Source organism: Homalodisca vitripennis, chromosome 3, assembly GCF_021130785.1.
Source record: "Homalodisca vitripennis isolate AUS2020 chromosome 3, UT_GWSS_2.1, whole genome shotgun sequence".
NCBI classification, from domain to species: Eukaryota; Metazoa; Arthropoda; class Insecta; order Hemiptera; family Cicadellidae; genus Homalodisca; species Homalodisca vitripennis.
Genome location: NC_060209.1, coordinates 78422597 through 78483544, shown reverse-complemented (window position 1 = coordinate 78483544; position 60948 = coordinate 78422597). Strand labels below are relative to the sequence as shown.

Sequence of the window (60948 nt, the reverse complement as noted above, 5' to 3'; positions counted from 1 at the left end):
GAAGTTAAAATAACGATATGGTGTTATTTTTACAATTGACTAAAGTTTTATCAATTAAATGTGCGTTCAAGTTGCAAGTCTTAATAAAGCTTAGAGTTAAAAATATATTTTTGTTCGATATTTTACTGCACCATTAAAGGCACCAAAATCACCAATTCTAACTAAAAAGACTCAAAATAATGTTATAGGTAATATATTACAATAATATTAAATAAACATTGTTCAGTGCAAGAAGTAACGCGGAGCTAAACTACGCCGGATTAGAGGGAGAGTAAAGATATTAGCTTCCGAATCCTTCCAGCCTTACTTCTCGCCGTGGTTTACTCTATCTATCTAGTAGAATATTACGTGACTGTGTACATATGAACAAACCTTCTGAAAATCTAAGAAAATGACCAGTTCCTAACTTTATTACCTCTCGTCCGATGAATTTATAATATTTTAGACTGAACTATATCCATCTTTTTATCTCTGATTGATTTTCATACATGTATAGTGCAACAAATAATTGATATGACGTTAAAAATAAAATACATGTAATTTTGGAACCGAAAACCAGTCCAGTGAGCCATTGCATGATCTTACACCCGGACTCACCACTGGACTAAACGCGCCTACAGGTTTTTAAGAAACCTGCTGTTCCAGTCTTTTGGTTTTTCAGATTCTTGTCCTTGGTTGTAAAAATTCGCATGTTTCTAGAGTTCCCTGACCTCTAAACCATTAATCTTCAAATTCCTAAGACCGCTGTTTCTCTGTTCTCTTAATCCTTAGATTAAAATCGTCGGATTACAAAAAAACTTTTTCACCTGTAATTTTTGTGTGTGTGTTGTTTTTACAAATAATTTAAATACTATTAAGTCGTAAATGGTATGATTGTTAAAACCCAAATCACTTTGGCCAAACTAGAGATGAGGTTTGAAAGATAAACGTCTTAACCTACAAAAAATATTTTGGTGCAAATAAATAAATTATAAATGCGTTAAAAAATAATTTTAAAAATGAGGTTATATTTATAATTAATTATTTACAATACATATAATAAAGTAACCAGAATATAAGTTATATTTATACTGCAATTAATTCAATATTATTTTCAAATTATATGTAATTTCAATAAAGATCTAATCATGAAAAGAACTTGCTCTGCCGTGACTCAAACTTAATGACATAGCGGCAAGCATTATGAGTCTTTACTGAGCCAATTTTCTACTGCTATAGTGAACTTTTAAAGTGTGGATTCTGTTTTGGAGCTGGAGGATGCAGTTCACTACCCTGTACCACACTTTAAATCCACTTGGTACTTCAACTTACAACATTTAGTTAAAGGTTGGTGCACCAGTATGCACTTCTGAAAATATGATACTTTATTATTGTGCATAAATGTAAACAAAACGCAAGGCCAGTAGTTGAAAGTGGCAGGAGTGAATGTATGGAACGACTGATTGCATGTTGCTCGATCATGTGACAGCTGGGTAGTATTACAGTCTTGAGAGGCGAACAAAACATCTTTGTTGATCAGGAGGTTTTATAAACATCTATTTCTGTCCAGCAGTTCATTATTACAACTCTCGTGTAACTGTTGGTATAAGTAAAAATTATTTTACGCCCTCAAATCACATAAGTGATTATCACACACCTGATTTCCGCGATATTAATAAAGTGCGAAGCATGGTAATAATTAACTTCAATTATTACATTAAATTAAACTTATACTGGACATTAAATGCATTATTCAATTTAATATTCCGTACGTTGAACATTACAAACATTCCATAAGGACTTAATGTAGGTTGATTCATTATAATTTATATTGATTCAGACTAAAAATACAGTAAATTTGATCGTTCCAAAATGTTTGTGTAAGAAAATGTGTTCCTTGATGAATGTAACTTACGACATAGAGTAGATATGTAAAGAACTAACAGCGAAATTTAATTTGTTTTACAGTTTTTAGATGGTACTTTTTGAATGAACTTAACTTCGTTGGAAGTTGGCGGACTACACTAAGTTTTGAAGTATTCGAAAACTCTACACATCTGAATGATTGATTTATTAAGTGAGTAAATGAAACTGAAGAGATTTGTCTTGCTGCTTTGGGCGTTAGCTAAGCACCACTCTGATTGTGCAAAAAGTCTGCATGTTAGAATTTAAACCATTTCAGCAAAAAACTAAATATTATAACAATGAAAATCCCAAAGGTAAACTTGTTATTTGCGTATTTATTGGCCTTGGATAGTCAGTATATAAATAAGATAAGACAAGACACCTGTGTGGCTGTGCTGGTTGCCGCTATCTATCATAATTTATATGTCCCTCCGATCGCTATCACGTTTCCCTCGTGTCTCATATTTATTAAATATATATTTCTGATTTCTTCATCACTTTGTTGGTCCTCAGACTGTTTCTCCATAATTTATAGACCTCAACAGAAACGCATAGATTATTCCATTGTTCCAAAGCAACCATTCATCAGTAAGATAGAAAATGTGCATACAATAATTATTTAATATTAAAATAAAACGACCTAAACACATAACATTTGCCAAAAAGTTATATGAAAACCCAAAACTACGTTATGCATAAAATTAATGGTAAAAACTCAACGGCTTAAAAAAATAGTAATTTAAACTATTACATCAGCAAAAAGTGAGATTCGAATATTGTACTGATTAGATTTGAAATATGAGTTATGATTTTGTAATAACATTTGAGTATGGTCAAGTATACTAAATATATACAAAAATATCTCAAATTTGTTAAGCTTTATACTGGAAGTTTTAAAGTATCATGTGTCATAAAATATATTGAAATCTTATGTACGTCACTTTCTGTAATTAAAATGCATTATAATGAAGTAAAGTTAGTGTAGCTTATACACTTAACAATATTTATTCAAATTCAATTTAATTAATTAAACCTGTGTTTACGTTGTATCAATATTTTGCCTTAGATATCTATTATTACTAACACAATTTTTATTTTGTGGCAATTAATGAAATCGTAATATAAAAAAATTGTAAAATTGGAACTTCAGTTTTATAAACCAAACATATAATAAATAATAAAACACGAATTACCTAGATTAAAAGATTTGATATACATCTTTTAAAGATGGAATTTCAATTTTTATATGTTACTTTATGCTTAGAACAAGAATTTAATATACTCTATTAGGAAAAACTTTGTAAAGTTTGTATGTAATATATTTAGTAAACTTCTAAAACTATAGAAGGATATTTCATCATTGTCACTGTGAGATTGACAATTCAAGTTATTCACTTCTAACTTACGATGTAAATCCTCAGAAAGAATTATCTCTTTTTAGTATTACAAGTGAAGTGTCTGTGGGTTTTCATGTCAGTTTTGTATGAAGCAAGAAACCCCTCATTTAATTATCCTTTGCATAAAAAATTACAGATAATCCTCTTCATTAAATTTAAACTTAAGGTTTTTTTTTCTGAAGAACTCATTACGGGGTGATTGAGAATGGTTGTTAATGCATTTTTATTTTCTGGAGATTAGGCATGAAATGTAACTGAATAACTAAATAAAGAATTCGGAAATCCTGCCTTAGATGGGTGGTCTCCTTGTAGAGTCTCTACTTAGTTTTGTTGTTGGGGAGATCTCGGTTAAGATATACCCGTACATGATGCAGTTGATGGAGTGTCCAAGGGAGTGGTTCACAGGTCTGCACAACGCGACGTAATGTTAAGTCAACTGAGATGGCGAGACAATCTGTACTTATAAGGTTTCCATCATCAGCTCGACCAATTGCTTCGTCTAAAGTACCGCAGGTGAATTTGGTTGGGTAATATCGTTAGTGTTGACATTGTCACTCTCGCAAAGTTCACCTGTGAATGAGTTACCAATGCTATCTGCTGAGTTAATGAATGTTCTTTCGCCAAGTCATGTAGGTTCAGTAATGTTTGGATTGTGCAAAGTCTTAACCCTGATTGTTTTATCATTAATTTAACTTTGAGTAATTAATACACAAGAAAGAATACATTTTTAAGAACTTGATTTTAATATTTTTTAATAAATAGAGATGGCGGGACATTACAATATTTCCGACCTTTTTATAATGTATCATGAATGAGATTTAAAAAGGAACATTGGGTTAATATTTCTAAAAAATATGATGATATTGTATATTAATGAATAAAATGGTATAGCATTGTAAAATACATGAGGGTGATGAAATCCAAATATGATATTTAGAAGCTTTATTCCATGATTACAGATTACATATTAGTATAACCTTAGTGTCATTGTAGAATCTTCGAGCATTGGAAAAACAGATTATTGTAGTATCACTAATATAAAGGAATACAACATTTTCCAATCTAATTTTTTATTTTGTGAAAGGCCTTTCTGAATCAAAGATTCCATCATCAGGCACTTCACAAATTATCAACTGTTTACATTTTTGTAATAATAATTTTTTTCTTTTTTTTTCTTTTTTAAGCCCCAGCTACAGCTATGTAGGCTTCGATGTTCACTGGTTTATCTTGTTTCGTGTCTATACTCCCCGGGATTTGAACCCATGATCTCTCGGTTAGAGAGCCGAGACTATAACCATTAGTCTACGGAGGAGCACGAATAATAATTAATTTTATAATAACATATGTTAAACGATTTGGATGTACGGTTAGCCAGTATAAAATATTTAATAAGAATTTAATTTTAATTTTTGTATAAATTGAGATGAGAGTAAAACTGAATTTTGAATTAGTCCGTCTTCATTATTGATAAGTTTTTCTTGATTTGTGTTAATGTAAAATGTTTCCCAAGCATTTAAGTGTATTGTGTTAGTAACCTCTAATGGATGATGGAATCTTTGATTCAGAAAGGCCTTACACAAAATAAAAAATTATATTGGAAAATGTTGTATTCCTTTATATTAGTGATACTACAATAACTTAGTGTCATTGTCACACTGTTTTGCAGCAGTTTAACTGCATGACCAATTCCCTCAATTACTAAGAGTTGTTCATTGTGCTTGGTAATTAGATTGATCGTAATTGTAGTAATAACACTATTATTTATTTGTTTTTGTTTTTAAATGCGTTTAAGATGTCTTAGTTTTGTTAGAGTGACTTCTTAAGGTTTAGTACCGGTACTTGTAACTATTTTGTTCAATTAATTTTTTTACTGTTTTCTTGTTTATGTTGCTTCTAGTACTTCCAATATCGTAAGTGATGTTGCATTAAAATATACTTTATAATTTTAATAATAATGGCAAATAATTAACTTATTTTTGTGTAGTGTGGCGTGTTATTTAGAAATGATGTTATTGTCCTAAGTATTCAAGTTACAATAGTTTATATTTTTGTTAATATGTTATAAACATATATAAACATGTATATATAAAGGTTTTCAATTACAATCTTGCTCTTTTAATTACCTATTCATTTTCAAGTTTGAAAAGGTAATCAATTTTGATTCAACAATTTATAGAATGCTTACACCTTTTTGCCTGTGGATCTTGTTTAATTGATCGCTATGTCATTCAATTGTTCAATGGGAAATTTTTTCTACATTAGTTGTATTTACAATTAAAATTGCAAACTCATATCTTCAACAAATAAATAAATAAAAAACAGAAAGTATTAATATGGTAAGCGATTCAAAATTGCTTAAACATTTTGAACACCATGTATACGCTTAGTACATATGTGTAGTGTTCCAAGGTTATTGTATAAAGTAGTAACTGTAATCTCCCCCCTGAATTGATATGTTATTCTTTGATCTTTCAGATTTTGTATTTTCCAAAATATCCTAAATTGTCTTGGTTCTGCAAGCACTTAAATTTTTTTCTGGAAGTTCTGATATCTGGAAATTTAAGGATTTCGAGGGCTTGAAAAATTCTTGGTAATTTTAATTTTGTCAAAATACGAAACTCTGCTCGACAAACTGGAAACTTGAATTCTTGAAGAAAATTGTTACCTTAGTTTAAAGAAAAGTGGACATTTTCATCTTTTTAATAAGTTCATTTTAGTAGGTGTCGTGCAGAGCCAGTAGTGAGGAACCTCAATGCTTTCTGTAACCAAGAAATTAAAATATTTAGGGATGAGGTTGAAGTATACAAAAATTTTGTTAAGAAACGTATTAGCCAATGTATTGACAGATTTGAACGATATTAGGAATGTATAAAGTTTTCAAAAAAATGTACAGACTTCACTGAATAACTAAAAAGGCCTTCAATTTTAAGAACCTACAAACATTACAAACAATAACTTGACCGTCGATAAAAGTTAATGATGTCTAATGTGATGTCTTATTTATATTAAATAATAAATATTATAAAAAAGTTATTGTAAATGTAAATATAATAATTCATATTGTATTTTTAAATAATAATTTAAAGTACTGCAGTGTTTTTTTTTTTTTTTTACTTTATCTCTCTTATTTCTATTCTATCTGATATATTTTATATGGATGCATCTAGAACCCCAGTCGCGATTTCATTATCAGATAAAGTTAATATCCAAGTTCATGGTTCCGCCTTCAATGAAACTTACATAACTTCACTACTCCAGATCCCGCGCCAAGAGAACATTGAGAACGACAAGAGGTTGGCGGCCTCTAAATAGTACTTCTGATACTGAGCCAGCCCTAATGACCGGTTATTTCGGTATTTGGTCATTCTCATAGCGTGCAAACCAATCGGTTCAGGCAGCCCACCTACCATCGCAGTGTCAATGACACACAGATCGCTTCTGTTACTGACCATATCGGGATTACAGCGCGGCGTGGGGGGCATAGCGGGAACTATATCTCAGACACGCCACTCTGGAACAAGGGGGGACTAATGGTGTACCAGCATCTTCCAGTAAAAACGGGCCATGGATAGTACTTCCTTAATATATCCAGGCTTGCAACACCGAGGAACACCACACTCTATGACAGCGATTTTCCGCAGCAATTAAACCTGAAGATCAAAACATTTTCTCATTATCTCGACATTTTGGTTAATGATGTGTCGTTCCAGAACAGCTCCGATTTTTGCTGTAGCTAGCGGAAGTGCAACTAGGTGGTAGAAGGTACAAACCAGCCAGAAGTGAGATCTCCTGAGTTATTATTGTTAATGTAGACACTTGCAAGCCAGTGCACTTTAAAAGCCGAACACAAACCATAGTCACATTATGGCACTGATATGTCAGTGTGCTTGTATAGTAAATTGTTCGTGAAATGGGGTCGTATAGGCTAATAGAAAAGATTCATTTCCAAAATGGACTGATGAAGCATGCGGACTAGTAATTATAAAACAACTCTTGAGTATGAAATGTGCGGAACCTTGATGTAGTCGGTTTAGCGCTGTACCGGGCGATGACATCTAGATGGCGGCGGTGGTGAGCGAAGTCGAGCCCGCGCCGACACGCCCGGTCGCTCCGACCGTGCTGTTTAACCGTTAATTCTCTCAATGGTTGGCACACACCCAACTTTAAAGCCCACACTTCCTCAGTGAGACAATACAACAGACATAGGTCGCTGCCCACGCGATGAAAGTCACTCGATACCGATCACCTACTCTTACTTTCCTTCTTGTTGTTACATTCGCGATACCGTGTGGAGATCCTCTGCAGAAGCAAAAGTTATAAGTCGGGGTTCTACTGGTGGTATTTTCGGCAGTAGGTCCCATTAGGAATAAGGGGTCCCGTAATGAAATAGCTTATCCAAAAGGAGATGAACAAGCAAAGCAGACGTATGATGATTTATTTAAATACATTGATTTATGGAATAGGTTTCTTGAATGATGCATATGGTTACAAGATTACAAGATTACAAGATTACAGGTTACAATATTAATATGCTTGCGTTGATCTCAGTGATTGCCTAAATCATTTCTAGATCTTTACAGTAAATCCACCAAGTTATTTACTTGTATTGTTAGAACTAATCCAGGTTCAAGTACAATTACTGTAATCAGGTTTATTTTTTGTAAAAGTCTTGTGTCTAAACGTGTTTTTGGCACAAACCAGATTTATCATAAAAACGTATAATCCTATATATCATCTAGCCTATGTAGTAGATCAGTACTAATAATAATAATTTCCATAGAATATTATTAGAGAGAATAATTGCTTGGACCGCTAAAAGACTGTCGGGAAACAAACGATTGAAAGTGTGAACAGTTTGCTCTAAATCAAGAAAAAGTATAATTGGGCTTTTACAAGGATTTCGTGTTGAGACAAACACACTCGTATTACTGTATTTTGAGTAATTCTACTACTAAGAGTGGAGTGCGCATCACCACGAGTCATAACAGACTTCGCTGAGGTTGCATGCAAAATGCCATATCTATAGCTCATTTAATTCTCGAGATAGACAGACAGGCAATCATACAAAAATGAAGTTGGCATAAAAAGTAACACACCATGGAGCTCATTCTTGTAGAAATTAAGATTTATACAAAACTTAAAGCATACATATGAAACCTTTCTCGAAATATCTTGCTACATGATACAATCAATTTTTTTTATTAAATTGGATTTAATATAAGTGTTTAAATAAAAATTTACACACAAGGTCACTATAAAATGATATTATATGTGTTGGCATAGTTAGGCTACATGTGTTTACATGTCTCATGTTTGAATATCTTATGGGTGTATTTTATCGTTACCATCGTAGTTACTCTTAAGACCAATGTAAAAAATATTCGCTAACGTTCTCAAATCTCATCAAGTGACACATACCATCACTCAACTCAGTGTTCCTCATTAAGAAATGAAGACTCATGCACAACTTCAATCCTACAAGTCAGTTCGTTTTCGAGATATGGAAAGACAGAAAAAACAAAGTTTTTCCACCTTCGCCAAAGCACAGCCAACAACCAATGAAGTCTTCTTTGGAAGAACCATTGACATTGGCGATAAAATAGGTGCCAATAAACACAACGAAATAGCTCTGATAAATCAATCCAGCAGTTTACGAGTTCTTTACGACTGTTTCCATAAGAGAGCATTTATGGCTTTACGACGTCCTGGACCTTTAGTAAGTCAAGCGATACCACATGCTGATAGAGTAATGTGGTGCCAAATTATAAAACGTAAATTCAAGGATTTAACTGATATAATTTGATCTCATGTTTTAAAATCCCGCCATTAAAGTCCTCCGGACTTCAATTTTTGATATTATCTCGAAAATATCGATTATAGGAATACACGTACGTCTACCTAATATCGTTTCACGCACACAAAATTAATTTTTTCCTGAGTAGACAATATGAAGATAATTTCTTTGAATTCAGAAAAAGTAGAAATATTGTTTTACTGAAAGTGAAATTATATTTATTGGAAATAGGAAAATTTAGGTAGTTTTCAATCAGACTGATATATAGACGGTTGAACTCTCTAACGCTGTAATTTATGTACGTACTATAAAAAGTATGTACATACTTCAAATGTTTATAATCCCACATGAAGTGACAAAGTTCTGCTTTATCAGTATTTAGGGAAGTTATCTTAAAGGGTTATATATTTAACGATAAAACAGTTTTCCAAAGCAGAAATTAACTATACCACCTTAAAAGATTGTGTTCTATGCAAATATAGAGTTTAGCTTCATTTCTCCTTCTGCTTAGAGCAGCCATCATAGCTATACATACCGTAGCTGTGGTGGGAAGGGTTGATTCAATGTGAATTTTGAGTTTAGCTCCAGCTCGCCTTCCTGTTAGTGCAGGGTCTGTAATCTCCTGAAATCTGGAGTCATGTTCATTTGAAGAGATCAAAAGTGGCAACGTAGAAGATCAAAATGAACTCCTTACTCGTTTTGGCATCAGAGACTCCGGAAAGGTCTCTATCTCTCTCTCTCTCTCTTTTTCAAAACAAAATTGCGTATGAAGTCGTGGATAACTGCTAGTTATATAATAAACATTTCTAGACGCCCCACTGTGGTCAGCACTAAGCCCAGTAAACATAATTCTCATCTTATGTTGCTCTATATCAAGTTAATCATAGTGTCCCAATCTGACTGTAGGATGGTGCTGCGACTTGTGTGCCAGTAGGACCTTATGTTTTCTTAGGACGTGTTTTCATCGTCGGCAAAAAAATTGCTTTGTCGCTGTTCTCGTGCGGAAACATACTCCTGACTTGTGCGAAAAGAAATTACTATTTCCTACTTTGTCCTATGTCTCTTACACTATACTTCACCTTTAAGTCTTAGACCAGTGTCATCATATCTTTCTATTAGCTGCAGATATTTATTTTAACTTTTATTGGTGCCACTCTTTTTACGTGTAGAAAAACTTTCTCCCTGTAGTCTTTTTTTTCTTGTGATTGTTGAGGATTACACTGAAGTCCTTTAATTCTCGGATTCCTAGTACATTTATTTATCAATGAATAGCCCTTATAAATAATCAATTTTATTGATCTGCATTAAATAAATACAGTGTGTAATTTTTGGAATCGCATAGAAATCTCTCAATTCTGATAGGGCATCTCCTCTTAAGTTCTCTGGAAAATTAATCTCTCTAGGGCAACGAAGCAAGGTATTTAATGGGAAATAGAACACCGCTGCTAAGAAACTCTTATGTATACTATAATACAGGGTGTATTTTTTTTTTTAATAGGCTACTATGGTAATTTTGGAAATTAAAAATCCGACCACAAACTTTAAATAGTGAACCTTTTCTTGTTTTTAAAAGAAAATAGATATGGCTACATTAGAATTTCTCATAATTGTTCGAAAATTATAAAATGTAAAGGATTTTGAAATCATAATAATTTTGTATTTAAAAAATCCACGAATAAATTCTGCAACATTAATTGGGTCTTAAATCTAAGTTACTTTGATCACTATGGAATTTCCGAGACACATAAAAACAGAAGATAGATACGTGGTGTGGTGGCCGTGTATCCTGGTCCGCCGACTGTGCTGGCGCTGGCGCTAGGGGGGGAGAGCAGCCACAGCAGCATGTCCACAGGGGCCCAGTCCTGTCCTGGCTCTTGTCGACTCCCGCGGACACCTCAGGTGAGTCTACATCTATACACGCGAACACGTGCCGGCCGGCCTTCACTATTCTTTACCCTACAACTGTATCTAGCAGTGACTTTAAGATATGATGACTTTAGTGGTCCTAGTATGAGTCTGCGATGCCATGACCTTTTGCGCTTGCATACTTTCTTGACATCGTCAATTGCCGGCGTAAAAGTTATAATTGATTTATTAGTGCATATGTAATGGTATCTTTGCTCATTGCGAGTCAATATAAATTTGTTATTAATCCATAGTTATAAAAAATATACAAGTCTGTAGACTATACAATTTCTTTGCACATTTTATTTTAAATGTAAACTCACAACTAGTCAGTCACATCAGCCTCTAATATCAAATAGGTAAATTTAAAATTTGGATTATAAAATTTTATAATTCTTATAATTAAGATAAATTTAGCATCATGATTTTAGCGTGAGTCTTGTATATTATTATTTTGTTGTAAGTATACGATTTTTAGAAAACCAATGTAACCTCGCTTACTATAAGGAAAGGTCTACAGTCTCTGTTTTTTCACATTCAAAATAGCAAAACAAAATTATAAATAAAAATGTACTAATTAAAGGAAAAATAATATTAAATTTGAGTTATTATAATATATTGAATACTGAGACTGTTAATATATAAGGCTAATGACAAGATAATGACGCTAATGACATGGTTTAATCACGATACCAAGGTGTCCTGTACATGGACCATTAGGATAATGTAGGTTAAAAAAACTTAAATGCTAGATAATCTGTGTGTGTTTTTTCGTTACGATTCAAATAAAAATGCTAATACACAAAATACTCTAGGGCTGTGTAAAGTAACTAACAATTTAAATAAATGTAATTCCAACCATTCTATTTAAACATATCTAGCTTTTGGAGAGCATATCCCCCAAAATTTGAGGAGAATTTATGTTATTGGTTTGAAAGTAACTGGTTTAAATTATATTTAATTTATTTTTACGTTTGTTTACTCAAGATTACTATTTTTATCCTCTTGAATATGTACTAGGCCTATTATGTAACTGTAAAAATGGAGTACAAAATGAATACAATTTTTTACATTTTGATTCTTTGTTTACCGATCAAAAATTAAATTTTGCGTTCTAGTTTATAAGAATTCTTTTTCAAATAGGGCCTATATAAAAGCAATTAGTATATTATTAATCAATAATATCGATTATTGCCAGATATCTTCTTTTAGAAGTCTTACTCAAGAAACGATCAAACAATATCTTTATAATGAACATTATAGTTTTAATTGTCTTCACTTACGTGTTGGGATCGGAGAAACAATAGAATGGCTATGGATATTCACATTTACTGACTCTATGGGAGACTTGAACGGCAGGTCATGGGTCTAATAGGAGGTCAATGAATTTCATATAACATTCTATGTTACACAAAATAACACAATTATAATAACATCACTATCGCAGTATGATAGATAAGTATTACGAGCTCGTTATTGATAAATATTTAAAGAACAGTTCCTTACGTTATTATCATTTTAGTAGGCTATGTTTAATGTAGTAAAATAGTTATGAGAGATACTTAGATTCTGAGAATTATCAGTATGAGGTATTACAACCAAGTATAAAGATATAGTGAAAATGATAATGATAAAAATTACATAAATTGCGAAAAGAGTTGTAAAGTGATATCATTATATACACTATTAAAAATGCCAAAGTGAAGGTAAATACCGTGAAATAAGTTTTGAGAGACTTGTGAATGCCATTTTTATAGCCCATACTTGGTTTTAATGAAATTCAGTGTTAGGTAGATTATCTGTACATAGCACAAAATACTGCATAGTACTGAATTTAATTTCTTAAAGGCGATACTGACCTGATATTTAGTGGTTAGGCGAAATATAAAATATCTCAAACTGCTCAAATTTTACAACCAGGCTAATTTAGAACACAAGTAAAGAACTGATTTGGTATGTTTGCCAAACAGTTTAGTTCTTTGCCAACTTTTCCAGTCGTGCATTACTCTTGTTAGTATAGTCATAACTAAGTCAAACAGCACCTGTCACACCATAAACATGGCCGAACGAGCAATCTGCCAACAACACGACAGGTGAACGATCAGCTGACAATAACCTACGAGAAATCAGCTGAGAACAGCCATCAGTTATGGCGGGAAGCGGTCCTCCCACCTGACTTGGTCCGGGTCAACGACAAGGATCTTACGCCAACACCCAAACTTTACTGCCTCTCCAAGAATGATTAATTATTGGTTTTACGGCGCAAGTTCAACCATCTATCTTGAAAGACACAGGAAAATTTACGATACATCTATTTTATACATGAGCTGTTCGAAATTACACACATTTTCCTTCTAAACGGAGACAATATAGTGTCTATGTGTAAATTTACGGTGTGGTAAAAGATTTCACCCAATAAAAAGATACTGATATTTAGTACAATGGTATGTTACAGTGCGAAGTCAGGTCCATCAATGAACAGAAATAGGTATACAAGTGAAAATTGGCTCAATACCAGTTATTCTCACAATAACTTAGTTTACATTTCCGAATATACGTCCTGAGGATCCATGTTATATTTTCCTCCTAAGCAGAGACAATTTAGTGTCCATGTGTAAATTTACGGTGTGGTAAAAGATTTCACCCAATAAAAAGATACTGATATTTAGTACAATGGTATGTTACAGTGCGAAGTCAGGTCCATCAATGAACAGAAATAGGTATACAAGTGAAAATTGGCTCAATACCAGTTATTCTCACAATAACTTAGTTTACATTTCCGAATATACGTCCTGAGGTTCCATGTTATATTTTCCTCCTAAGCAGAGACAATTTAGTGTCCATGTGTAAATTTACGGTGTGGTAAAAGATTTCACCCAATAAAAAGATACTGATATTTAGTACAATGGTATGTTACAGTGCGAAGTCAGGTCCATCAATGAACAGAAATAGGTATACAAGTGAAAATTGGCTCAATACCAGTTATTCTCACAATAACTTAGTTTACATTTCCGAATATACGTCCTGAGGTTCCATGTTATATTTTCCTCCTAAGCAGAGACAATTTAGTGTCCATGTGTAAATTTACGGTGTGGTAAAAGATTTCACCCAATAAAAAGATACTGATATTTAGTACAATGGTATGTTACAGTGCGAAGTCAGGTCCATCAATGAACAGAAATAGGTATACAAGTGAAAATTGGCTCAATACCAGTTATTCTCATAATAACTTAGTTTAAATTTCCAAATATACGTCCTGAGATTTCATGTTATATTTAGTTGTTGGAAAAAGGAATGTTTATTGTTTGATGTTTAAGAAATTAAAAGAACATAATTTGAATGGAATATTCATCTGTTTCCTAACTATTCGAACTACAGTAATATATCTTGAGGGTAATATATCCTATTTTTGTTGGAATAACTGCTTTTTTATTGCTCTTCGTTTTTGAAATGTATAACGAATGATAATGTTTGCAGTAGTAAATTAATTATATATTAGAAAAGTAGAACCAGGTAATAAATATAATGCATTTGACATTTTTATTAATGCGAGTAATAAAACTGATTTTGTGCTTCAAATCTTTAATGAATATAAAGTATCTCAAATTAAACAGGCCTGTTATTTTTCGAGGTTCTCCATGAATTTGTTTAATTTTTTGCATATTATTTAAGATTTTAGTTACAGCAAAGAAAGTATTACTTACTTTCAAAATCTTTTTATGATGGTGAGGAAGTTTTGTTTTTAATTTGATTACTTACACTTTTATCAGTTTTATAGTCTGTTTAACCGAATCTATTAAAGTTAATGTGTAATATGATTCGGATGTTTACCATCCTTAGATTACAAGTATAGATGACTTCGTTTAGAGAACTGGTTTTACCCTCCTTCTGAGGTGTAAAAATCCCCTGATAAATAAGGCTAAACATGCAGAAAAACTTAAAAGTGTGACAATGGCCTTGCCACACACCAAACTAAATTTGGCAACTAAAATTATTACACGTTAAAAACGAAGCAATACCTGACTGGTACAACAATATTGCTGATTGTATCAGAATGGTGCGTATCAGTCATAACCTAGGGCACTACATAGCACATGTCACACGAACCAAGGAAGGCGAAAGACGAGGAAGAAAAACAATATCAGCACTTGTGCAATCGTTGCGCGTTATCTGAAACAAAAATAACAGGGATATCGGAAGAGGAGAGGTAAAAGGCAGACTCCTCCGGCCTTATGTATTAGTAATGGTTCTTAAAGTTATGGTGTGTGTACAAAACAACAAAGAAGTTAACTGAAAGGAATTGGTATAACACCTTCAATGAACCTCTTTTACTTGGTCATATAGATGTCTTTCATACATTCCTTGTCATTCACATGGATAAAATAGTGGATTCCTTGTTCCCGATTCATGTGACCAGAGACTTTCAGGATATTTAAGAAATTCCAGGAAGATTGCCCAACTCTCAGAAGCTGTCATTTTTATACTGTTAAAAATCAGGGCTGTCACGGACTGTTAAACGTGCTGGGTCGTAAGATGCCAGGCCACGATGCGCTGCTCAGTTTCAGTGAATAGACGCAAAGTAGCAGCACGTGAATAAACGCATACGAATACATATAACCACTGCGTGGCTGATGGTAACTTTAACACTTGGTAGAACTAACATCCAGGAAGTTCCAAGATTTCTCGCTTATCAGCAAGGGAGATCCTTAAGCCCCGTTCGCATACCACTCTGTGTGGTGGGCAAGGCAAGGAATCATCATATTGTTAAAATCATGGATTTTAGAATGAGTCGGCCTACCTACGTGAACAAGAAATCCACTATTTTATCCATGTGAGGGACACAGCATCTATGTATCCTAGTAAAAGAGGTTCATTAATGGTGTTATATCTTAATTCCTCTTTTCGATTGGATGGAACAGTATGAAGTATATTGAATAGTATGTCTATTGTCGTAAGTTAATGAATCGCACATTCATCCAAGAACATGATAGAACATTAGTTTTGATCCAAACTGTTGTTCCAAAATTGGAAAGATTGTGCATTTAAAATTTTCTTGCTTGGAAACAAAATGAGAATCATCTCTCATCCCGACAGGTTATGCTGCCCCATCCATAGAAAAAAGAGTTATAAGCCGCCTCTGGCCCCATGGGCGCACCAAAAGGACAGGCAGAAATGATGGTAACAAGAAATGTGAGATCGATGGTCAGTCAAGCTCATTGGAGATTACGACAGTGAGTTGTCAGGGACATGAAATATTTAAAAGACGTGAGTTAAATAAATATTATTAGTCTTTCATTATTACCTGACCCAGTTCCTCACCAGCGTACGCTATTTTCGGATTTGTCTGTCGAAGAAAAGCAAATTCGGGAACTCTGAGTATCATTACGGAGTTTAATATTGTCATAAGTCAGCTCTCCACCGGACACAGAAGTTTGATCGGAACCTTGGTGAAAGCTTCTGCACATGTAAGGGCGATGCTGAAAACAAAGAGGGCAAAAGAATAATAATGCGAGGTAGGCGTTGTTTAGCTCGATGGAACAAATCACAGTAGGAATCGTCCAAGGAATTAGTAAGCACCCTCTTAAAGAAAACTTATCATTTGAAAGGGATTTTATGTATAATCCCAGCTGGACATTTTTCAGAAAGGGTTAATCCGTCCGTGCTTCAATTTTATAAGCTGTGTAAGGAATATTTAATATTGCATCAGTACAAAAAAGTTTTACTTAATATGACATTAAGTTAAGCAAACTTGTATAGGTCTAAGTATTAAAATGTATTAGCTGTATTAAAACATACAGATTGTCCAGGTAACGAATACAATAGTATTTCTTGCTGCATTTTACTTGATTATTCCATTGCAAGTGTTGATATCTTGTAATAAATTTTAAGTAAGGGATATTGTTTTAGGTTTCGTCTTAAATTAAAGAAGTCCCACCCAGGATGGTGTCCTTAACGGTAAGTCCACCAAATAATTAATTAATTAGTAGTAACTATCATTGCTTCTAAAAGTTATTAATCAAAGACAAATTAATGACAGTTGACAGAACTGAAGAGACTACATACATTCTGAGGAGTCCTGAAAGACTGAGTAATGTTTTGAATTAATTATGTGTGTTATTTAATTACTCAAATAACAGCAGAATATGGTTTTCAGTTTGAAGTATTCGATACTTAATTCAATAGATGATAGTGAATGGAGGTATTGGTGAGCACTTTCCTGTGATCTGAGAAATTCTAAAAAAAGTTCTAACTTTAAGGAGTTCAAAAAAGAAAATAACTTTTCTCATTATGAACATTTGTATTAAAGTACAAATATACAGTGGTAGAATGATTGGACAAACTATACTATCAATATTTCTATCTGCACCATTCATATACCACATATGAACCTACTTTAAATGTACCTTCGATTTGAAATGGTTTGGATGTAATAATTTCACTGCAATTATTCTTTTAATTGTAAAAAACGTATATTTTTTATGATCTATATTTATAAAGTGCATTTGATTTTTTTAATTATTAAAACGTTAGAAACCCAACCGAGTTTCTACTATGAAAATGCGTAACTATCCCTCATATATGACCAGTTATATTCTGATTAATTGTATAGAAATGTTAAGCACCTAAAGGACCAAATCAAAGGTTTATTATTTAAATGTTATTCCTATTTTCCGCAAAAGAACCAAACGTATTAAATGTATTATCTAGTTTTTGTCTTCATTTTTATTTCAAAATATTCAAAACCAAAGGATCAAAGTTCGAATCTAATCATTAAACAATTAAAAGTCTTTCTGAAAATTTAAAGAAGAAGTAGAGATGAAAATATGGGCAAAATATAAAACGAACTTTGAAACAATCTCAAATGGAAAGCTTTCATCCCAGCAAAGATTTACAAATATTTAAAAACCAGTATTATTGCAATCAATTATATTTTCTTCAGAAAATATTTTCAAATATATGTGAAACAATTGCTTCTGATCATTTTACACCTTAAGTTGATGTTTTTTTTAGATTGTGTTTATTTTCTAATAGGATTATGTTTTTCAAAAAGTGCCAACGTTTAAAGTTGAACAATTTTAAAAGATTTCATTTTTATAATTGGAATAGTTCAAAATTTGCTAAGCTGAAGTCCGTTTTCATCAACCTATGAAAAAAAAGTTTCACTCTCATACAAGAGTTTTAATTAGTACATACTGCTTACTGTGTTTTTCTTGGAATAAAAAAGTAGCACGGGCTCTGTAGTTGCATTGTTAAGGTAGGTCGGTGCTGATCAGTCGTCGGACAAGTTTTTATAACGGACTTTCCGCGGGCAGTGAGTTGCAGTTGTTTTAGTGCGTTCGCAAGGATCTATCTTTGGCTCCATTATGTTCTTAGCTGGGCGAGCGATTACTCGACTTGCGATAATCGATACATATCGACATCCGATCCGACGGGATGCCTCGTTTTGCTCTTATTGGAAATGTTGAACACGCGACTAGACTAATGCGACGTAGGAGGTTTACATCCCACGGGATGTCGAATTGGTCTTTAAAACAAAATTGAAATATTATCTACATGTAGACTACCTTATACTACCATGCGTTATTTTCAAGGTCTTAAGATGTAGCTTTAAGCTACTAACAATTAAATAAAAAAGTAAAGAAGTAAATTGTTCATGTGTTCCAAAGCAACAGAGCAGTCAAAGGCCACAAAATAAGCGAGAAAATGTATAAGATTGATTGAATTTTTTTGTTTCATAATTTATATTTTTTACACACCAGTACAAAGTTTTTTCTATAATATTTATAATGAACTAAATTGTTTGTTGAAAGAATCAGCCCATAATACTAAGATTATTTGTAATCCTAACTCGTACTCAAGTGACAAAAAAAAAAAAATAATAAATAAATAAACCAACATCTTTCAAAAACTGCAGTATGTACAAGAATAACATTTTGCTCAGTTATGTATTATTTGTATAGGTAGGATAATATTTCCTGACTTTTTATGGCAATTTTTATTAAAAATTAACTTCTTGAAAAGAAAAAAAAAATGGAAATGGAAGTGGAGTACTCACCGCCATGCACTCTCAGGTCATCTACTGTGATGCAGTACAAATAATAAGATGTTTGCTTGGGTACAAGCGTGTAACGACCCAGCCAAGGTTCCATCATGTTTCTGCCAAGTCACGCTACAGTAATCTGGCTCGTATTACAGGTGGGCAACAATCTGGGAGAACCACTTCATCGATCAGTGCCAATATCGAGGGTCCTCAATCGCTTGATACCGGTTGCCAATCGAATATAACGTTCATACAAGTGTGCTAATGGAGAGCTTTTCATAAATGCCGACAGCTTATTATTGCCAAACTGTAGTGATGTTCCTGAATACTCCAGGACTAACCAATATGGGAGATGTACTCTTCCAGATTCTTCACACCTTGTCAGCACCGTAGTCGAAGAGATGCAAAAATAATCCCTCAACAAGAGAAGAGGTGTTGGTGGTCAGGTTGGATTTCATCAACAAAAACAGCGGACGAGACCACGATTATGCAGGTGGCGACCTTAACATTACCATTGAGGACGCAAAAAGTTTCCGAAGGCCGACCACAGGTTGACATTCCGGCGGGAAGAGACGTCGACGCCCACCGCAGACTCCTGGAGACGCGGTGGTAGTCGTGGAGTCTTCATCTCTCAAGTGAACTGAATATGACAGATACTAAAATTTGAGCAAAAGTGGAGAAAACTTGTAACTACGATGCGCAGCTTTGAGCGTTTTTATGAAAGGAAAATTAACTAAAAACCAGGAACCAGGAAAATTTGTGCTTGTGCCTCGAATTGAAACTTAAGAAGTACTGGGGTGATTCATTGCAGCTGAAATCCCAAATTTAATTATCATTCTTTTTAAGAAGATTCAAGAGAGTGTTCACTCAGAAATACTAACCGATGTCAACTTCCATACTTCCGGTGAACCTTTGGATGCATAGTCAAGAGAAAACCATTCTCTGTTGAACAGAAATTGAATGAATGAATGAATGAATATTTATTTATTTCCTCTCTCATATTTACAAAGATCTCAACATACATGCAAAAACAGGAAATGATCTCCACATGGGCATAGCCTGTGTGTGGAGATCGAGACGCGATCAGCAGCATGAATATGTACTCATCAACATAAAAAGTAATGTAAATCTTCGTATGCTCGTAATATAAGAAAAAACAAATATTTCATAGCTACAACAAAGCAAGTGTTTGACAATAAGATTACAACCAGATAACAACCGCAGAAATGATAATATGATAATGGATGATTCATAAATGATAACAAGAATATAAACTGAATTTATCCAAAATACGAGATATCGGTTAATTAGGAGGCTTGGAACCTCTCACACACTTATACACTCACGCCACACATAACCATCATAATCTCTCTCTCTCTCTCTCTCTCTCTCTCTCTCTCTCTCTCTCTCTCTCTCTCTCTCTCTCTCTCTCACTCACTCACTCTCTCTCTCTCTCTCTCTCTCTCCCTCCCCCCTCTCTATCCCCCCCTGCTCCCCTTTACTTTTATCTCCCCCTTCCTGTCCCTATATTTACCACGATCAAAAGACACTCTATCAACACTCAATCCTACACAGTTACAACATCATGACACCAACCCACTGTCAATGCTAGCGATGAACGAACATAGGTTCAACAATTATGCTAATGTGCATACAAAGAAGTTATAAAATATTCTAACTCAACTTTATCTATGTTTAGTAGCCATGAGGTTACTTTCTTTTTATAAGTGACGGATTTGTAAACACTTGGTAACTTAAGACAATCTGGTAATTTAGGAAAAATTATATTTGCAATGTAGTGTGAATTTGTGCAATTGATGGACTTCTCTAATTTTGGGGCAATAATCCCAGAGGACACTGCCAATCTGGTCGAGTAGCTATGGCTTACTTGATTAAAAATATTACTGTGGTTTTTGAACATGTACATTATAATATTTCTAACATATAAATGTCTAACGTTAAAAACCTTAAATTCATCAAATAACAAATCTGAAGGATAAAGACGATTTTTTTTCAAGGCAGCTTTAATAATTGCTTTTTGGACAATTTCTAATGGTAACAGCGAGCTCTTAAATGTCCCACCCCAAGCAATAATTCCGTACTGCAGAATAGACTGTACGAATGCGTAATAAACCATTTTTAGTAAATCAAATGTTAATATATTACAAAGTTTTTTAAAAATAAAAATGTGTTTCCTCAACTTACTTCTTATATATTGGATATGAGCTGTCCATTTCAACCGATTATCAAAAAATACTCCTAAATACTTGTACTCAGATACACGGTCTACACATTCACATGACATACAGCCAGCCACTCCGCCACAAGTGTGAAGCCTCAGGTGTAAATTGTCCGGATCATGACCCGTCCGAAGTGCCACTGCCATGCACTTTGTTTTTTTGACGTTGATAGTGAGTCCATTTTGGTCAAACCAGCGCTTTACAGTGTTTAGACCACGCTCAGCCACCCCATACACCTCTAGCCAGCTGGACCCCTCGAAACACAGAGCTGTGTCATCCGCGTATAAAAATATTTTACCATTTGCCATATTTATTTTACCTAAATTGTTCATATATATCAAGAATAATATAGGACCTAAAGTACTTCCTTGAATTACACCGTACTGTATGGTCTTCCTCGAACTCAGCTCCCCCTGAATTGTGACCACCTGACTTCTGTCTCGGAAGTAGTCTTTAAACCGTCCTATAAAATAAATAAATAAACAGTCCTAGGCTATAAAAAAGGTCATAACGTAGAATCTTAATATCCAAAATAACTAGCCTCAAAATTTCTTTACGGAAATGTTGAGAATGTTGTGGGTGAAACTAATCTTGTCAAATAAAAAACTGGAGATAAAAATGATACCATTACTAAAAAAATGAAGAGGAGTGAAAAAAGTTCAAAAGGGCGATAATTTAAAATATTAAGTGAATATACCTGTATAGTTACTTTTAAGAATAGATTTTGTATTTCCCATGGAATCTTGCATTTTATGAGTGGAACAGACGGTATCTGACAGTGAACATGGACCGGTTCCAAGCAGAGGACCAGAAGGCCGAGGCCAGATGTTGTGATATATTGCCGACCAGATATCTCGAACCAGATAAGTCTTGCTGACTTGTAAATGGGCTTCTAGCGATTTGCGCCTCGATGGGCAAAGTACACAAGTGGTTCAATATTTTACATATCTTTATCGGGCACTTCTTACTAATACTGCAATACGAGTTTTAAGAAATATGTAAAAAGAGTTATTTGTATGTTTCAAGATAATTAGTGTATTTAAAAGAGAAAAAATAATTATTTAAAACGCTTACGCGATGTTTCTTTTTCGCGAACTAATAACACTGAGAATGTTGCAACTTTGCAAAACACAGTTTAGGTGATCACGAAATTTAGCAAATTGTCATGGTGATAACTGGCATTATCATACTGAGATCGACTCTAATTATTTATAACAATATTAGGCTTCCGGGTCTGCTTAATATTGCAGCTGCATATGGTATCTGATACACCCTTGGATAATATAGCTCACAAGTAATATAGTAAGTTTTTTTGGGTTTAAAAATTTACTATTTAAATTTTTAATCGTTATCAGTACTATGAGATAGTATATTGGAACTTGAAAATAATGAATAAATGTTATAGTGTACCACAATGAAGTATTGAATATCACTACGAACTTTAGCAATTGTCAATAAAGCTATTTAGAAAATATTTCTTGTAATGAATATAATTTCTAACACAACAATATATTGTAGAGCTAAACTCCATAAGATATACAGAATAGTACCTACATAACTTAAATGTTGCTAAATTAAAATAGATAAATATTTAACAGCTTTAATAATGTTTACGATTTAAAATCCTTCCAATAGGTCATTGAGGGCTAAGAAGATCTCGATTTAAGATGGAAAGTAATTGATGTCCTTAATGAATGTTTTGAAAATGTTTTGTATTTAGGGAGTTGATCTTGGAAAAATTTTGAAAAGTTCATACAATTCGAGTTTTAAATTCGTGGCCCAACCCAGCTGACTTGCTGGACGGGTGTGTAGGAAGTAATCCACGCCAAATGTAGTGAGTGGCTGGAGCGATGTTGCAGCTTTTATAAACTCGCTTTTCTTTTTCTTCACGACTAATGTAGCTGATGCACGATTATTAGTGCTTTGTTGTGTGTTTGCACTTTGTTTTGTTCGCTTCTTTCTCTAATGATCCCTCGTGTTGCATTAGTCTACTCGTCTAATTGTTGCTTGCCGTTGCTGACGCCTCCAGAGATACTGGTTCTTGCCAATTGCCTGAAGGCAATTACTGTAATGATATGAATAGACTGAATAACCCCTACTTTGGATGGTTTAATATATGAGGTAAATATGCGCTTTTAGATGAACTATTCTCGCTTAGCTAATTACTTAATACTGCATCACGATTCTGCTCATTAATAAATTTCGGCGATACAAAAATCTCCAAACAAAAAGGTAAATTACCTTTACACATGGTTTCTTTGATCCTTTGTAGAACTATTTAGGAGATTATTCTAGAAAACAAAACTTTTATACTAGAATAAGTATACAAGTGGCTGTTTTTAAACTTTAAGTTTCCAAAGGTTTGATTGAAAAGAGTAAAAAACTCAAAAGGATTTATAAGTATTCCAGAGGGTTTTAATATGAAGATTTTTATATTAGTCTTATGAAGGTCTAAAACACCCTTTCTGTGGCGAGTTTTGAGGCAGCATTCAACTTGAGGAAGTAAAATTTAGAGTGAAAGGCAAAAAGCTGTTGTTCATTAGAAATTCATAAAAAATAAAACAATTAAAAAAAATCATTATATTTGTTTTTCTTTACTTTTTTACAACTCAATTACACTGATAATATTGGGCTTGAAATTAAAAAGCGTTTCTTTGCGAAGTGCTTTCATTCCAAGTGACAGAACGATTTTGCGTATTAGCTTTGCAGCTGAAAAATGAGGCAGTTGTTATTCTATTTAAAAAGTAAGGAAAACATTATTTTTACCTTGAGAATTTTGTCGCTTCAAATTAATGAAGCGGATTTTATTACTACGATGTCCAACATGATTTGAAATAGATCTACAGGATCTTGTACAAATGATTTATTAAGCAAGAGCCAGATGAAGAGAGATACAGAGTTTTTTGCAGATCTGTTGAAGATGTTCTTCATTTAAGACTCCTCATGTGCAACAAAAAATTACAAAACAACTATTGCGTAATACAGTTATTAAGTCTTAAAATATTGGAAGAGTCCTTTGCCACCAATAGAAGGTTCTTTTCCTACATAAGTAATTCATTGATAAGAGATTGCGGCTCCTTTACATTGAACTTCAGAGCGATTGAGAGGTTCTGGTCTACGTGAAAAGTCCTCGCCGGTTGCCGGGCACTGAGCTGGTCAGTGTACAGGTCCTTCCATACATCACGACAGATGCTGGCACGGCGGCTGTAGCGGTGGTCTTTGAGACACCCGACCGGTCCTTGCCAGATTATATCGCGAAACCTCAGGAATCCCCGACATTAAGCCGCTAACCTATTTTGAAATTTATGTCTCTACCATCCTGTAGCCGTGTAATCCTACATGTTTATTTTTTAAATCTAATTGGCACAGTAAAACAGCAGGCAGGCACTAGCGGATTTAATAATAGGCCGATTAAACCGTACAGGCGTAAAGGGACCGCCAAATTAACATAATAACGTATCATTAACATAAAAACGCACACTAACGATATTTCTATTTTTTTTTTTTATGTTAAAATATTTTCTTTTAAAATGTTTCAAATGCAATAAAAATGAAAGTTTTTATATGATTTACTATTTATTTGTTTTGTCACCTTTTAGTAGAAACATTTCCATATAACTTTCAAAAATTGTATTAGAAGAAAGGGTAGCAAATATTACAGGGCTTAGGGGGTAGACAACTGTTTTGAAAGGCAGGCTACTTTCATGACCATCTAAATTATCTTGTTTATTTTTTTTTTATTTATTTATTTAAATTACTCACGCACGTAAATACGTACTCATTTCTTGTAATAAAAATTACTTTTTGCTAATTTGCTTTTTTATTAAAAAAAAATTTAGCTTCTTTAGAAGTTTTAGAATTTTACGTTTTAAAAATTGCTTTCCAATAGTTGGATCGCCTGGTTTAGTAGCCCGCTAATTCCAGAGTATATGCTGCATTTTATTTTTATAAATAACTAGCGGACCCGGCGCGCTTCGCTGCGCATTTCAATAAGTTTCCCGCGGCTTCGCACGCAATTTCCCGTTGAAAACAGTACACTATATTCACTTATTCATTTTCTATCACATTCTAAACATTGCTGAGATAATTGATAGTCGTTCCTTCGTGAGCTTCTTGGGCGCATTATGAAGGTATGTACCACATTCCTGATACTTCTGTCAAAAAAAAACAACTAAGGTTGATTTTATAACATTCTTTATATTTGTAGCCAACGTAAGATAGTAATTATGATATCTGCATTGCTCTTCTGATCAAGCATGAGCATGGTTTATGTTAAATAAATATTGCAGTTAAAGGTGAATTTTTTACGTCAAATTTGAATTGTATTATCTGGATAGTAAAGTCTATGTTTAACAGTGATTGCAGAAACAGTTTAAACAAAATTTGTCGTTTCTCTTAAGCTTACTCTATGCTTTAAAACTATAAGTGTAGTAATTAAATTATATATAAATATATTTTTTTGTCGCATTATATATGTTTACAAAGAACAGCTGATTAAAAATTTGAAAAGACTCTTTCACTTAATAACATATGTTTGCTGCAATGCATTTCTTACGGGTATTTCTGTAACCAGTGGGGCGGAATCCTGAATCGGGAAAGGGATAAAAAGTATCCTATAACCTTCTACAGATCAAGACGAACAAATTAAAAAAAAATTAGGCGAATCCGTCCAGCCGTTTGTGAGTGATGCTTGTTACACACGAACAGTTTCATTTTTATATATATAGATTTATGTATGAGCTAAACTTACCAACAACTTTAAATTTGTATGACAAAAACAGGTTTTTAATTAATACGGTATCGGTAGCACTATAATGTTTTATCGAGTGCAATTTAGCCATGGTTGCTATAATAATTTAGTATCTTCATATATTACTTTTCAATATTATCTCAGAAATACTTTTCAATTATGACGCTTTATTTTTGATTCGATAAGGGCGTGTTCTATTTTATGTTACGCTGTTCTATGTCCTCTGCTGTGAATATAAACTATATGTACAGTAAAAAATTGTAGTAACTGAATTAGTGTACAGTTTAATATAAGGACAGTATTATTTATATCTTTGAAAGTGCACTACTTATATAAGGCTCTGGTCGTTAGTACAGTCTACACTCGCTGGCTGGGGAACTCCTGGTGCACTTCACAACCTGACAAATTTTCTGCCGGTATCTGGTTGTATTTTTATTACTATTAAATCAACAATTACTAAAGTTATTTTCGATAGCAAATTTCAATGTGTGAAGTTATCATTTTCATCCTAACTTTTTTCTTTTTGGTGAAATTGCGAAATGTTTGACCTATCGTTGTGCCGTAAATATTATTTGCAATGGAATAGAATTTAACAGGATGGATATCGTTTAACACTCTCTATTGGCATTTGTAATTTAAAATATGATTGAATTTGTCACAGGTAAAAAGACTTTTGGGAGGCATATGGAAAATCCTTAATGGATCAAATTGAAATCCATAATTAATGAAAGAAACTATATAATAATAAATTTGCAAGCAATAAAATTACCAGTTGTCTCAATTCATTCATTTATAATAAATATTACTGTTTGAAAATATTACTTAGCATTACAGTGCATAAATATACCTTACTTTATTTATCTCTTAAAATAGAATATTCAACAAATATATATGATAAAGCTTAATTTATGGCACATATTCAATCTAACAAAGAATGTTTAACAGTTTATGGATAACAAAACACTATTCTATATTAAAAGAGTAAACAAAAGTAGAATATACTTGCCACTCAAGCTTGTTCGGAAGATTCTTACATCATAATATAAGTAATGTTGAACAACAACAAAAAATCAAGTTAAAACACATGCCAATATTAGTATAAAGTATACACAAGAAAAGAAACTATTGTAATAGTTTGATTAAGCTCCATCAGATGAATAGCTCATGATATTGATAACAAGTTTAAGCAGTATAGGATTTACAGCTAGAGGCAATGTTAGAAGGAATATCATCTTACCGAGTTCATTAAAACTCATTCTCTTATTATTTTAAACAAAAGTAGTCCGTGAAACATGCAATTTAAAGCCCAGTTGTAAATAATAGATGATTATAAGACAAAAACAGTGACATATGTACAGTTATATATGAAAATAATGTACAGTTAATTAAGCTTATCCTAATTTGTCCTAACCTAACCCAACATTCCCTAACCCAATCTACCCTTATCGAAACTAATCTCACCGTATAAAAACAAAGCCTAGTGTATCTAGCATTACGTAACCTAACGCCACATAACCTAACGTAACTTACCATTACCTAACCTAACTTTCCATAACCTAACCTGCCTCCCACGAGGAGGGATCACCCTACTAGGGCAAGAGTGCATGTACTAAAGGTATACATCTTTAAATATTATTAAATATCTTTTAATTACCTTGACCTTACGAATTTCAGAAGTGCATATGTTTGTCATGAACACCAAACACCATACCTCCGTTAAGAACCGTCCATACGCACTGACCTTCGCTTTAGATAATCGAACACAGAAAACCGTTAGGTGTATTGTTAGTTTGTCTGGTCAAAGGACCTAATTAATTCTTTGGCCGAAAGGAAGTCCGCTAAAAGCCAGTGAAGGCTGACGAGGACAGTACTACGGCATCCTTGAACCTGAGTGACCGGGTAAGCCGGTCCGAGCGTGGGTGATTCAAGCTATTAGCACACCCCACTACAAGGTGAAGGCGTGTGTGTACACCACCGCAGTGACTGGCAGCTTTACACGCAAGTCGTGTCGCCTCTAACATGCAGTTCTCAGCCCTAACATCTACATAAATGGCCAGTATATTGAATGGGTAATGGCTAAAACACTTTCAGCGTACTAGAGATGATTATATGCAATTATTTAACAAGACACATATTAATAAGGGAGAGTATGATTGAGGTGACTAATATTAAGAGCTAACTGTACTTGACAGCCATATTGATTTAAGCCCGTAAGTAAACCCTCAAAACTTTTACGCTCTTCTTTTTAATTGCATGATTATAAAGATGTCTCTATTTTATTATATTACTAATCCAAACACCTTTTTAGTCTATTATAATTGCATTGGTAATCCTGAAAAAATTGTAAATGTTTATATTTCATCGTTTGAATATTAACAATTTCATACTTCACAAAAAACTAAGCATCGTTCATGTCGATATTAACAAGATATTTCCCATAATTTTACTACAAAATAAGGGCGTTTGTGAGGTTTAATATTGTTGTTATGGGTTCAATCATATCATTATATTACCCTAACCTAATGGTAGTTCCACTAATATATGGCACGTGAATATAAGGGGTTAAAGCGAATTATATTATTAGATATAGACCTTTATTTTTCTATTACTTGTTAATGAAGATAAATTTTTAGCATAAAATTAGAAATTCTTAATCTGTTTTTTATTTTCAGCGCAATAGAAATACATTTTTTTATTAATAACTACGAATTAAAATTTGAATGATTAGGACTAATTCATATAATTTTAAAACAGTAGGCTTCTTATGAGTAAGACGTATTAAAATAATTTTTAATATTAAGATTATACAACAGAGTTCTAAAAATTAAACAGTACATAATTAAAATGTATTTAATGCGTATGAAACGGCTATACAAGTTATTGCAGTGCGATGAGTGTATTGGTTCTATCGCGTAGGTAGGTTACTAATTATCAGTGACGAAACACTTTTATGAGCACACAACACATTTAGTACACAAATAAAAATAACTCATATTACGCTATCACTAAAGCAACAACTATACAGTTTTTATGAGACATGATCTTGCTCGTCTCTTAACGTTCAATCGTCATTTTATGGGACACACTGTATATGAGTAGATCTGAAATAAAAGAATTAAGTAATTGTTTGAAGTGTATGGTACAAAATTATTTGTATTACGAATATTTATAATCTTAAGACAATGGTTATCAGTGTTTGAAGATTCCAGCCATCCATACTTCTTTGCCAAACACGGTTATATGATTACGTACTGGAGATGATAATATAAGAATTTACCAATAGCCTCCTAAATATAATATTAATTACACTAGTGCGTATACAAAAAAAAATAAATCAGGAGCAACATGTAATGTCAGATATAATAGCATAATAATGTAGCAAGGAGTGAAGACAACACTCAAAGTGCAAATCACCCACTTTAAACATCGTCCCACATGCACAGTTCTTCAACTAAACAGGTTTCTGGTTAATCACAGGGTCGTGTGTCTCAGAGGAGATGGTTCAAAACCTCTTTGTTTCTTTGCAACATGTTTGTCTTTTACATTGACGAGCTTATATTAACAATTAAAAGTGATATATGTTTACGAAATAGACTGGGAACAGGTTAAAACTTATGTTGAAAGTAACACCTATTCATATTTATTGTCACTGTTACTTCCCTTGAACGTGTACTCGAACCGATTAGTCTATAATAAAGGTATATTATGGTGTTTCTGTGTTTGCACTGTAGTACACATGATGGTCTGACTTGGATAATGCCTACGCACGTGTGTCTTTGTATAAAGTAGGTTATGTCAGTATTTGTGAGATATTGTAATGTGAGTGCTCTTCATAGTATACATATGATGAATAAAACTGCTATTGGTTGAAACATTTATGGTATTACAAAACATGTGAAGTAAATAACACTTTACTTTTATGAGTTTTACTTATAAAAGAACAATTCGTACAATATTTTTATCAGAGCCTAACTTTGTGATAAAAATTAAAAAACGCATAGTTTGAAATGGCGTTAATTTTACACTATTATCATTAAGCTTCAAGAAACATACATAGTTATTTTAATGCATAATGAATCATACAGCATAAAAACAGTATTCTGTATAAAATACAATTAAAAATATGATAAAAATTAATTTTTATCTTTTGTTTTCTATAATTTATAACATTAAATTAGCTTTCTATACGTAATTTGGTTACTCCACCGTGCTTGGGTCTAAAACATTAGAGTGCAATCAATTCTGCACCTGATGAGACAATGAGTTTAACTCTTCGCATAGATAACACTATATTATGTATGTAGGTGTATCTGATGTCGAAACTATGAGTTCTTTTTTAATTTTCTTTTTTGGATCTTTTCAGAAGAAGTGGTAGATCGCTATTGATGTACAATAATGAAAATCAAGGTAATGCGCACTTTAGTAAAAACATGACGTCAGTTATTCCGTGAATTAATACATGAGTAACGAATGTAACCCTTGGGATAATTAGAAAGAAATATTAACTTATCATTGAAATAATTAATGTTATGGATAATATGTAAGCGTTATATTCATAAATATTCATGACAGTCATCAATGTTAAGTAGTTAATTTAAAATATAGCCAGCACTAGTGGTGGAGTCTTTTGATCTATCAATTATGTGGTAAGGTATTTTGAGTTTTGGGGTCATTAAAATTTAAACTTGTATGAAAACTGAAATTCGGGGATTCCTCTTAGTAAATGCTTCCAAACCAAAACATTGATGGTTCAAAATCCACGCTACAATATATGTATATGGATTTCCTTGCTCATCGGTCTATTATATATCTTCCCGAGACCCTTTCCAAGAATTGGATGACCTTAAAGTAAAATACTACATAAGACATGTACTTTTGTTCTACACATCATTCGCTTCATATTAAAAGGACTGTTTACCGACTACTTTAAAATGTTAAAACTACTGTATTCATTTAAAAACAAATTTTGATTTTATCATTAGATACGAAAATGACTTGGACTTCCCCTTAAGATGAAAAATACAGATTCGTTAACATTATAATTACCGCAGGGAATCCACTGTTTGCGCGCAACCAGAGTTCAGTTAGTTTTCTGAGTCCACCTTTATTGAGTAATGTCCATATTTAAACAAATTTATGGATTTCATCAATTAGTTATATTTTACACGGTTGGTATTCTTGGAACACAGGAAATTAGTTGTTTGCTGGACAAAAAGAAACCGAGGATTTCTCACGGTATAATGAAACGAGAACACTGTCAATTATACTTGCAAATGGTAACAAAACACTCGTCCTCCTGCATCGTTGCTGATACATAAATAACACCTTATTTGGCAGCCACATTCCTGGCGTCCTTCAGAAATCGTTATTCTTTGAATAAACACATAAACGTTATAAATAACTGGACGTGTCAAAATATCCTGATAAAGTGATTCAGCGCGGTTGCCAACACGGGTCGGCTTTAATATTTGTATTTTACTTTGGGAGGAAAGATTAATTATCCAGATCCTCTCTCTGTCAGAAAAAAGGTGAAGAATCAAGTTGCAGCTGCAATACTTTTGCTTATTTTACTATAAACTTTATCTTGCATTACTTATAACAACACTAAAACATCATAAATGCGATCCCTAGGTGCTTTTTCAAAATATGCTGGATTCGCTCGCCGACTATCCTTTGAATCTTCGGATTAAAATTCCATGTCCAACAGCTGTTCATCAATGAATTCTTCTCGGCAAAATTCCGATGAGAGCCTCAGAAAATGGAATGTTAAGTTTTGATTGGTCCGAATTGATTTTCAGATTCACACCTTTACATATTAGACTGGATTGACAACTACTCCTGGTCATTCCACAAATTCACAGCCGTTAGCTGTTACATAACTAACTGGCAAGTGCTGTTTTGAATATTGTAGATCTACAGTGAATATTGTATAAATACAATGTTTCATAGGCATTGGCTTACTGACAATAAGGTTTTAAGAAACAGTACTTGCAATTTCGCATGTGAAACGATATCATATCGTTGCGTACCCTACTTTCTCTGATGATAATCGACCTGTTTTGTTGGAATTGACAAAATATAAATAGTTTTTCTTTTAGGAATTTTGTTTTGTTTCTTTTGTTTTGTAAGAATACAGTTTTGAGGTAAGACACGTGACAAGAGTGGTTTCCAAGATGATAAAAGAATACTAAGCATAAAGAATTTTGAACATCGAACTAGATCTATAATTTCTAAGTTTACTCAAAAAACCTTTATTTGGCAGTACATACGAAACTAAGCCTCCTCATAAATTAAAAATCGACAGGGCAAGGGATTTATTCATTTATTTGTATATTGGAAGGAAAAATATGAATTCCGTTGTAAGATAATCATAGTTATAAAGGTAATTATAATGGTAATCATAGTTTGACCCTCACCTTTTAGTTTAGGCTTAGTTCATTAGCATGTAAATCGTAATGGGGAGGAGCTCACTACGAAAACCTTTTACATTAAAGTTATCTGTTTTATTATCAAAGTTTTATCAAACTTATAAAATCCATTAACATTACACTCTGAAGTTCGGGTATCTCATTGAAAATATTTTAGTGTTTACATCGTGATTGTCTCAAGGCACATTTCACTGTAGTATGCGCTGCAGTTTTGCTTAGTAATCAATTAGGCCCTACAAGATAAGGTATTGAACTTTATTTTGAGGAAATAGATATTGTTTTGACCATTCCTTCCTATGCAGACCAGATTAGCGTTCAGAGTTAAAGTAATAAAATCCTAAGATGCTGTTCCAAATTGTATGAAATGTACCATAAAGATGACGAGAGCCAGAAAGTGTTGTTTAGATTTTGGGGAATAACATTTAGGTGTTAATAAATATCTTCTCACATTATACTACCAAATCAAAATGAATAGCTATAAAACCCCAATGAATCGTACATACACCACTATAAAACAAATAGTATTTGTAGCATTTACATAGTTTTATTATTAATTTTGAACAACACGTATGACGAATTATACTGAGCAAATGAACATAACTTGACAATGAGTATTGATAAAATATTTACAATAGTACAATTTTTCGCCTCATTGATTGATAATGTGCAAATATAAGTACATCGCCGAGTGGCAATAGCAACTTGGGTTCGAGATGATCAGTCTCGTGAGTGATTGTTATGCAAGAGGGTCTGTGACCACTGACCAGCTGCTGACCTTCGGTTAAGAGCCTTGTGGACTCGTTCACCTTCGCAACGGGATCGCTCGTGATCTAGCTCGCGGTGATCCACCCGTCTGACACATACCGGTTACTAAACTTTCTTGTCTGTTACCCTAGACTCAGTTTGTCGTGATCTAACTCGCGGTGATACACCCGTCTGACACATACCGGCTACTAAACTTTCTTGTCTGTTACTCTTGTCTGTTACCCTAGACTCAGTTTGTCGTGATATAGCTCGCGGTGATCTACCCGTATGCCACATACCGGCTACTAAACTGTCTTGTCTGTTACCCTAGTCTCTGTTTATCGTGATCTAATTCGTGGTGATCCACCCGTCTGACACATACCGGCTTCTAAACTATCTTGAGAGTAACAGACATCAGACTAGAGTAACAGCTGTTAGCCCAGTGTCAGTGTATTGCGATCTAGCTCGCCGTGATCCACCCACTTGATATTATAGAGTGCCAAACTATTATGTCTGCACTACTCTCTTCTCCTAACCTAGTCTTTTTATCGTGCGTGATAAAGGTCTAGGTAAACCACCCGTCTGATACATTTTGAATAATAAAGTGTCTTGTCTGTTACTCTTGTCTGATACCCCAGTGTCCGTTTATTGTGATCTAGCTCACCGTGATCCACCCGCCAGATATTATAGACTGCTAACTGTTCTGTCCGCTTACTCTCTTCTGCGTCTAGTCTTTTTATCGTTAATCAACACTCTGGATACTCTGGATGTTTTGGAGCATTATGTAACAACTCGTGTAGATAGATAACGATTTGTTCTCCAATGTATACTATTTTAAATTTCATATAATCCAGGCGTACACAATAGAAACGTTTTCTTTACTGGTCTGAAACAGTTCTACAAATTTTGAGCAGGCTTTAATGTCAATATGTAGTCTAATATTAATATCCTATGTGTTTTATCCGCAATGCATACTAAATTTTCAATTGAATCCGTCCAATAAAGTTTTTTGAAAAATCCAAAATATCATAATATTTATAAAAAAGGAAAATAACTGCAATAAATAAAAAGCGTTATATTATATAAATTTGGCAGTAATTGGTCGTCTTGATCGTTGATTGTTCAAACCTCTACCATTAGTCATGATTCAGTTCCGCTCCTTCCGATCTGCCAGTTTTCTTTTAATATTTGTTGAATGAAATTATCTTTTTAGAGTGAGGCCAAAAGATATCTATACTTTAATATTTTATCGGTATATTTTTTATGTATCATAAAATTTAGATGATTGTTGAATATTAAGACTAAGCTATCGATCACAATCTGTTCTAGATCATATTGTTCGAGAACTGGTGTATATTCTAAACATTGGAACAATTGCTTGACGGTAGGCAATAATTATTATATTTATGAATGGTTTGTCTTTATATTCGATTGGTGGATAAGCCAGGTGTGCTGAAGATAACACGAATTTGACTAGTATACAATATTTAAATTCAGTGAAGGAAAACCGCCAGATTCGCTAAAGATATTTACGAGTCAATTATTCGTCCATTAAAGCCCGTGTGGTCAATATTCATCCATTAAAGCCCGTGTGGTCGTATACTATATTTCTTGCGTCAAAACATTGTCTTGGAGAAATCGCCTCTTCTCACTGAACATAATTTCTGTGTAACCATTACTCACGGCGTGTTTGCCGGACTGGACAACAAATGGGATGAGTTTGTGTACCCGAGTGGTTGAGTGGTCCCGGGACCCGCGGCGACCGGCGGGTAGGCGGTGAGACCCCGGTCAACGCTCGGACCCACTATAATTGCAGGCAGATGACCGCCACCTCGCTACACTGTGTCATTACTGCGGATTATACTGTGTATCTCATCTTCTGTTGACGTGCGAGAGCACACAGATGTAATAATGGGGGGCTGTGCGGAGAGGTGCCAGCGTGACGTGGTTTGCAAATACGTTGACTACGTTATATGGACCAGTAGCATAGTCAACTGTAATTTTTCAAAGATATTACTGTGGTTATCCTAGGCTACGTTAGCTTGTCATGGTCATATCTGTTAATAATTTTGCATCAAAGTGAATGAATTACCCAGGCGATTGGGGAGTTGGTGGCCTCGTGGTCTAAAAAGACGTCGAACATGGAATCCGAGCTAGAATTAGCGCAAGTTCAAACCCTTCTTATTTCGTTAATTTTAACTTTAACTTTTTTATTTATATCACTAAGTACTGTACAACCTTATACTGTACTTCCTTATTCTATTTGATAAGATCCTCGTATATGCCAGTGGTTCATAAGCAGGGGTAGAATAAAGCAAAAAAGGGAATTGACCTCTCATTTTTTTTAACAATGATTTTTGAAAGAAAAGCGTGAAATAAATAAATAAAATCAATAAATAAATGTATTTATTCTCTCTTTCTGCCACAACACATACATAAAATATATGAAGAACTTGCATGATTAAAAATCATAAACAATATAGTTATACTTGCCAAGACTGACTATATGTACTAAATGAAACATGTTTTTAGATTTAAAAAATAACATAACGTAACTTAAAAAATAACTTAATATAACTTTTTTCAGTCTCCTTACATATAAAATTGTTATAAAAAAACTTGTAAATATACTGAATTATATAAATATCAGAAGAGAAAATTTAGGGCCTCCAAGGCATGTGGCCTGTTCGGAGGTTCCAAAATTAACTGTTCGCATCTATTTATTTAGGCATTATAACAATAATTTCTAAAATAAGGATGCAATTATAAATATTACTAAATGTAAAGAATACGTAACATTTCCAATTTATTTATTTTTCGGGCGAGGCCTTAAATAAAGAATAAACATAAATAAAGAAAAAATAAACAATAAAGAGGCCCCTATTGAAAATTTCAGTCTTTTTTCTTCTCAATTCATTCAAAAATTACACCGTAGCCATATCTAATTTTTCATACTGGCTGAAATATTTCCAAAATCTTAGTAGTATTTATGGTGTAGTATTTACATATTTACACCATATGGTATTTTAATTGTCATAACATTTTTTAAATATTTATTTGTGGAGTCGTCTGATAAGGAAACCTTCGGTTTCAAAAGACCTCGCCCGAAAAATAAATAAATTTGGAAATGCTATGTATTCTTTACATTTAGTAATAGTTATAACTTTTTTTTCCTATTGCTCCAAGAGTCTTCAAAGATGTAATTATTTGAATTGTAATCTGAAACCAACCTATGTTTAAGGCAAAATAATTTTACTTGCCTACTTTTTGGATACTTTTGAGTAAAACAAAGACATTTGGATCTTTAAATATCATAGAGAATTGATACCTGCTTAGAAACGTTTCTCTTAGTAAATTTTGAATACTTGTCTAAATATACTTGTTGATATTAAAAAAATTTGAAATAAAAAACGTCCGATGTGGCTGACATAGTTATTCATTTGTGCCTTAAGGAACTTTTATTTTTTAGTTAAATATATAGATAAAATGACATGGTTTTTGAATGTAAACGTTAAATTTAAAAAATGCCGCTGAATGCAATTATAACTCATGTACATACCGTAAGATAACACATGTTAATCTGCAGCCCTTTTTATTTAGGCTTAGTTACAAAATTTCATAACTCGTGTACTTTAAATACCTGTAATTTTATGCGAACTGATCAAGTTTTGTCTGCGTTTTCTGTATTCAAAGAAATTATCATAGAAGACCATGAATTTAACGTAAAACAGTATTTTCTAAACCCAAAATCGATTGACCAATTGCATAATCTTTTTATTCTACTTGCCTGGCGAATATATCGTATTAGATGTTTTTTAAGACGTGCCTTAGACTTTAAAGTATATTTTTTCATAGTTCCTAAGTTGCTGAAATCTCCACATTCGTACAACGCCTTTGGTTAACCATATGTCTAGAGGCCCCGATCTATAACATCTACAGCTTCATAGAATCATCCTGTTATGAAAGTATCACAAGATTTCTGAAATAACTGAAGTTATATTTTAAAAAATGGGGGTCATATTTGTTAGGAAGCCAACCAAATTGCTTCCGTAATCATAAGTTTCATAGGCAGAAGGTTAACTACCGAGCCGCATCTTTAACAGGCAATAACTCCGAAGATTCCTGGGATTTGTCTCATTGTTCCTACTGGGTAGTTGAACGGCATTTACATTAGCATTGAATGCAGGAGCGATGTTGCGTCTTATTTACCACTGCAGCGACAGAGACCAGAAGAAGAAGCGCGGCCGCCAGTGGACTGACTGTGTAGCTGGCCGTGTACAGGTCCAACGATGGCCTTAAATTGCGATGGAATGGAGTTCCCGTTTCCAGAACCAACTGAAGAAGTATGTTGCTACTCAGTCTTTCGTGTAACACAAACTCGTTATGTAAATTTAAATTCAAATTGTTTTATTTTAACATACGTTGCATTTGCAAAGCTATCGTAACGGGTGAACTGCTTAAAATTGTAATATGTAATTGCTTAAAATAGATTAGACCTAAACCAAGTTATCATCATTGTTATTACTATTGTACAATTTATCATATTTAGCTAGTTATATGATAACTTCAAACGTTTAAAATAATAAATAATCAACAATGTGTATACTGCACCACGCAAAGGAAGGACGGGTTTTTATTATATAATGGGTTAAAACAGTAAACATGATTTTTTGTAAATACTTACGTAAATATTAGTGAAATTTTTAATATAATGTTTGAAAATTTTCTCTAAAAATAAACGCAAAAACAATACAAAACATAGCAAATGAATAACAACACATAATATACATACTGAACATAATAACAACAGTAATGAATAAATGATGCAAAAATACATGGACAATAAATATTGCAAAAAATCAATCAAGGATCAACTAGGTTAACTCTGTTCAAAGGAACTCATCTACCGAGTAAAGTAAGCCATCCATGGAGCATCTTCCTGATAGTTTGTATGGATAATTATTCGTTCTTCAGCAAGGCGGAGTGGAAGTTTTTCAAAGAATTTTCTCCCTCAGCGGAAGGCGATGTAGTGATAAAATTCGATAAAACAAACGTACTTGTAAAAATGAAATACTATTATCCAGGTATAAAAAAGAAAGTTTACACATAATCAAGAAAGAAAATAACTTCAACATGAAAATAATAGGTATCACATCATTACTTGCAGACAAAGAAGCCATATTGTTCATTATTTGGACGTAGTACGGTAATCTCTCATTATTGGCGGTACCATTTTTAACACGCGGTAAGTCGCATCTGCCTTTTCGACCGACACGAAATTTCCGTTTATCATAGGCTACAATGATAAACATGATATTGACGGACAGGCTTCTACAGTCATGACTTTTTTGTTGTAAAGGTACAGTTCCTAGGAGTGTTGAATTTTGTGAACCAGTTTATGTTGGAGCGACAATGGGAGTTACTATAATAATAGCACCGGCCGGTTTGTCCGAATACAACTAACGGTTTATTGTTACTTCGCAAGTAACACATTTTGTGAATTTTTTCAACAGCTAGTAATTTAATGTAAATGTAATGATATGGTTAATATGCAATTCAATTGTTTTTTAATGTGGTTCTTTGTAATATTAGCCATTTCAGCAATATTTTTATGTAGTTTATATTATGTTTAGGTTTTAAAATGTATTGTCATTAATTAATTTACTATTAAATAATCATATTATAAATGCGATTTAAATTTAAAAAGTCATATTTTTCTAATAATACTCCACTATAAAATGTTTGTCAAAATGATTGAGTGTGACGAATCGCGTTACGCAAAGGTTGGTAACCGATAACAGATTAACATTTTGTTGACTCCAGGTTGCTCTGTATTGTGAGGCAGAAATATGTCAAGAAATATTTATTAAATCTTACGTTTATTCAATTACGTCATGATATAGTGTAGTAATTACAAAATAGAGTATAACATATTCATAGTTTAATTCGTTTCTTAAAAAAAAAACAAAAAAAAACAACCATTAGTATTACTATATAAAATACAAGACTAGGCGGAACTGCGTGTCTTTCATTTAATGCTTTTATCTTTAGTATTTTGAGAATACTCAAATATGAGTAGTCTAATCAATACCACTCTATATTTAAAGTTCATCATTTAGATGAATTATTAGGATAATTGGATTATGGAAGTTTACCTTGTGCTCAACAATAGAATACGACGTTCGAATAATAGTATCTGCTCTCTTCTTCCACTGTAAATTTCAAAAACATAAAGTTAAGCTTGCAAAAAATAACAATTCAAACGCATAGTGCAAAACATACCAATGCAAAAATTGACAAGAAAGAGCTTGTTTTAATATTGAAGTCTGAAGAAGACAGCAGATATCACCTTTCGAAACCTCGGCAAAAATCCTTAATAGTGGTGTATATTCAGTACTTTTCATTACTCACAAATGCACAATTAAAATGTTTAATACTAGTTTGCAAAACTAACAGAAAAGGTACATCGTAAACTGAAGAATAATGTGCCCATTAAATAACAGATAAAGCGAGAGGAGAAGACCTGTAATGGCTGAATAAATCGGAGGAATTTGCAGAGGAAATTGGTCATCAGACAGGATTCAACGGTTTATTCTGAAATCTTTTATGCCGCTAAAAGAATCCAGTTTGGAATACGAAATAAAAGTCCAAACGGCCTTAGCCGTGGCCCTGGCAGTGCGACTGCGCCGTACTAGGGCGGGCCAACCTTGTACTCACCACGGCCACGGCCGGCTACTGTAGACATCTCTGGCCGTAGTCATCGCCGCTTCTAATTTATGAGGTCCTCTACTCTTTTAACTATCGGTTTTCCTTGCGGTGAAGACTGAACAAGGGCATCTTAATCACTGAAGTTGATGATATATTTGCAATAAATCCTCATTATTACTGTTATATCGGTGAGTGCTCCGATATTTGATTTATCCATGCCAATATTTATGCAATGCTGCAAAGAACGTCAAAATATTAAATGCATTGATCAGGTTTGGTATTAATCATCATTACAACACCAACGTATTGATTTATTCCTTCTGCTTTTTATACATTTATTTATTTACTTGTTAGTAATTTCGTTTTTGTGTGACCGCTTTTACGTAAAAACATCATGAAACGAGGTTTTGTTTATATCGCTTCATTATATAGCTTAAGGAATATCGTTATATCAATATATTCATATAATTATTTAGTATTGGTTTATTTTCTGTTTTCAGATATTCCCAAATTACGTAATTAAAGTTAGCGTTCTTCTTCGATTTGTTGCCAGAAACAATTTGTAATTTTGGGTGCAAAACGTGGATGCAGGTGAAGAACTAACCTAATTGAGCATTTTCTGTAAGTTTCTTGATATGACTTGTAGTAAGAAAGTGAGTTTTAACAACTAGTTTTGCAAAGCTACTCACCTCGGTAGGTATGAATATGAACACGTGACATGACAAGGAAAGAGGTCCTGGACTTCCCCAACGTGCTCAGTAACGGGTCAGGACGATAGTACGACTGGAATGTTGGCGGACGTTTTGGTCTCATCCGTGACAGTCATTCATACCGTACAAGTCATCTGCCGACCCGACCTCTCGCTGGCAGACTCTCTGGGAATTTAGTACAGTCTGGCTTGTCATGCACAATTCTTCTCTCTTCATATTTGCTTTCCTCACTCGTGTGTGCATTTATCTCTGTGTATTTATTTAACTTTGTAGCATGAAGTCTTTATTCATCACAAGTCTAAGTCCTTTTGTAGTCGGTATATTATAAATAAAAATGAATGATTAATTATAATATTTTAAGGTAATTCTGTTTCACTCACATATGAGTTGTTCTATTAAAGTGAATAAATATTTGATCAAATAAATGGTTAATGAAATCTATCTAATTAAATTTCATTACATTTATTACATCACACCGGGATACTTTATCCGGAATTTGATTGACTTTAATATTATGAAATCCATTATCATATTTATGGTTTGAATATATTGAAGAAACAGTACAAGTTACCTTGTTAATAATTACTCAAGTATAATAAATAGCAGAGAGGCCTAAGTTATAAAATGTTATATTTCCATTTTTATATATTTTACTGGAAGGTACTACATGTTGTCATACGTGAGAGCTTCTAGACAAACTATAGGTAGATCTTTTATCTTTAGTTTTCCATTATCATTTAATACTTCCTGGAGGAGGATTATGAGACAAAATAAGAGGTAGAGCTGATATAGTACACGATAGGTAATTACATTGGTAGTGTAATTATTTAAAATTGAAAAGGATTTAGAAAGGTTCACTAATAACTATATGGAAACAAAAGGAAACAAATGGACCTACAGAATGACATCATTTTAATTAAGGCGAATTCTTTATTTCAGATGACAGGGTTGGGAGTCTTGTCTCTCCTGGTGGCCGGAGTGTCCTGCGTTGTCCCCGGGTTCGGCTTTCCTGCTGCCTACCCTCCTCCCACGCCACCATTAGCCATCATCGCAGAGAGCCCCTACAGCGTAGCCAAGTACTCAGCCCGAGTGCCACTCCTCATGGTCGATCGCAGCACTCTGACCATGATCCGGAATGCGGAGATAAGCGCCGTCTCTCCCACCGAGCCTTTGGTCACTTGCAGGACCGGAAACAGATTTGTTACTGTGAGTAAAATGACGTTAATTTTGACGATCCAAGAGAGTGCTGGCCTCAAAATTGCTTACCTAAATAGTTATTGGCCAATTCTCTAGGAAATTAATCCTCTTTTAGCTTTACCCCTGTCGTTACTTGGCAACACTACAGAGAGATCAGTCAGCCATTCCCTTTCTTGATCAACGTCAAGAGAAATTCATTTCTATAATGTATACTAGTAAATTTTCCCACTTTAACATATGAAAGGATGTACAATTTTCCAATAGATCCTCTCCAACTTTAACCCTAGAGATTAGCTGCTTAGCAATATTGCAGGGATACCAATATTGTCCTGCTAATTCTTTACTGGTTCTATCGTTATCACTTTAAAAGATCACTTCTACTCTATGTTCTATCTTTGGAGACTTAACAAGGTATTAACATTGTAAAGAACCCAGTCAGGATATTTCCTTCAGTCAACGGTGTTCTCTCTTTGCCATATCAAAGGATGCGCACTTCTTCATTAGACTCTCTCCATCTTTACCCCTGGTTGTTATGAAATTAAGTAAAACAGCAGACATGTATATCGTACATTTTCGTATTCACTTTGCATTACATATTTCTATGTCTTCACTGTCAACAGCCCTTTTGCTATAACGTGTGGCTCACTGTGTTTGAAAATCTTACAGACAGCATAACTGTATTCGTTGGCATAACCCAGATGACATAACCTCAAATCTCACAAATGTCGGAGGACCAACATTATTAACTACTAAATTTCGCCACGAGTGCTGGAGTGAAAATGGAATCTAGTTACCGTAGTTGTCATCTTACACCTACTGGAGAGCAACCAGTTCTTTCATGATTAAACTCTACGACATTTTGAGCTAGTGAAACCTCATTGTTGTACGATACAATATTCGATATTTAAAAAAAAATTTAAATTTGGCGAAGAAAGAAACAAAGGTTGTTGTAAACAAGTGGGTATCCCTGACTTCTTTTGCCTTTCAGATTGATAGTTCATCTACATTACCGGAATATTCAATCACAAAACACCAATTAATTCAGCTCGATCATAATCTAACCCAGATGATGATGACTGGTTCAGCGTGTATAACAATATAACCGTTATTAAAAATTCATTATAGTCCTCCTCTAGTAACCTACGGGAGATATTGAGGACGTCAGCATGTAGATTATCTGCGGATGCCTCGTCCCACTACAGTTATTATTCGTGAGATTTGCATACCCGGACCTACCTGCGGTCTCCTCTACTAGTAATAGACCTGTAGCTATAACTGTCCCGAAACTGTTATCGACCTGATGGCGCCACTTGATAGTGAAAATGATAATAAACAAGAATATACGTAGTGATATTCTTGTCATACTCTCCATCATCAACAACAAATTGTCAACAAAGAAGAAATATAAATACTTACAACTTTTTGTGGCTTCTTAAATACATTTTACTGTTACGAAAATATAACTCCTTTATTATACTGAACAAAGTCTCCTAACCATCATGGGCAATAACCCAGTAACCATGATTGCCCATAAATATACATAATGGTTTTTGGCATTAAACGTTCTAAATTTTCAAAGAATTGTAGTTGCCAATCCTTGCAGGAGGTCTTTATTTTTTGCTTCTTTTCAAACTTCTGGATATTTAATTGATGATAATTGATCAAGGTTTAACAGTAAAAACCAATTTGCAAATTCTTATTAATCGAAATTTTGTGACTTCTTGTCAGCTACAGTCTTACCCTTAGGCTAATGGGAAGTTTAAGTGTAGATAATTTAATACATCATGTAGCTTGTGGATTTTGACATCATATCCTTGAGAAGTTTAAGGAACAATTTAATAAAATGTTTAGAACAAATATTTATTTTCGTGTTGTGATTTGTAAAGTATTTTGCTCATTTCGAGTATAAAAAGTTTGTTAAGTAGAAGATTTTAGAAAACCTCTCCTTTAAAGATAGTACCTCTACTTTAGTTTTAGAGCCTACTTAATAGGGAACTACTACACACGTGTCTGTGAATTAACCTATAAAACTGCAGTATCATATTGGGAACGTATAAAAATATTTAGTTAATAGCTATCCGTTATACATTATATTTAGTATAATTTTTTTTATCAAATTTGTATCCTTTAATAATGTGGCTTTAATTTTAATGACAGTTTACTATAAAAAAACATCGAATTTTGGGTGATACACACTCATGTAGTCGGCACTAATAAAGGGGCAAGATGTGGATATAATTTACGCGTGTTCTGGGATTCTCTTCTTGACTTATTAGATTACTAAGCCTAATTTATATAACCAGCTATACGTCTGCTGCAGGAGGCCACACCAGCAGTACAGGTGGTGCTGAAGCAGCCCATGTACATCAGTCCTCATCAGCACTCCGTACAGTTTCCTGCCGAGTTGTCTGTGCTGTACGGGGGCTTGCGCATGGGGTTGCCGGTGGGGGCGGTCGTGGCCCCGGTACCCCACCAAGGCTTTAACGGCCCACACCTCGTCAGGGTCGTGTACGCCATCCCCTCTGGACCCCTACCCCTGCAGTACCCGTACTATGACCCCTTCTCTTACAGGTGAGCCATTTAAATTAAATGAGAACATAACATGTAAGGCTCAAATTTACATAGAACTTTGTGTTTGATAAACTTAGTTTACTAATTAAGATATGTTATATATCCCAAACCAGTTTTTTTTAAAATTAAAGATAGAAATTAGGTTCTCCAGATTTTAAGTTATATATTGAGGAACAGGTCAGGGCGATTAGAAAAGCTGCAATTGAAGGCTAACAATATGTAAGTAAACATCAATTGTAAATTTTATCAGGAAATATACTATAAATTAAAATTTTATTTTGGTTTTAGAGGGGGATGGTATAGCTTAAAGACTAATAATGTAGGGTTATGTTAAGAAACTGTTGGAACTACTGATTTTAAATGAAAATGCTCTTAATGTATTTTACCCCGTTTTACTAATTAAATTTGTAAAAGATCAGGTGCAAAGCATCTTGCTAAATCATTTACAACTCTGGTACATACATTCATTACGTGAAACTAGTACTTGGCACTCTGGAAATGTAAAAAGCTTTTAATTCGAACTCTGTTTAGTTGGGGGTGGGTAGTGGGTTATATGTGTATCAAATGACCTTGATTCGTTCTAAAGTAATATTATGAATTTCCCCAATTTCAATTCTTTCTAATATTACAAAATTTGTATGTATTTCCGAAATAGAAGTAATTAACCTCGAAGGCTCGTGGATTTTACAACATTCCTGCCATAAAAGTCAATCCGTACAACATATTCAAAACTAAGAGTTAGTTTCGCAATTACGTGCATGTAAGAATATAACCTTATGGTTACCTGTCACTCCTCTCTATTTTATTCAGGCGGACGACTATAAATAAAATTATAAACAGAATAAGTAAACATCAATATAAATGGTGTAATATGCACCGCATATCTAGTGAGCTACATATTTGAGGCAATCGTTTATACTAATTTATAATTTTCTAGGAAAGCATTTCTTTTGATGAAAAAAATATTAACATCTTTACTAAAAACTAACATGCATAACTAAAAATGTTTCACAACTTAGTTTAGTAGTTTAAGTTCGTTTACTTACGTTTTATAACAGTGTAGGCATACATAAGCTACGATGGTTTCGAAAATCATACTTTTTGGTATTAGGGAACCGTAAAACAATTCCTAATACAAGGTAAAAATTCGATTTTTAGACCAAAAACTATATTATTTATAGGGATATAGGGAGAGATTTCGTATCACTAATGTAATTGAGGGGGACCTATTAAATAACGATTAAAGATGACTAACACTCATGGCAAAGTGAAGTTGTGTATGGTGCCAGACCCAGACGCGCTATAACATATGCAAGCCACATACGCCAGTATTGGTATTCTGTTCACGGAACTGCATATCATAGCTTGGTTCAATTGCCTACATAGATCTGTGGTGGCATAAATTACATTAATAAATAATTCATAAACACACTTTAAGGTTCAGATGAAATGTTTATGCTCCTGATAATTAATTAAGGTTGGGGTTAATTGGAATATAATTTCTAATGTATAACGAAAGGTTAATTTTACAGTTACATTTATAAAACGTCTAGTTTTTATTACAAGCGAGTTACAAACGAATAAGTGATCACTTTGAACAAAGTACAGCCAGAGCAATAACTTCCAAATTTTAGTTGTATACAAGATGTTTCAGAAGTCTTACCATATATTTTAGGGGAACGTTCACATGGTTTTAGTAAATTCATGTTAAACTAGAGTTTTATTTCAATTTTCTGGTATTCTCTCTGTATGTATGTCTATGATATAACAAACTTTTTCTTTAACCCCCTTATAAATACAATAACCAGAATTTGTATGTGTTTCAACATTAATAATATCTATTTACAATGGAAATGTTACGAAATCTTATTTCAAGATGGCGGCCATATAAAATTTGAATTAAAATAACTAAAATCACAAGGTTATACAAATATTTTAAAAGAATAACTAACGTGCATATTTAGTAAATTTTATTAGAAATCAAATGACATATTCTTTATGTATATTTAGTGTAAATTAACCGAAATCTTACAAATTTAACAAAGGTAGTGCGCACACTTTGTAGTTACTTGAGCCAGTTCTCGGGACAACTTTAAAAATTATTTACGCTGCATTTGTGCCGTGCTTTTAGTGCGTCTTTGTGACATGAATGTTTTTGTTTGTGTGTTATGTGTTTAATGCGTATGGAACTTCAAAAAGGAAGGAATTTGGCGGACCCAATTTTATTTTTGGATTGTAGTCTGGTAAGGAGTGATAACCAAAACATGTAACTTTTAGCAAAATCTCACTTTTCTTTTTTTTTGGAATTGACAAAGGTAAGAATACCTAATTAATCGTTGGTTTAGGAAATGATTCTCCTTTTCCTCCACCCCACTTTTCTCCGAAATGACTATGACACTCGATGAATCGTCCTAACAGCTGCCCTCAATAACAACCTTACCGCACTTCTTGATGAGTAGGTATATGCAGTACTGGCCTGTATTACTGTAGTTTATCCTTTACCTATTTCTGTTTACAGAAGTTTTAAAATAAAGTTAGAATTACTATAATATTTCCATAGATTTTTAAGTTTTAAAACTTATTTCTGTATTTTATTTCATTTAAATGTCAATTTGTTTTACCGTTAACGACACGGATAAACCACCGGCGGATAATCCAGAGTTTATTGTATGTGCGTCAACGCACATTCTCGCAGGTTTTCAATGTCTCTTTGATAAATATACAACCAACAGCCTTTAAAATACTGAGGGGACGCTCATTGCTTGAAAGATTCATCAGCACGAATAAAAGAATCGGTTTAAATCTACCTTCTAACTACTGTAGTGCCTTATTCCCCACAATCAATCTTAGGTTCGTTGGCCTTCAAAATATAAAAACAACACTTTCAGAATAATAAGTGCTTCTGAATAATAAGAAAAGCACAGTTTAAATATAAAGTTCCTAAAGTACAAAAAAATTATAATTGACTATCAAGACTGTGGTAAGATCAAAAGGGTTTCCTACTGATAGTACCGTGTGATTGATAACAAAACATTTATTATTTAAATGTTTATTTTCAGAGCTCCAGTGTATCCCCAAACTCAGGTGTTGCCAATAGCTCCCTTCCAGGTTAGCTACCGCCCGTCCCATCAGTACACTTCCGTAGCCGCCCCCGCCCCGCAGGAGGTGTCCAACGCTATCGCCGACGTAAAGCGACCAAAGCCCCCCACCGTCACCGTTCTCAAGTTCCCTTCCACCTTGGCCTCGCCAGAGGTACTCTACTACCAGCCTCCATTGGACGACTCCGAGCTCGGCAACCGAGGACCACCAGAGGCCATCGCCCCCGCGGGCATCGTCCAATCCTCCCAACCGGTCGCCAGCCTCGAGTCCTTCCTCAACTCCAAAGAATCGCCGGAGCTATCCGCCCTCAGAGAGCAGGCGGAGAAGAATAAGGACAAAGTGGACGAGAGCAATCAGGGGGTGGAGTCGTTATAAAATGTGAGGAAGGAAAATGTCAATGCCTTTTAGGCATCATGTAAAATAAACACTTAAGATTGCACGCAAGTCTGGGTAATTAACGGGCGAAATTACATTTGACAATTTTATAGCTTTTCCTCCAATTAGTGTAATTGGTTTTTGGTTGAAAATTTTTATTTTTAAAGAATAAAATTGGTTGATGTCCTTTAAGATACAATTTCTCAGGACATGAAAAGTGTATTATTCTACAAGAAGAGATAGGAATCTAAGCAGAATTTTTGGATATTGTAAAGTCAGGCCCAAAAACAACACAGTTGAAGATAATATTATTAAACTTATTACAGTATGTACATGAAAGATGACTCAAAGTGTAATATACGTTTTATTTATACAACATTTAATTTCCTTAAGGACACTATAAAAACGTGCAATTTTTTAAAATTATATTTTATTACACATATCATTTTCTTAGTCATAAATGAAAAAACTCCATGAAACAACTAATACTGTGCATGCTGTAAAACTTTAACTATTTTATCTGCAACAGTTTCAATATTGCCAAATAACAAAGTTATCTAAATTCAATAACTGCAACTCTTTGAGGAGTTATAATCTATTACTTTTTCTGTCTTCAATGAAGTTATCGTAAAGGGCTGTAAAATTACATCAAAATAATATTTTTTCGAACAAGACATCGATTGCACTAGAGTCAGAAAACTAGTCATTATACTGTGCCTTCACTCTGGTCTCCAAATACTACATCAATCTTTAATTCCTGGCTTTAACAATGTAAATTCCTATCACAAATTTATTACAAAATAACCATAAAAAGCTACAGTATTTGGAAAAGTGTTTCTAAAATGAGTCTATGTTTTAATTACAAACAAAATCAGTTCAAAAATACTTTTACTGAAAATGTTTAAGAGATCTCTTAACCTTGAATTTGTGAGCTTATTTTGTTATTACTAACAATTTTGTAGCTACTATAACTCTTTCTACACTCTGCTGCTCCCTGTGCTATCAGCAACCGGCAGAGTCAGCACTCCGCCCATATGTCCTGGCCTTGCTGGATCCAGCACTGCTGAAGATGCCAGTAGTAAGGTTACCATTTTAATTTTTAACAAGTGTTAATCCAAAAATTTATATTCCTCTTTTAAGATAAACTTTAATGAGTAATAAACTTTATTCCACAAACAGTTGTTTTAATATTCTTCTACATGAGTTTTCAATTTTTTTATTTCTTGGATATATTTTCGTTAATAACATTGAGATACGTTACGTAACGTTACCATATAAAATAGTTATTTATGAATTCTGTATGGAAGCACAGCCAAGAATATTTCTCTAGCCTATACAACACTCTATATGGTAGGTTTAACGAACTTTACATAAATAATTGTAGTTGTAGACAAGTTAATTAATTGAGTTGAACCATTTGAAATATTACAGATTAATTTTAACTATTAATCTCAACGAGCTTAATATGTCTCTACGTGTTGTAGTGGTTTACACTTTTTCGATGCTGACAAAAAGTTAAGTCTTCGTTGTTATTGCACGATTTTATTTTCGGTCTTACCGAACTAAAATAGCTTTCTACTCTGGCGGATTCTGTGTTATCGGACCCATCCATCAATACCTACAGTTTTGAATATGCCAGGACCTTGTTTTTTATTTTTTAATACAAACAAGTGTTATGAAAAATAGATAATAAATAACAACTGCTATGCAAAAATATGGCTTTTCGGATCTTTTTCGGAAAAATCAGCAAAATAATTGCATTATTTTGAATTGGGTTTAAACTTTTAAATGGTAGCCTACATCTGAAAACCTCAGTAATAGTTTTAATGCAAGATAAACATAGATGTACGAATTTAAGATGTTTTCATATCGACGTATAATTGCGAATAATGCTAAGATAAGTTAAGGGGACAGGGTAGGGCCTAGTTAAACAATGTTAAATTAGCCAAACCTTAACACACATATCTCAATAACCATGAGAGATATGCCAACTAAATTATTTTCACAGTAATAAGTATGTTCTTGTACAACTTTTAACAACAGGGGGAATTTCCAAAATATATATATAGAAAACATGTTTTTGAATTAAAAAAAAAAAAAAAAAAAAAAAAAACTACTAAGAACACTTTGTTTTTAGGCCTATAACTTTATTTTCAATTTTCTTTTCAGAATGAAAAAAATAAAAAATCTCTTTTTAAACCATACAACTAGTTAGTTACATATGTGGAAAAAATTTCAGAGCTCTACCCCTCTCCAATCCTGAGAGAAATGTACAAATATATAAAACATTCAAGTTCCGGGAAATTGCGAAAATCGTGAAGAAAGGCAGCGTTTTAATGATATATAGATAAACAAAAAGTATATTTACTTTTAATGTATTCCATAATCATAGCTGGGGTTATCAGGGTCCTCTTCCATTTGCTCAATTTTCATTTTTTTTGTGCCTTCTCATCCGTCTAGCCTTCTTCGTAATCTCTAACGCTTGATTTTGCGCAAAGTATACTTGGTCCTTATCCAACCTTTTCATTGCTTCAATTGTGTTTAGGCCTATTTCCATGTTACATTTATTTGTTCATGGTTTCACATTTGGCTATGTAACCATCATTGAAACGTGAAATTGCATAATAAATACCAAAACACAATGTTTTATTAGCGACAAGGACAGTTTTGGGGAGGCGGTTCCAAATAACGTTGTTGACGCTCTAGTTAGGATTTTGGGTTTTTCATGAACACATTTGTTTGGCTAGATCATTAAAAATAGGTTCAATTTCCTTCATAACTATTGCAGGTAATGACTTTTTATGGGAAAAATGTTGTTGATTCGTAACTGCCTTTTGGTACTTGCACCATACTTGATACCTTTAGGGCACATACCGTGATGAGGCGATTCATCGGTTGACTGCATATGCCAATACATAGCCCACACAGCTTCTTCCATTTTTTGAACCTCTAAATTTCTCCTCATAGCAAGGCCATAATAATTTTGCAAGTTATCAATAATAGCATCAGTGAAACGGTTTGCGCCACCTAGCGGCTTGCCATCGGAAAGTTTCATACCTTTTAATTTTTGCTTTAGTGTTCTAAGTCGTAAGCCCATCCTCTTTTGAATATGGGATATGCACTCTAGCTTTTCAATTGATGTGTTACCATAAAAACCTAGGCTTTCCAGATGACTAAATTCTTTAGAATCTCCATCACCAAGATTTCTAGTGTACCGAACATTTCTTTGTATGCTACTCTGAAATATCTGTTCTGCCCCTCTTACTTGCATTCCCCACTTGCCCCTGTATAACTCTTAGTACAGTTAAGTGAATGATTGTTTTTGTTTATCAACTTAGAGAATATTGACACATCAACAATCTTTTGTGTATCAAAGCTAATAACCCCATTCATCGACGTATGGCCTCGTTTTTGCCAAGCACCATCTATTGCAATAGCCACATCGCTTGAATCATTATTTTCAGTGGCAGCTTCCTCAACAGCCTTGTCCATAGATTAAAAACACACATCTTCAGGAGCTCTGTGTATCGTTTGAATTCGTTTGGAGGAGGAGGCAAATTCATTATGCCGCTAAAAATTTGAGTAGCCTTCACACCTTTGCCGCGTAGGCCATATACCAGCCTAACATTTATATCATGAAGATCTTTACCAATAAATAACTGTGGTGAAGATAAGAAACTACTATTATATCAACAATATGTACAATGCAATGTAATTTCAGAAAACAGCCCATTGTTCTTTGTGTTTTCAATATTCAATCCTACTGAATCGCATTCTACGCATTTTACTGCAGAGCCTAGGACTTTTGACAATATATATCTAAATTAACAATTATATTCCTAGTAGTGTCTGTAATGTTCTGTTTTACATAATGCTGGTACCTACTGTCAATTTTACCAATTTTGTTTTTAGAAGCACTTACTGGTCTTTCCTGTGGTTCAGACTGTTTAGGCAGTGGGGCAGAAGTTTTAGGAACACCTACATACAGTCCACCTATGTTCACCTTTAAGCATTTTATAAGCACCAAAAATAACAAAAAAAATTTCACTTGTAACTTATATAAGTACAGGTTAGCAAACAAAACATCAACAAAGCACCAGATAATGATTCAAACTGTCAATTACCAGGTTGGCCAACCAAAGAAGTTAAATTAAATCTTACAATAAACTAAAGTAGTACTATAACAAAGATGACTTACGAGTTTGAGTGCTGGCTTGCCCATAGGGGCAATCTGGGCGTGTCCAGTGTTCATAAAATATAATGAGCCTATATAATGCCAATATAATCAGATAGTAATATCAGCCTTGTTTATAGCTAAAATCTACAAGTGCCATTACTTTGATTAAACTGTTTAGTGGCAGTGGGTGACTGAAAGGAAAAAAGGATGGAGAAATGTTGTCTTTTTGTGCTAAAAAAACATGATTAGAGAGGTGGTATCTGTTTTCTTCCTCAGGTATCAAACACTACAACTTAAGATTATGCATGCAAAAGATTGATTACAAAGCCAGCTCAGTCGAAAGAAAGCTAGATTTCACATGTGGCTGTCATCACTTATGGGAAAATAACTCTCAATCTTCCCATGTTTATGGTTGTAACAGTATCAACAAACATTTAGAAATTCCAGAATCTTGAAACCTAAAGACACAAAATTGTTATAAGCATACAGTTTCTTTGTCATAGTGAAGACTTAATTTTGTTACAGTTAATTTGTAATTAACTTGAAACATGTTCAATTACAAAGGTCCTTTTATAGACTTCTATAACTTTAAATACCCATAAATGTTGCTTGGAATCACTTAAAATTTTAAAGAAAAGTGTGAATTTTAATTTATTTTATGAAATACCAGAGATAAAAAATTTTTCCCAAATAAGAATGACCGCCATCTTGAACCGTTTTATTGGTTAAGACTGACTAACGAACCCATCAATACGTCTTTTTTTACTTATTTGTAACATTTTAATATTGTTCATAATCCTCATTTATCTTAAAATATCTTTTTTTAGCCATAATCTTTCATGGTATAATTTTCCTGTTTAAGGATGAGCGCTTTCTTCCTGAACTCTGTTGGTTAAATTTAAAGAAACGTACATTGCTTTAGAAGAAGGATGTGCACCAATACGAAACCACAGACAGGGTTTTCTACTTTCGAAAACTTACTATCAAAAGCTAATCAATAAGCTCCTTGAAGAAATCCAAGACATCAACAAATTTAAATTCTGTTTATGAAAGGCCTTTGAGTCGAGGATCATCACCTATTAAACAATAATATACTAATTCCTTCCTGATATCATACACCATAAGATGTGATTGCATTGAATATAGAGATTGATTACAATCCAAGAAAATGAGCAAACGAATTAATTATTTTATTAAAAATGTATATGTTAGATTAGATAGACATTTTTAATACAATTCAATTTTATTTTCAATTGATGATATGCAGTAAATATATTATTATGATTATTAATAATGACCATCTTAGTACTGTATCGTAGCACAGTAATTACGTACTATAATAATTGGTAAAGCGTGCAATAGTATCTATTAATAGGATTTTATAACAAATTACAATAATAAAATATTTACTATTGGAGAACAAATTCGGTTCCTTAAAATCCGCCTCACGTCAGCTGGTGGCGATAAGAACAAATAACTGCAAGTTGGCGCGGGTTAAGTCCCGAGTGGAGGAGCGGAGCGGCGATCACCGGAGTGGAAGAACCCGTCTAAGTCGATTTAGTCTGATTGGGAGTAAATCCAGGAGTTGGAGTCCCTAATCTGTTCCTGAGCGCCTGACCGGGATGTCAAGCAGAGACGTCCTTCTGTCTCCAGCCCTCAGCACTTCTGTCGACTGCCTGCACCGTGGACTTCCATCTGTGACGTCTTTGTCTTACCTGGGGTGAAGTAAATAATTTCCGAAAAATATTTAAAAAAATCATTACTGATCAATAATCAATTTTCAATCCCTATCATTAAACAATGTACAATAGCACTATACAAAAAATACATAACGTACCAGAAAATATTACTCTCATAATTTACATTTAAAGTTAACATACGGTATCAGTACTTTTAAGTTAATTATTAGTAATTATGAGTTCGATAATGGTGCATGTTACTCTATGGGACTTGGCTGATCGTTAGCGAAAATTTTTTACATTGGTCTTATGAATAACTATTTTGGCAACGAAAATTCGCTAAATTAATAAGTTTGCCTTAAGTGCAATAATTACGGAGAAATAAACATATTTTTGGATTAAACTGAAGTTTAGATGAAGTCAGGTGATATTCTAAGACATGTAGCCTAATGGACTGTATAGACTTGATAATATGATCTACATTTCATTTACTACAATTTATAAAACTTGACCTTGGACAATCGTGTTAAAGATAGTTCACTAGCTATAATTTATAAAAACTGACCTTGCTCGATCCTTTTATGGAATTTTGATGATAAATATAAAAAATATGAAGTTGAAAGTTAAAAAGATAAATAGATAAATAAACAGAATGCTTGTAATATATTCAGTAATTGATCAATTTGTTCGGAAAGCCTCTAATTTCATTGTATAATGAGTTATACTGTTTGACAAAGACTATTTCTCTCTTAAAATTACGGAGAAAGAAACATATTTTTGGATTAAAATTGAAGTTTAGATGAAGTCAGGTGAATTTTAAACACAGTTTATATACATCACAAGCAATAATTTGGTATTGATATTTAAACAATTTCATGATACGATGTCCAGGAGAATCTAAAAAATAGTAAAAACACTGTTAAAACTGATGAGCGGTAGCGAGTAGAGAATCTCACCTACACGAGAGCCGTCCACTGATATCGGATATGAAGTTCAAATTGTCGGACAAGTAACTAGGAGACTAAAACAACCTAAAAATTAAATTGGGAAGAGTGATAAAATGGTATCTAAACTATCGTATGGGGATTAGATAGGGGATATTATAGATGGATTAGATGAAACACATATTTTCAGAAGTTTAATATACATTATTATTGCTAATACTGCAAAACCTTGGTTCTCTTAAAACTGGTAACAATTACCAAACTCTCACTAGCAACTACAGGTTCGAGTGAATTATATTTCCGACGCTAATGTTAAGTTTGCCTTCTTCCCACGACCAATAAAATAATTATCACAGTGTATATTTATGACCGTTGTAATTTACACTGATCTTAGTATCTTTTTATTCTATAGCTGATTTTGCCTATTTCACAATAAAGAAAATTCACTAACTACATACACAGCTCTGATAAGCCTAATTTTGTCTAAAGGCAACTTTGTAGGTTTCATGACAGTCTTAAAATGCGAAGTAAAAGTTAGACTAAATTGCCTCTTATATATGCACTGCTAGCAGTTACCCGCTGCTTTGCACGCAATTTAGTAAGCATTGCATGTGCATGATCACTGCTGATTCGAGTGAATTATATTTCTGACGCCAATGTTGAGACAAACTTATTGCTACGATCAAGAAAATTATGATTGAAATACAATTGACACATTATATTTATGGCCATTGTAATTTGTTCCTAGTATGTTTTGTTTCATACTTCACCTTGTCTTGTTTCTCGATCAATAAAATATAAATTTAACTGATCAGAGAAGTCTACTTCTGTCAAAAGTTAATTAAGAAGAGTTTTATATAGGTCTTTACATTTATAGTAAAAGTTAGGTAGTAACATTGTCTTTTAGATCTAATACTTATTATTTGATAAAAATGTACAGTTAATAGTACATTAACAATGATACTACTCGTTTGTTTATTTAGAAACTGAAAAAATGTTGCTAATATTTTAGTGCTGGAATCGGTACATTAGTTCAAAAACACAGCCCAGTGATCTTTCATAGCATAGTTCTTGCCGACTGCTTCAAAGCGGGTCTTCTGTGTCTAATTCTGAGGTAGATGAGTACTTATTTAATCTCTGAATCTGTAACGGCGAGAATAATGATGATTATTTTTTAGAGAATGTACTCACTATAAATATAAACACAAATTGAAAACAATAAACGATGTTTACATAGAACAGTTGCTCACAGTAGACATGTTTTTTATTAATATTTCACAACTTAGAGACCAAGACGGGATACTTTGCTACTTTAAAGACCATTGGAGCGTAGCCCGGAAGAATTTGTGAAATAAGAATGCGCCCATATTCATCCCAGAGACCGCAAGAGTGTCCTTATAAAACTTCAATTCAATCGGTTGAATGGTTTACGAGTGAAAGCAAAACAAACAAAGGCATTTTCGCATTTATAATATTATTTATTTATTTATTTAAAAATACACACGAGTATAATGTCTACATCTGTAACTGGTGATTGGAAAAATGGTAAACGCGCCACAAAAATAACGAAGTTTAATAACACGTTATTTCCAGCAGTAAGGCAACACTTGGAAGCCGTGTGGACTGGAAGAGGCAGGTAAGTGAATGTGATAATCCCGCTCCCCCGACAATTACGGAGCCGTGTAGTAGCAGTAGCAGATCTCGGGAGATGCGAGGGAGAAATAGAAAGAGAGAGAAAGAGAGCCAGAACTACTCTCATACATATGAATGTGTGCAGTTCTCGGCTCTCTGACGCCTGATTGAGGGTCGTTATGCTAACAACACATCCGGCCAAGCCGCCTTTGAGTGCCGATCACAAAAATATTTGATTTCTCGCTCTTTCTGATCAAAACGAGGCTTCCCGCCTCATATTCGGAGTTCCTTGAAAAGAAGGTTACTACTTCACCATCGATTATTGGGCAAAAGAAGAAGCATTTCTTCGTATGTAAGACTCTTTTAAGTTTAACATACTTTGCATATGTTTTGAATATTTAACTTGAGAAATATATTGGGTTGTTAACAAAGCTGTGTTTCTTATCTTCTTGTGTCATAACTGGTGGGAATTTCACAATATAAGAAATTATTATCTCAATCTGGCCTGGAATAATTGCCTTTAACCTCCTTTAGTTAAACTTTCAATTGTCACAAAAACAGGAACCGACCTTCTATTCTCTAATGTATGAAACACCGTTCTCATTTTAAACATCGTTAGGAGGAAACGCATACCAAGCATGACTCTTTATATCCTCTTTTCTCAAATGTTTATTGCTCCTAAAAACGAGTTTTCCTGTAAACAAATTTAAAAACAAAGTAAGTAAATAAAAATGCACTGACATTTACGTTCCTTTTAATGGTTCTATATTATCTAGATTAGAATTTGATTCGATACAAAAATTTAGTCCATTTAGTATGTCCTATCATTAACATTGTGTCTTTATGTCATTATAAAAAGAATAAAATTAGTACTATTATTATTATTATTAATGGAAAATAATAAAATAGTGTTTTTTTTCTATATAATTAGTAAATTATGCATTTCATTACTGTCAGTCACGTGTGTACGTTTGAAGCTCTTGAAATGATGAAATGGATGCTAAAGCATTGTACTCTTTAACTTTTTTGAATATGTAATAGTTGCGTAAACCACGTATTTTTACCAAAAATTTTATCTGAATGAATTTATATAATTTGAACACAAGTTTGTACCGCTTATACTTGTACAAAAAATAATATAAAATATTAAAAACTATGCGAAAAATACCTCAGAGTTTTAGTGTTTCTTATCTTTTATGTCTTGAAAATCTTTCAAAATCCAACTTAGTAGAATTATAAATAAAATCTAATTTTTTTTCAAAAAGCCTAATTTATAACTTTTTAGTTCATTGTAAAAAGTAGCACTCATGTAAAAACTTTCCATATGAGGCTTTGAAAACTGTTATACTTAACACGATTGAAAAGCATTATTTTTCAAGCGATTAATCGTTACCCTCCAACACCCCTTTATCAAACCTTTTGGCACTTGAAACTAGATTTGTTGTTATAGTTAGTTGCGGTCAGCCGGTGTCCCACACGATTTGAAGGCGCTGAGTCAGTACATTACAGTCAGAAATAGCGCAGTTTCAAATTCTGTCCCAACCAAAACACTTTTTATCAGCACTGTCGTATTTATACTGTACCCTCTTGATTCTGTTCGTGTTTTACTGCTATAAAGTATTTATTTTGAAATTTAAGGGGATTGGCCTGTTCTTTAGAAATGTTACAGACGCTCGTGGAAACAAAATATAAAAATCCAAAATCCGTCACAGTTCAGTAAATTATCTTTGTCGATGAAACTATAAAAATGCCCTATTTTCGTTTCTATTGTATTCACCCTCTGTGACCTAAGTAAACCTAATAAATTTATTTCGAGAGTTTATTAATTATATATATATATATTAAATTATAATATCAACAAAACTAAACATATGTAGTCAAAATGTACTATACACGTTTCTAGGAGCCAGCGATCTTATATCACTTGGTTTCATCAATTCAACATTTTTATTTTGAGTTTTTGTTGCACAAAGCGGATAGGATCACTTTGAAGATTCCTGAAACAGCTCTATGAATTTCTATAGGTGTAAAAAATCCATCGATATCGGACTTAATACTTGAAGATAAATAAAAGGTGGGCCCATTTGACTTAAAATAATCGTTATAAATAACTTTAACTGTTTAATAAAAATGTATAAGAAGGTAGTATTTATCAAAAGGTTACTTCATATATTAGACCTAACGCATTAGCTGGAAAGCAGAGCTGTTAAACATGTCTGCTACTGTATGGTTCCAGATCTATCTGATCCAATTCAGTCCCAGTTTTTGAAGGATTGGCAAGTTGATTATAGGAAATATTTTCTTGGAATTGGTCAGCAGGACATTGAACTGTTCCGAACACCATTCCTGCTACATATTCTCGCCAGCTTAATCCAGTTCATATGTTTATTCTTCTTACATTACATACCTCTCCTTTGTATCGTCCAGTTTTAACGATAATCACAAGGCTTTTCAAAAGAATACCCAATACTTCAATAAAGGTACTTCATAGTACACTGTATCACGGACATCCTTCGAAGTCACCAGCTGGGACGCTCTGTTATTTCTCTACCATTTATATTTTTTATTTTTGAAGGAGAATCCTTAAAAACCATTCATTAAAAAGATCGCTTCCTTTTTAACCTGTGTCTATACGTCTGATGGGTCAATGGCTTGACCGAGGATCTTATAAAACAGAATAAGTAAAAGTAAAGATTGGCAATGCCGACAAAAAATCCAAAGTGCTGTTGTCACAAACAGAATTTGAACTTGCGCTATCTTTTACTAAGATCTAAAGTTTGACGTATTAGACTGACTCTACCATATCCTCCTCCTAGTTCAACCTATGCTACGGCACTCGTAGAATAAAATACTAAGGATTTATAATTTAAGGAGAAAGGCAAGAGATGATAAAAATGAATAATACTGTCTCTGGATAGCTGAAACACACCTCAGAATCGTGTAAGGCATATAGACAGGTAAAAGTAATAAAATTTTTTGTATCAATATAAAACTAACTCCACACATGATATCGGTATTATCATGTAAACATTTGCTGAAACAATGGTATAAAGCATTAAAAAATACGATATTCTTATAGAAAAAAAAACAGTTTATTTTATTATATGTCCTTTTACGGTTTGCTACTCCAAAGTACGCTCAAGATATTAGATTTTCGCTTGTGGACTCACTGTTGAAATTCGCAGGCTACTTTTATGTGTTTAATGTTTCCCATGTAGCCTAACTACAGAGATTGTTCATGTTGATAAAGTATAAACGTATATTAACATTCACTTGTTTTTATTAAACTTTGGTTTATATCAGCCTGCGTATATTTTTTGTAAATACTTTTTTCAGATATGCTAAAACATATTAAAAAAGTACACGAATGTTTATCTTCATGAAAACATCAAACATTATCTTCATTCTTCATCTTATGTTCTTGTTTATGCTCATTTATACCATACAGTTTAGAAATATTTATTATGTTTCAATATGGTTGTCACCTATATTCTTAGACTCAAAATAACTCAAGAAGCATTATGTAAATAAGAATAAATAATTATATATAAGAATGTAATATTTATAAAAATATACTATATTAGTAAAATCTTATAAAAACTAATGACACCACCTCGTTTATAGAAACTGAGTGGAAATTGCCACCAGGTTCAGAGGAGTTGCCGACGCAGTGCTGTGTGGTTTCACCATCTAGCCCTGAGCGTCAAAATTAATTAAGAAAATAAAATCTTATACGTCAAGTTCAATATATTAGAAGTTTTCGAAATGAAAATAAAGTAAAAGTTTCATCTGCTACTACTTAAAATAATTTAATTTCCTCACTAGTTTACCCTCTTGTATTGTTCGTTTCAATCAGCTGACTCTTTGAAATCATAAGTAATGAGCACATACAGAATACATTTTCTATTGATTGAGGTTGCCGAAGTTTTTAGTTCTCGCTAGTAAAAAAGGTACTTGTTATAAACCTAGAACAACAAAGTAGTAGGAGATATGGAATGACACTCCACACACTTTTAATTTTATTACTGTTCGTTGTTTATATTATCGTACTGTATTTTAATCATTCTTCTCCCTGAAGTGACACGATGTAAATTCCCACAACGTGGGCTAGGAAGGCATTCGTCCCCAAGTTGTCTTCGTATTATGGAGCTGATGTTTGAAGCATAAAGCCGTGTCCACACTATGCCGCGGTTGGCTTTTGGCAATGCCGCGTTGGCAAAGCCAATGCAATGTAGACGTGGCCGTTGGCATATGCCGCTGAGCCAATGGTTTGCCAACGAAAAATCGCTCTAGTGTCGGTCTCCATCAAAGGAAGCCGGTGAGAGCCGGTAGTGGGGACGAGCCAACCGTTGGCTTCACGCGGCATGCACGTGGTTCAGTTGTGGCTGAGACAGTGCCGAGTACAGTCATGGAGTGGACGAACGATAAAGTGTGTCAACTTATTGAGCTCTACCGTGATAAACCTGTTCTGTGGGACTGTCGCTTGAAAGGGTACAAAGACAGAAACAAGAAACAAGATGCTCTTCAAGAAATAGCAGATGTTTTTGGTGTTGACAAAGCAGTAGTGGAAAAGAAAATTAAAAACCTAGTGTGCCATTTTTTTACGTGAAATAAAAAAGGAGAGAGACTCAAGTAAGTCTGGTGCGGGAAATTCTGATGTGTACAAGAGTAAA

The 60948-nt window shown here is 33.5% G+C and overlaps 1 protein-coding gene across 1 annotated transcript; it reads left to right on the top strand.

Annotated features, from left to right (window-relative positions):
* Window positions 1–10917: 10917 nt before the first annotated feature.
* On the top strand, window positions 10918–49019 carry LOC124357081. The gene is made up of 5 exons (XM_046808501.1): window positions 10918–10974; window positions 16888–16935; window positions 41541–41807; window positions 44119–44369; window positions 47429–49019. The coding sequence occupies exons 2-5, from the start codon at window positions 16921–16923 to the stop codon at window positions 47841–47843; spliced, it is 948 nt and encodes a 315-aa protein (XP_046664457.1). The 5' UTR covers window positions 10918–10974; window positions 16888–16920; the 3' UTR covers window positions 47844–49019.
* Window positions 49020–60948: the final 11929 nt, after the last annotated feature.

Excerpts from the sequence above, each read along its gene's own strand:
- LOC124357081 (XM_046808501.1), top strand. Across the intron at positions 41,808-44,118 it reads CCGGAAACAGATTTGTTACT|GAGGCCACACCAGCAGTACA; the intron begins GTGAGTAAAATG and ends CGTCTGCTGCAG. Across the intron at positions 44,370-47,428 it reads TATGACCCCTTCTCTTACAG|AGCTCCAGTGTATCCCCAAA; the intron begins GTGAGCCATTTA and ends GTTTATTTTCAG.